Source organism: Leiobunum rupestre, chromosome 8, assembly GCF_980474605.1.
Source record: "Leiobunum rupestre chromosome 8, qqLeiRupe1.1.hap1, whole genome shotgun sequence".
In the NCBI taxonomy this organism is placed as follows: Eukaryota; Metazoa; Arthropoda; class Arachnida; order Opiliones; family Sclerosomatidae; genus Leiobunum; species Leiobunum rupestre.
In genome coordinates, this window is record NC_143391.1 from 14,741,306 (window position 1) to 14,813,394 (window position 72,089).

Sequence of the window (72,089 nt, forward strand, 5' to 3'; positions counted from 1 at the left end):
CTACGTTTTCGGTTGCATTAGTGCTGATCATTTCTGTACTACGGTTTCGGTTGCATTAGTGCTGATCATTTCTGAACTAATTTTCGGTTGCATTAGTGCTGATCATTTCTGAACTACGTTTTCGGTTGCATTAGTGCTGATCATTTCTGAACTCCGTTTTCGGATGCATTAGTGCTGATCATTTCTGAACTACGTTTTCGGTTGCATTAGTGCTGATCATTTCTGAACTACGTTTTCGGTTGCATTAGTGCTGATCACTTCTGAACTACGTCTTCGGTTGCATTAAGAAATTTTAATTGAGATTTCTGGACAATTTGATGGACCCCACAACCCGCGACCGCACTATTGTGATATTTGAATTTCGTAACAATAGTTCTTTTATAAAATAACGTGACCTTCTTGTTTAATTGCTGCTCTTACGTCACAGTCTCTTACTTTTACAAGTCTACGAGCACGCGCTACAGTCTCCAGAGAAATAATAGGTTTTTCTAGCTCCCGTGCAAATTACCCGTGCGAAGAATATACTAATAAAGCTGGGTTTTGTGACGTAAGAGCAACATTTTAACAATTTGTGCAAGAGCACGTTTTATTTAATGAAATCAACTATTGATACAAGCGCCATCCTAAAAACATTCGGCCTGAGTAAAAATTCATTTAAGTTAACGCGTTCGCGTTTCGCTGCCGTATTTCCAAAACGATAAATTTCCTCTTGGAAATAAGCAGATCATGTACAAGATAATTGAAAATTTGTTCAAATTTTCGAAGCTACTCCGACGTGCTAAATAATTCTTGAAAAATATAAATTTAGAAGGCTCGTTTTATTCAGAGTATGTTTATCTTTCAAATGACGGAAAACCATCTGAAAATATTCCATTGAGAAAGTGCGACATCGTGTTAAATTATAAACAACCTCCCTTTCGTCAAAGCTAACAAAATATATCAACGCGCATTATACAGGTCTACATTTTTGAAGAACCTTGTTGTTCAACACGTGTCACAAATCCGGATTTGTGACCGAGGCTAAGCTATTAATATTTAATTGAGATCCCGACTTTTTTAAAGATTTTTCCCAAGTCTTGTTAATAGAAAAAATAATTGAATTATAATCTGTTTGGTAAAACAGAACAAGATATCCACGGTTATACTTAAACTCTTGCAAATGCTATTTTCGAATGGTACAAATTATCACGCATCTAACCCTGGCGAGTACTGTGATAAACTAAGGGGCCATGATTTTATTTAAAGGAAAAGTCCAGGTTCGGTAAAACTTGGGTCTATTTGAAAGATCATGTTTAAATAAACTCAAAAATATCAGTCGTAAAACTGTAAATTTTTTTATTGACTATAAATTAATTTTTAAACGAGGGAAATTTACCCGCCAAGCGAGATGCCATTTTCTTTCGCCTTCCCTCCGCAGACCGCACGCGGGGAACAGAGCGCTGTTATAGCGCGAACAGCACGTGATTAAAGTCCTAAAACGTCACCGCGAAACAAAATGGCAGATCGCTTGGCGGGTAAATTTGGCTCGTTTAAAAATTAATTTCTCGTCATTAAAAAAGATACAATTTTACGACTGATATTTTTGAGTATATTTAAACATGATCTTTCAAATAGACCCAAGTTTTACCGAACCTGGACTTTTCCTTTAAGTGTAATATAGGAAAACTAGTATTAGCAACCCTTTTAAGAACCACGTGAGTTTCTCCACTTCAAACCAAGGAGGTAACAAATTAATTTAATTATTCATGGCCGTTTGAAAATCCTCGTAAATGCATCTAGGGAAATCCGTAAAAAGATTTAAGGCCGTTGCTCTATATCCAAAGCTAACCAAACCACCAACACGGCAAAAACAAATAATAAATTCAACTTAAGAATAGTGCTCCAGATTTATATTAAATGAGTCAGGAATATTTAATTCGCTCGGAAATAAAAAGAAATAATATTATGTCATTACTAACGAAAACGACCTAAATTAATCATAAATTCCAAAAGCCTTGGTTTCAAACTACCACGATTTATCCTAGAAAATTTTTCAATAACAGGCATGCATAAACCATCCGCAATAAATATAGTACCGATATTCGCTATGTACATTTTATATCCGCGACCTTTCAGAGATTCAAAACCAAGGATTATCTAAAAATCCCCGAATGCCCTCCATATCACCGCGCCATATTAAAAATGACTAGGAGTATCAAAATTGGTCATCACCCGAAATAAAACATCTTCGTTTTTTTTGTATATTAGAGTAGAAAATAGTAAATGAAAAGGGGATTTATGTACAATTTTTGTTTCGAAAAATACGCACAAAACATAAGATTTTGAGCCAAAGTGAAAAAAAATCCTTTAATATTTGAAAAGCAATATTGGGAGCCTGGGTAATAACGTCCAAAAAAACCCATTTAAAAAAATTCCTCAGAAAGAGACTACAGCGTATTGAAATAAAGCGTATACTCTTATTCCCGAAAAAGTCGGAATTCCGTCATTTTCTATACAATAACTCCGCTTTTGTGAGCACCCTCGAGCTTTAACCTTGACCAACTATATGAGATGCTATAGCCTGGCTTTATCCCTTTCCTTTTGCGCCTTTGCTCATTAAAAAGCTCCCTAACGAAGAAATGAAACGTATTTTGCTTCGGGAAGAAAAAAGGCTCTGGTATTTTCTCTCGGAGCATTATATACCTTCCTGGTTTATTAATTAGGACGAGACTGGTTTTTTGCCATTCGCTGGCTTAAGGTAGAGCTGATGACTTACATCTTTCCTCGCACCATTAAATTGGTACGTCTTTCTGACCCCATCTTTCTCCCTTCTTTCGCTTTTTAAAAATAGAACGGAAAATTCTGGAACAGTCAGAGGCTTTACGTGTCCCTCTCTACATTTAGGTCCGGCTAAAACCGTAAATATTTAATCGAAACCTAGGCCTATAGGGAGCTGGGAAAAGGAAGAGGCTAGATCCAATGTTATTTCCACGAGATACCTTTCTTCCGGTAGAATATCATCCCTACCCACACTCTCTTATACGCGAGCATCTCCCAACCACTCCTCTTCTCGTCTTCATTCAACGGTTAAATGGATGGAAAGCGGAGCGAATAAAAACGGAGAAAGAGACGATAGCGCTATGGAAATGCGTCCTCGCTTCTATCGAGGCCAGAATGACCGGACATTTCGGTGGGGTTAAACAAAGTTACGACCAGCGTTGATCGTACCCTCTTCCTACTGTCGACTTCGCCGACAAGTAAATTTTGCAACCGACGCGTCGTGGCGAACAAAGAGGAAGGGTTTGTCTACTCAAGGAGACCGTGAGTGTCTGTAAGAGCATACGTAACGCAATTTCACCCTAACCATTCATCATTGTAAATCACCGTCGTCTCTAGTCTACATCGGAGCGCCTCTGCCCATCTTACACTAATCACCCCGACCGGTGATGCGAAGATTATGTGCTCGTAATCTTCGAAGTCGAATGGAGTCGGAGAGGTCTCGTCTTCCCTAAAATGACTCGCTCTAAAATTTATAGCTTTGTTAAATCTTGAAGACTTTATGGCAAACACGCGTAAGCTCTCGCTCGCCTCGCCTCTTCGCGCTGTTTTCGAGTAAGCACGCTCGCGTCATTGTCTACTGTATTTATTAATCGTAAATTTTAAATATTCACTTTAAAAAATACAGCGTTCCTTAAAAAACCCCGAGTGAAAAACTAAATTAGTTTCATTTTCATTTTAAATAAGGGGATTTTAAAGCTAGGCTTAGAGAGGATGTGTCTCGTTTGATAGGTTTTTGGGCGGAAATGGCGCGACCAAGATGCAATGATTATGAATATGGAGGAATTTGGTTCTCCTTTAGGTACTTATTTTTTCGGCATCCTTTTTGTGAAAGACTTGAAAAAACAAAGAAGAAATTTATGCAAATACGGGAAACGTTTCATCACGTCCGTATGAAATACGGAATAATTTGAAACCAAAAAGGTATTATCATAACCTGGCAATAAAATAAACGTAAAAATGTTCGAGTATTACGCGATTTGCATGCCTGCCTGAGAAAGAATCCGCGAAATCGTTTTTCTTCATTCCATTCTTTTATCGTTTTCACGCGAGACATCTACGTATACTCTCTAGCGTTCTCTTTTCTCTATAGGTAGAAGAAGAGCTTGTGGCCTATTGGACTGCGATTCCGTGGAGCCGTTGTCACCGAATATCGACGACCAAGATGCCACGATGAAGCCCAAGAAAAAAGCGACCAGTCGGCAGCGGCACTCGGTGGCGGCGGCCATCTTGACCCTGCTGGCTACGTTAACTCAATACGGACTGGTCCACACCGCCGGTAAGCTTCGTACGTCTCCGCGCTCTCTAAACTACTTAATCGGCGATTAATTCTCTAGAGAGTGAGGATGGGGAGGAGGCAGGAACGTCCAATTCGATTGTCGAGTCAGGGCGGCGATAGTGGGCTCAAATTCCCGATTTAGGTTGACGTCGTCGGCTATTTAGGATTAAAAGGGTTTCCCTCAAACTTAACGATCAAATTAATTAGGACGGTTTTCTTTGGGAGGGAGAAGCGGCTCTCTCTCCTCGCGCCAACAGCGATCCGCCTTCGAAGTTCGGCCTCGCTCGAAAACCGAAAGCTCTATCGCACGTGACAAGGGAGGGACTTTTAAGCGAAGCCCCAAAGCAAACAAGCGCCGAGGAAACCCGGACCTATTGTCCTCTTGTTAATGGAAATAAAAACATCCGCTCGGTCTAGCCCAAAGACCCCGAATTGTTTGAGCTTGGACGGCTCGAAAAAGGAACTTTCTATTTTTCACAGGAGAAGACTTAGCGAAGGGATTTTTGGAGCGTAGCCGAATGACTTTCTTAAATATCCAATCTTAAGTGGGATTTAAAACTCTGATAGAAAGTGTTAATTTCCATTCGGAGAAAAGACTATGGGTTTCAGCCACGCAAACCGTTTTACCACACGAAATTTGAATTGACCTCAATTGAGATGAATATACAGAGCGTCGCGTCCTCCGCTTATTAACGTATTAATTTAAAAAACGCCACTATATAACCGGTGAATACGGTGTTACGACTTGTGAGTTAACTGTTGTATAAATTAACCCAAATTGTAATTTCAAAAACCCTATTTCTTTGATAGAATGTAGCTACTTTAAATTCGAGCTGACTTTAGTGTGTGAGAAGAAAATTATTTTTCTAAACGTTTTAAATAACGATAAAATTAATTACTGTAGAATTTTTCCGGTATAGTTTTTACAGTTTTTGTTTTATTTAAAATTTTCGTACAAATACCTTAAACGACTTTAATTAACCCGAAATGAGAATCAGATCTATCATAACTAAAATTGATTTGGGGAAATTCATGGTTGCCAAATTAAAAAGTGGTCTTGTCCAACTTGTAAAAATGCTGCTCTTACGTCACATTCTTCGCACGAGCCATTTGCCAGAGTGCTAGAAAAACTATATTCCTCTGGTGACTGTAGTGCACCCTCGTAGACTTGTCAAAGTAAGAGCAACATTTAATCAAGAAGGCCACGTCACCAGAAGTAAATGAACCGAAGTTATGGAAATAGCGCTCGGAATCGGAGGGCGTTTTCCTTATGAAAATGATGAGAAAATAGAGTCAAATAAAAGCTAATTTCCATCCCCGTCTTTTGACCCGATAAATTGCACTTGGGAATTGTGGGTATAGCTATTTCTATATGTATAAAAAATGGTTTAATAAAAACAATAACTTTTTTTCGGCCTAGAAGCGCGCAAAATTTCAAATTCGAGGTCAAAATGTAACTTTATAAGGAAAACGCCTCCAACATGGGGAGTATAGCAGTCTGATATTTTCGGTTCATTTACTTTTGACGTTACTTTATAAGAAGAACTATTGGAACTTATTCTGAATTGTTTTTAAAGCTTAGTGCTATAAATATTAGAAGTTTACAACTATATGCCTAATATGACTCAGAAATACACTACATCTATATCGTGGTTAGTTGGTTAAAGAGAATGAACTTTGACAAACCAATTTAGTTTGGAGATAATGGCTTGTAGAAAAGATCAAAGGTATTTTCAAACCGTTAACTAGTTTGTGGACGCTAACGCCGAAACTAGGGACCCGCGGAACGGTGTTTGGTGCGAAACACTTTATGGTGGACCCCTGGGAAAGCGTTCGATGAAGGGAGAGAGGGGTCCGGCTTTATTCGACTAAGACGAATTCGAGGTATTGCCAACCTTATCCGGAAAAGGGAACAAGTCCTGTCAAAGCAAAGAGATAAGACAGATACTGACGTCTGACCTTTTGGTTACGTCCTTCTAGGCTTGAAAGTTTCCACTAGCAGCTACATTACAACCAAACTGGATTTAGGTATATACGTGTATTCGAATACTTTTCAATATTCAAAAGAAGATCTACCGAAATAAATTGAAATTCAACACGGTCTCTTTGAATACAGATAAAAATTGCGTCCCCTTAATTTTAAATACCTCTACAGAATATCGATTGACTAGTTATTTATTTATTCGCTTAGTTAGTAAGAACAGTCTAATAAAAACACAACGGATAAAAAAATTAATTAATGAATTTGTGTTTAAAAGGAAATATACAGATAAAAAATATCGGTTACATAACGTCAAAAGTGTTTATAGTTTGAGGTTGGGTGGCTAGAATGCTAGATTTACAATATTTGGGAAGGATACTAACCTGAGGAAGTAGATAAGTTATGTTAATTCCGTGGGAGGTTAGAGAAGGCATTTTGGTTACCAAACTGTTGAACAGAAATCTAGGACGAACTAGAGAGTTGTCAGTGGCAAATTAACTACCTCTAGGGCCCCTATGACCATGTTTACTTTAACGTCTTCTCGAGTTCCTCTACCTTAAATCTAATCAATGGTTAATTAATAGGCCAGTAGAGGTGTACAGGGTATGTATATTTTTTGGAAACGGTAAAACAGATTTCGTTAAAATTTAGTCAATAATTGAACGATTTGGAAACCTTGTTAGTGGTACTGTAAGACCGCAAACCAGCATCAACTTAGCTATAGAGATCACGCTCAACAAGATCAATATTTAAAGGCGAACGGTCAAGCTTTAACCAGTTAGATAGCCCTATAGCCCATTAAAAACTAAAATTTATGGCGAAAACCGCATCAATAAATATTAATTTATTTTTTAATAAAATAAAGAAATTTCGGGAAATCGAAAAGCGCGCGTAAGCCGCGACACCTGGTGAGAAGTCGGTGAAACAGAAAAACAACGTAAAAGCGCGCGCTGCTGAAGACGCAAAAAATTTGTTTTGCACGTGCGGCGCGTTCTAGTTATAAGAGAATTAAGCCTAAATGGCGCGATTTTAAAAGTTAGGAGAGTTCGCAAATCGCTCATACGGGGTTATTTTTCGTTTAAACTTTTTGGGCCAAAAGCTATTTTTTCAAGACAAAAAAGGTACGTGTTAGTAAATTGAACGTCTTGTTAATCTTTTGATACGGAAATAAGGCCATATTTGGAAAAGCTTGGTCGTTCCCCTTTAAAGAGATAACATTGCTTGTATGACCAAGATTCGGGTTTTTACTTTCAACGTGTAAAACGTAAAGCTTGATAGCGTTAAAAGCAAGGTTCATCTAATTGACCATTTGTCGATCCGTTAAGGCAGCAAAGGATTTAAATAGAGTTTACAACTTTGAATCAACCGCGAATATAAGCAAGTACGTTTGACGTACTATATTGGCCTTAAATTTGATTCAGTAAATAACGGGCCCCGAAAAGATTCCGGAAATAATTGTTCTCGTGATAAGAAGGGTTCCTAAAACAAGTTTCGCTGAGACCTTAGTTAATGAGTACGTTAAACTACACTCTTAAAAATGTTGGGTTAAATGATTTTGGTTATTTCATTTTTAACTACTTTTTGAGTCAAAAATAACCCAAATGTAGTTGAAAATCTTGAAACGCAAAATTTGGGTTAAACAAAATGAGGTTGTTTTTAAGATAATATAATAACAACCCAAAATTGGGTCATACTATCAAATTTAAAGTTAAGATATGAGCATTAAAAATGTGTCCATTGAACTTGTAGTCTTTGGAAGACTGGAAATTAAAAAATTTGCGCTATTTTGGATTAAATTTATAAGTTACCCAAATATGGGTTGAACATTAGCCCAAAATATGGTTAATATATGACTAAATTTTGGGTTATAATTTAACAATTAATTGGTGGTTTTTTTACCCATTGTTGGGCCAGTATTTAACCAAACAAAATATTGGGTGGTTTTCGTTTTCACCCACAATGGGTTTATTAATAGCGATATTTTGGGTTAAATTTATAAGTTACCCAAAATATGGTTAATATAAGACTCAATTTTGGGTTATAACACACTGGAAAGAATATCGTAGGGCCTTGGCAATTTGCAATAAATTTAAACAAGAGAGCTCATTACGTTCTTCCGCTGAAATATCAACACAACATACAAAGATAAATTTAAAATATTGGAAAAATGTAAATTATAAGTAGTAAATTAAATTAAAAATATTCTATACCATTAGAATCAAAAATTAAGAATCCTTTCAGGCACTCATGGAAACGATGCAAGAATGACGCAAATTTTTTAATTTCCAGTCTTCCAAAGACTACAAGTTCAATGGACACATTTTTAATGCTCATATCTTAACTTTAAATTTGATAGTATGACCCAATTTTGGGTTGTTATTATATTATCTTAAAAACAACCTCATTTTGTTTAACCCAAATTTTGCGTTTCAAGATTTTCAACTACATTTGGGTTATTTTTGACTCAAAAAGTAGTTAAAAATGAAATAACCAAAATCATTTAACCCAACATTTTTAAGAGTGTGAAAATAAAATTTTAGCACACTTTATCCGTGAACTAACGTGTAAGCCAATTTGTAATTTATTAATAAAAAATAATCAGCTAGGCTAATACCCACCTTAGGCCTAAGCCATTAATTCAGGTGGCCGGGTTACAATGCGTAGGAGGGTGGTGGTAAGCCCTGCATGCCACGCGAGCCAACATCTCCCTACACTAACTATTACCGTTAACCTCAACAAGTTTTTATGGAAGGGGAAACCGAAGAACTCGGGGGACAACCCCTTAAACCAGTGGGGAGAGAACTTGCAAACTCAACGCGGAAGGAGTTGTTTAATACGATATGACTGGTAAAAAGAGTGGCTTACTGGAGAAAGGTCAAAATATGAAAAACAGGCGACCTACTTTTATCAACTTCCACCGTATAGATTTCTTATTGTTCTAAGCTATTGGCAAACAAAAGCATCCAGATCCGGAAAATGGCAGCGCGTGGGTCGATCCGGAAAACGGAATAAAAGCGGCTTTTGGCCAGACGCCGTTAATATGTACGGCTAAAACAAAGCCAATTCGTGGCGGCGTCTTCCGCATCCACGCGGAGAGCCAGAGATGGTAAAGTGCCGATGCCCAGAGAGCTATATCCATCTCTATAAGCGAGTGGCGTCTAGAAGGGCCTAGAGGAAAAGAGAGGGAGTGGTGGCACGCGTCGCTATCTCCGAGCCAGTGATCTTCGATAGTGAACGAGTGGAACTAAAGTTCGGAAGATGGATTTTTCGCAAACTAGATAGAGAGGCTCGCGACTATCGATAGATGCCACCGAGAGAGAAAAGCCTTTTTGGTAAATGTAGCTTTTGCGCGCAGCTTTTTCAATGGGTAATAGGGTATGGAGAATCAACCGAATCGAGCGGAGGATGACGGGACAGAAATACGATATGCCGTACTTTTCTCTCTACGCGAGGCGCAAAGAATAAGGAAAGAAAATTACATTGTAGAGATGAAAATCATTCGGAATAACCAAAAACTCTCCTTCTTCTTGGCTAGAAACTTATTACTCAGAGTAACCAATAATCCCGCGTGACGAATTAATGCTATAGTATGAAAGAAATCGAGAAATTTATCCCAAAAACCATAATACGTATTACCAAAGGAATTAGCTTCGGTAAAAGACTGAATCAACTACACGCCCCCTTTGGGCAAAAAGATGAGTTTCGTTTTTAAAGGAAAGAGGTCGGGGGATTTTTTACGCGATAGGACATCTTTTTTTATTTTAGGATAAAGACAATATTTAGGAATTATAGATATATTACGTATTATCATCCCAAAAAAAAGTAAATTGTTTTCTTATCTCCATCCCAGAAATTCCGTACGTGTAAGAAAGGAATGAAAAAAGAACGCCTTCTCAATTTAAAAACGGGAAGGAAAAGATTTACAAGTATTTCATTTCTTACGAACGGATAAAAATTGGTTATCTCGAAATACATAACGTAATAGACGGTAAAACTGCTATATTAAAAATACACAAAGAGAAGTATTCGGAGAAATGACGAAGAAAATATATCCGTTATTTAAAAAGAATTCCGTATACGCGTATGAGGGCGCTTTTCTTTGGGAAAATTGAGCTTCTAACTGATGTCGCGGGGCGGAGACAGGGAGCCCGCTCTCAATCCTAAAGTAGTTTGCGAGAAATACTTTAGCAACAATTCACAGTCGAAAAAGTCAAAATGAAAGTAGTGTAAGACACACCCCGCCCAAGGGTATAAGGGGATGACACAAGTAGCCTTAGTGCGAACTAGGTTCATCAAAGAAGGCGCAAAAACCTCGCCGAAAAGGAAAACAAAATTCCTTGCCCCCTCCCCCACCCGTTTCAAAAAATTGAGAAACCTAGAAGGACGCTCCTTTCTCCATCCATCCTTCTATATCTTCTCTCGCTCTTGGTCTTCCTTTTCCTTTTTTGGACGAAGGGGGAGAGGAAACGGGACGTTCTTTTTTCCACAACCCTGTTGTGTTTCGCGTTCGCTACGTGACAAGAATGGTGGCTCCTTTTCTTTTTTTATTTTCCAACATTCCTGCCACCCCCTCTTTCTCTCTCCCCCCCCGATCTTTTTTAGCTTTCGCAAAAATTTTCTCGTTGGAACCCATGAAAGAATGAAGACGAAAAAAAGTTGAGATGGAGGGGAAAACGCAATCCTGGGGCTAGCAGAAAAAATCCGCGATGTATATCCGATTTTGTACCGCTGCAAAGCCGGACAGCGTGTAGTGAAGAGAACCCCAGCGCCCAAGTTCAGAAATAATTTAAAATGCAAAACGAAGAATTGCCTTATAAGAGAGGAAAAAGTCCGGTGCAGATGTCACGGATCTACCGATGGCGGCGGGGAGATAGTAGCGGCGACCCGCGCCTGTGTAGTCCTCGAGTTAGGAATTTTTTGCATGATTGAATACATTAATGCCGCGTATCTCCGGCTCCACCCGCACGCCGGGCTTTAGCTCGGAGATATACGGAGGTGGCCGTCCTGCTCAATATAAGCAGCTTGCCACACGTAACAAGGTTTGAGCTCGCTATATACAAACACCGACTCTCGACAGGGTTCAGGCGGGCTATCTTCCATCATTCGATTTCGCGTTCCTATCCAAGGTCAAATCGTACCCCCACCACCCCTGAAACAGACACGCTGGCTGATCGTATTGTTTATCGAATCAATTCAAAAGACCACATTTGACAATCGGGTAGCTCTCCCCCTCCCCCGAACTATTCGTTCAACCCCTGATACATCATATTTTATAGCTTGGTTAGAGGTATACAAAACGAAAGATAATATATAGGCCGAACGTCCTTGAAAATTAACATAAGAAATCGAAACGAAAAGATTTACATCTCGTTGCCTAGAATCTCTAGTCTAGGAGCGCCTTTGAGAAGAATTGAGAAAATATATTGGCATATTTTTTACTTAGAACTACGGTGAGGTCCTTGGATAGTAGTAAACGTTATTAAAAATAAAATGTAAACGTATTAAATGAATGAAATTTAATTTTATAATTACAGGTGTAACGAGTGTAAAATTAAAGACGGGTGGATATCACGACGAAACTGCAGGTTCGTACTTTGATTTCTGTTTAAGAATGTCACGTTACGTCGAACGACTAAAGCGAATTCTCAGACTTACATCAGAAACACTTCGTACCGTGGTCAAAATATAACTCAAAGAGAGCGAATGAAATACATTATTACGCTCCGAGTGCAACGTCACTACGCCGTAGTTTGAGTATAGCGGATATTTGGGAAAATGCTTCTACACTAAATCGAACCAAAACGGGGACGCTATCGATCGACGAGAGTTTGACTGGTGCGGCTTAAGGTTACTTGAATCTTAGAAGAGATATTTTATTAGTGAATATATCTACAGTGATATAAAAGAGGAATAGAATCATATTTGGGAACGCATCTGGATGTTGGGATCTTCTCCGTACTCCGCTGCCCCTCTTCGATATAAGCTATATAGATCGACTGAAAGGAAGAACAAGGTCGAATCTATCTTGACTTCCAAATAGATAGGAAAAGGAGATCTTGATTTCTCGGGAACTTTATAATATCATTATTCGAGAGAAGCTAGCCTAAGCTGAAGATATCGAAAAAGAGTTTATTTAGCTGCAGCGTACCTTCCGTACCCTAAACAGAAGGATAAAAAGCTTTCAAAGAAAAATACCTTTTTAAAAAGAGTGGAAACGAAAACCAATTAGATGCAGACGGTGGGGAGGAAATCTAATTTTAAAAATCATCGAGCATCCCATGAAGTCGGATAAGTTTACGAAAACGTCCCCTCCAGCCGAGTGCTCTCTCTATCTTTCTATCAGTGCCTAGTAGCTCATTAGGCATATCACGAAAGCGGAGAAGAAACTCGGAACACCTTATCCCACCCAACAATCAGAGGCGTCTTCTTCATCAACGACTTTTTTTCCACGGCCACTCATCACTCCCCGCGTAAGTGCGCCCAGTATGCTTGTAAAAAAGCTCGTTTCAATTCTCGCTACGTTTAAGGGCTAGGAAAATATCGCGCCTCTACTATAAACGATAACGTAGGCCATAAGCTATAAAACCTAGCTCGATCGACGAGGATGCGGGAAGGGCGGACGCCCACCTTTTTCAGATGGCAGCCACCCATCCGGAAGATTCAGGGATGATACGAGACTCTCTTCACGCGTCAGCCTCTCCTTTATCTTCCGCGGCGACTCTGTTTTTTTATTTTTCACCTTATTTCTCCCAGCAGAGTTGCCGAGATACGACGCGGTGGTGGGGCAAAAAGTGGAGCTCCCTTGCAACCTCACGTCGCCCTTAGACCACGACTCAACATCGCTGATCTTATGGTATCGCGGGGATGGAGGAGCGCCAATTTACAGCGTCGATTGCCGCCCTTTCGAAAAGGGAGAGGTCTCCAACCCGAATTGCATGGAGAAACCGCAACATTTTCCCACCGAGGTTCTCGGGGAGAGGGGCTACTTCGACGTGATCAGTAGGCCGGCCGTCTTGAGGATTGAGCCCGTGCGAGAAGGGGACGGAGGAGAGTACCGATGCCGAGTCGATCATAGATGGGCTCGAACCCACACGACGGCGTCCATTCTAAACGTCATAGGTGAGTAGCCGTCTACCAGCCGCGATGTATACGTACCCCGCGCTGCCATCCTCCTCTTCGCGCGGATCTCATTATCAAATACAACAACGATGATCCATTCGGATGGACTTACGCTTGGGGGGAGAGAGAGTTGGAAGATGCAGGCAGGCGGCAAATATTTCCCAATAAGACGATATATTGTCCAGAATTAGAGCGCGCTTTTCCACAGCCCAGAGGCTATACGTAGGTACGTTGCCAAATCCAATAATACCCCACTAATTATACCTTCCCTCGTTTGAGGTTCCTGTAACTAAGTATCTACACAGTTTCGCGAGTATCCTTTTCGCTCTATCGCGATCGACATACAACAAGCTCATCTGCAAAAGCGAATCTCGCTGAAATATTGTAATAACCCAAGGATGATTAATTCGGCCAACGATAATTTTCTAGAAATTAGGCTGGAGTTCAACGACTATAAAGCTCGGACGGACGCTCGACCCTAGAATATATTAATCCAATTTGTCTCGACGGGTGCCACTCTAAATATCATTTGCATTAGTGGGGAGTGATTGATTAGATTTCGTATAAATGGACAGCCAAACGCTTATGACATAATTCAGCCTGCAAAATATGCAAAATAAAGCTGATCGCGAAACAGTTTCGAAATGCCGTTGTTAACTTAAGAATTCTACGGGTCTATTTCTAACCTACTACCGTTATAAATAAATACCACTTTGCAATAAGCTAAATAAAATAAAGGCATAAATCCGCGTGGGTTTTCCGATTATATTATACAAAAAATACGTTCAACAGGGAACCGTTTAAAATATACCGAAATAAAACCCACCAGAGAATTTTATTTCGTTTGGACGAAATCCAGTTAATACCACTTATTTTACAAAAAAAAAATCCCCAAAAAATAAAATAGTCGTGTTGCAGGCTCTTATCCGAGTCGAAGTTTTTTTTCGTCCGTTCTTTCGCGCGGGTTGCGAATGATAACGTAAACATATTGGTAAAAGATGAAGGGAAAGGGGAAGCAGGGAGAACATCAAAACATTTTTCTTCGGGACATTTAGGTATAGATATATTTAAATTTCGAGTATATCTCGCTCTCCCTCTCGTTTCTTTACTACATATTCTAAAGGGTGAGTCGAATATTTTATACGGTAATGGGTGAATATATAGAGAGAAATAATATATATTGTATCTGTTCGGCGGCGGCTCTAAAAGCCAGATAAAATGTATATGGGTTGTTGAAGTCAACAGAGACAGTGAAAGCGAGAGAAACGGGGGATATCCCATAAAGCTTATACATATTTGGCAACTCAATATCGACCGGAAAACACACCGAGATAGAAAACCATAAAAAATTGACGGATTGGAGCGGCTATTTCTCGAGAAATAGCCCATACGCGAGTGATATATGGCCAAAAGACGGTTCGCACTAGTTCGTGACAAGATAGCCATTTCGATCTTACGTACGACTTTTTTTTGAGGGTGGGGAGAGTTGGAAAGCGTGAGGGGACGAAAAAGACGCGTTATATTTCTGGTACCCAGAGGGAATGGATGTATTTTAAATGAAATGGAATTATGGATTACGTTTTTGCTTTTGATAAAATCTAAAAATTCGAAACTAGCAAATTTGGATGAGTTTAAAAGAGTACAAAAATTTAAATATATAGAATTTTCTCCAATTTTCTTTTTGTTGGGTTTCATATTCTCAAAACTAAATAGCTAATTTAGCTACGTCCAAAAAGCTCTTCCTTTTCTAAAATAAAGTCGATAATAATTCGAGTATTTTTGTTTTATTTTTTCCAATTCTGGATTTGCCCGTCACTCCTCAACTCGTAGTTCCCCCGAACGAAGTAGCCATATTAGACGAAAAAGGAGATCACGTTCAGGGAGTCATCGGACCTTACAACGAAGGCTCCACTTTGAACCTCGTTTGCGAAGCTGATGGAGGTAAACAATACTTCATCTTAATGTCTTCTTCTCCGACTTATAAAGTATAAAGTGTTCCGCCCCGAGAATACGCAAAATGATGGTCGCGAGAGACCCAAATCCCTATAACTAAACAAACGAAACTTTGTAAATTGTTTGCCAAACTAAGGTATCCTTCAGTTACTTAGACTGGTTCAGGAATTTCCGAGATGAATTCTTTCCGACTCTTAAGTTCGACCTCTTTGTCGTTTCTTCCGTTCGATATATCAGGTCAACCACCTCCGCGGGTAACGTGGCGAAGAAATTCAGCAATAATAGACAGCAGCTACAACGTCACGGAAAGAAGCGCACGAAACGGGCTGGAAATTAGCGAGCTGAAACGAACGGACTTGATGGCCGTTTTCACTTGTTCCGCCGAGAACAACAACCTAACCAGACCGCTTGAGACCTTGGTCACCATCGACATGAACCGTAAGTACGAAGAAAGGGTTTCTAAAATATATCTTTCTTACAACTCGCGGGTCGTTTGAAATATATATCCAAACCGCCAAAGGTCGCAAATACTTAAGTTTATTTCTTGTCATAATAATTACGTTTGCTCTGGAGAGCCAGATATTACAGCGTTCCTCCATTACCTTTTATATTATTTTGGGAAAGAGAAGGTTAGGCGGGCGGGATAAAAACGTAGAGAAACATAAAAGAAAAGGTTTTCCGGTCTTTCCTTAATTAATTTCGTTCGGAGCAAACACGGCCGTAAAAGCAAACAGAGCGTTCAGCACTGGCGTAGCCTCGCAAAACGACGACTCGGGCAGTCCGAACGTCGAGAGCTAAAAATGTACGAAACGCTTCGACGGTTAAATGTGACCGTTTTACCGCTATCTGCCGCGGAAGCCGCTCCATTTACGGCTAATTTAAATTAGACCTTCGGCCGTCGTTTGTCGCGACATCCTAGAGAAAGGGTAGCGTGGTGGCCGCCTCTAGAAATTTATGACCTTCAAAGCGGTATTTCCTCTCAGACCACCGAATGCTTTTTCGGAATTTGTTTAGTTTAATATTTGAGTAGCCGTTCGGGTCGACGGTTTCACCGAAGCCCCGGAAAAATATACCATTTGCTTAAGTCATTTTCAATCTCGTTCTCTTCGCTTCCCGCGGGACGAAAGTAAACTCCAAACCTAATGCTTCTCCTAGGGTAATAGTACAAAAGAGAAAGACTGAAAAGCTACCCATTGGTCCATTAAAATAGCGTCTCTTTTTTTTATTCGTAAGTTCTTCGGCTCTTCCGTCCTTTCGAGGGCACTATCCACCGCTCTGGCTGCTCCACTGTTTCCCATTTCGAGGGGTTTGTTTCCTCGGGATCGCTTTAAAAATAAAACGGGAAAGCCTGAGCAAACATAACTCCGCGAATGGGTAAAATACGCCCCGTATAAAGCTATACGGGACAGACCTCGATCCCCCAAATTTTGTAAGAACGCGATCCGCAACGCCAGCCGCCCTAAAGTATCCTACTTTTTACTTTCTTAGCCGTATTTTGTTTTGTTACTTTTGCCTTTGGTGTGCCCCGCATTCTACTCTTCGTTCGCGAGCTTCAATAAAGGAGTTTTTGCTGGCGGGTGTGCTCATCCGAGAAAGTAAGATCGTCCCTATTTCAAACCAACAAAGAGCGAGCCGGGAGACAGCGCGCGCGGAGAGCGCCAGACGGAAGAAAAAGCAACGAAATTCTCGGTTTTTTCCTCAATTTTATTTTCTACGCGGACAAGGCAACTTTATGTCCCTATCGTCGCTTCTCAATATTTCTTTCTTTGGCGACATCTCTCATACAGTACCCCGCGGGATAAGCCAAAATAGAATAATTTCCAATTTGCGAATTTTAATAGAAATATAGCTTATTCCTTTAACTAAAAAAAATCACTCTTTTTGTAAATATAACGCGGTAAGACAGATGGAATTGAAACTTTACCCCGTTTGAAACAATCAGAGTTTAGGGCTTCTAAAATTTACCAATCGAATTTTACTTTTCTTAAAACTACGACGCGCTAGCGTGGGTGACACCTAGTAACTCAAATTGAATATTCGACCGTAATATTAAACAGTTGACGCGTCAAAAGATAGGCAAAAAAGCATAGGAAAATTTAATATTCGTGCCTCGGCATCGCGGTGATAAAAAGTGGAGTTAACGAGAAAAAGAGGAGGCATCGTTTCGTGAAAGGGCGAAATGCGGGACAGATGGAGCTTGGCTATACCATGTGTAAACACGTCAACTATGGCATTTTGCGACAAGATGTACGCCCGAAAGACGCATAATAACTTACGAGATGTCCCGAAAGATGTTGCATTTTTTGTCTCTTTTCTCTACTTTTTTCGACACTTTTCCCTTAGGCGGACTTGGCCGTAATAAAAGTGGAGAAACTGATTTTTTATTATTATTATTATTAAGAATGTCCCCCTTTCATTGTACGCTGTCACGATGCTGTTGCTAGCTACTCTTATAGGAAGGAACTCTATTACGCGGGCAATTTCTTTTTTCAACTTCGGCAAAGATGTTCTCTTCGCTAAGCAGCAGCGCCACTCTTTCGCGTCACTTTTTTTGAGCTGTATCTGCCGCTCGAGGTGAAATATTTCGAATAGAATGTTAACAAAACTAATATTTTAACCGGTTACTATAAAAAAAAACCTTTTTGAGGAGTATTAATTGCTTTCGGAGATGAGTTACGTTCTAGACCCATACCTATAAAAACTAAAATTAATTATAACCTCGTATACCAATCGTAATGAAACGATAAAAGACAGTTATTTTTAAAAATAACTTATCTTTATAGAATTAGTTATTTCCGGGCTATCTCTATCGAAAGTTATAACGAAGCTTTTAAAATCGGCCGACAAAAGGACTTCAAATGGACTAATTTTAAGCGACATGAAACGGGAAAACGATGCGTGATAAGGAAAGGCGCCATATTAAAACGACGCGTTTAAATTATCGAACTTTATCGCTCGATTCCGGTTGGGAGGGGCGCGCATTGAGCGGCACCCTTTTCGAGATCGTCAAAGATTGAGTCGAAATTACATAAACCTACAAGATAGGAACGCCGAATGATTAAAGGCGTAATGAGAGAGTTAGCTTGGTGCGCAACATAGGGTTTTGAGATAGTGAAATAGTAATAGGTTGGTCAACTGCACACCCCGCGCGTTCGAGATAGACAGAATTTTGATTAAACGCCTTAATATATACAATGAAGGTTTGATAACTCTCTATATATTTCGGTATATAGCTCGTCAAAGTTTACCGTATAATAAAGGGCGATAACCGACGTATTATCTTTCCGACAGTAAAACCCGTCGAAGTCCAAATTATTTCCATGGCCCAAACGTTGTCCGCCGGCAAAGAGGTCAAGGTGAAATGCAAATCAACGGGATCACGGCCTCCGGTCAAGATCTCGTGGAGCGTGGACAACAAGGCGTTACTCTCTTCGAGAGACACGGTAGTGTCGATGGGCAACTTAACGACGGTCAGCGAGCTAACGTTCGTGCCTTCCGCGGAGGATAACGAAAAGAGATTAGTCTGCCACGCCGAGAACAAAAAAGTTCCAGACAGTGCCTTAACCAGCGACAAAAAGCTCACGGTATACTGTAAGTGTCAAGCCCCGGACGGGGAAGTCGAGGCTCGGGGTGCGAGACGGATTAAATTCCGAAGGGCTTAATTACGGGGAAATCAATAGAACAGACCTCGCTTTTTTGGGCACGGAAGATCACGGCCATCCCGCGGTCTCGAGCGCTTCGCCCATTAAAAGCGTTAAGAGATTAAACGAGCGCGATATTAGGTAAATGTTTACTCATTACAAAGTAAATTACGGTGGCTCGGGCTTTTTCTGTTTTTAATTATTACGGTTTTTTCCCTTCCCGATAGAACGTTGTTTTTTTTGGCGCCCTCGACGTCGAGGGGGATTATCGAAGTGGATTAATTACTAGCAGTGGCCAATATTCGGGCCCTATCTTAGGACTTCGGAAGCTTAGCGAAGAAAGTCGAAACCATCAATTAGGCAGCGCTAATTCCGGAAGGAAAAAGTCGCGGGCGCGCGTTTTAAAAGTCGAATTAATCAAAACGTATTAATCGAATCGAGGGGGGAGGGCAGAGCGAGAAACGCTTACGCGGAACGCCGGCACCCCGAAAGGAGCGCTCGCTATCTCTAGAAATCATAAACCATAGCGCCTAATTGAGTTACGAAGCGGTTAAAGGGGAAAACGCGGGCCGGAAAGGAAATAAATGGCTGAATTCTTCACATTTTTCTTCGGAACGCAAATTTTAAAACTCAATCTTTTGAGCGTCTGATAAGCGTAAATCGCCAGAAATCCATTTATTTCATTTCCAGAACTAGGCCTAGTCGAAAAAGGAGAGTACGAAGGAGTTTGCTTCGATTACTTTAATAAGAAGGTCGTTACGATAGTTGCGATTTAATATTCTTCGCGAAAGAATGTAAAAATTCGTTTCTCTTTTTTCCTCGAATCTCGCGTTTTAGACATTCCTCGAGTGTCCTTGACTATAGCGGGTGTGGCCTCGAGTCAAAGCATAGTGGATGGTAGCGACGCGGAATTGACGTGTAACATCCAGGCGAATCCTTCAGTCTTTGAAGTTGGCTGGAAGTTTCAAGATTTACCTTTAACCAACGACCAATCAGGGGGAATCCTCATCAATAATCAGTCACTGATCCTGCAGAGAATCAAGCGCAGGCAGCGTGGCAAGTACCGCTGCTCAGCCACCAACATCGAAGGACACGGGGAGAGCGACGAGTTTCTTCTCAACGTCAGTTGTAAGTCATTCCGTTCTCTTAACAAAAATAAAAAAGATGCCCAAACGTTTTAGCTTCGTTTCTGTAAGAATGTCCCCTTCGTATAGCGGGTGGAGGGTTTTTCAGTGCTATAAAAAGGGGGAAAAGGATCTAGCCGCTTTTTCCCTCTTCAGCCTCTAATAGTAACGATTTTCCGTCAGACGCCCCAATTTGTCGCGATAAAAGACGCATCAACAAAGGAGTCACGCTCTTCGAGTCCGTCAAGTTGAGTTGTTACGTCGACGCTGACCCAGTTGACGTCACATTCTCCTGGTCACTGCACAGCACCAATAATGGCAGACTCATTACCACGTTTTCCACCGAAGGAACGCACAGCGTCGCCACTTACGTTCCGAAAAGTCCGAGCGACTACGGTCCGGTTTATTGCTGGGCTCGAAATAGCGTCGGCGTTCAGAAGGAGCCTTGTCTGTACCACATCACGCCGGCTGGTAATGAATACTTCTTTTCTGTCCTTCGAACGGAAATTATTTCCTCTTTCCTCGTAGTCGTATTTCAAAGTCTTGGCCCTTAGGCCTACGAGAAAAAAGTCTCACCCTTTCAAATCCGGGGCTTAGTAATAAATCCTTGAGGCTTATGTACACGATTACTAAATATATACCAATATTAAAGCTCCTCCGAGCTCACCTCCTACTATTACTATGTACTAATACTGATCGGGAGGGCTGGCGACGGCGTGTAAGCCGAATGGTTTTGGTCCTCTGGTGGAATCCGGAAACTCGGGAAGTGGAAGCTTCGGCGCATTTCCTTTTGCAAAACTCGCGTTTAAATGGATTTAATCCGATTATTCTCCGAAAAGCGTATACAATCGCAAAAATCCGCTAGGAACTGCGCGACGACAAGCGGATTTTCGAACTATACGCTGCACGCTATCCGCAACCTCCCAATTCCATTCCGCTTTTTGAAATATCTTCCCAAGTTACGAGCGCCAGTAATCGCCCAATTTTTAAGCTTATATATATGTGTGTGTGTCCGTTGGAACCGGGAGGACTTATTCGAATTATAATTAGATTCAAGGGTGAAACGAGGGGAGACAGTCTAAAATAGATTGGTGAAAATGAACCCTCTCGAAAAATCCAATTTTTCGACGAAAGAAAAGTTCGATCAAGCGATAAATATCTTTTTCTCTTTGGCCGTCTATTTTATTCGCCTGGCTCGCCGCAAACGACCAATTAAGGTCCACCGGATAAGCTGACCAATTGTACGGTAAAGAATTCGACGTCGAATAGCTTGTGGGTGGACTGCGTGGCGGGTCACGACGGCGGTCTCCCGCAAACGTTCTACTTGGAAGTCTTCAATTCGGACCGCAACAAGATCGAGACCAACTTATCGAGAACGGACGCGGCCAGCTTCCACATCAGCGACTTGCCCGCTTCTACCTCGTTTGTCTTAACCATTTATTCGGCCAACAAGAAAGGTCGGGGCAACTTTGTCGGCCTCAAAGTTTCCACCAAAGCCACGCATCTCAAGCAAATTGGTAAGTCGTGCTCTGAAATCCAAATTTATCGACTCCGTTTATTCTCCCTGGCTTTGATCAAGAATGGTCGCCGCTCTCGGCTGGGTGACTGCGCCGTGTCCGAAACAGCGACCTTTTGTTCCTACACGGCCAGCTCAGTCTGGGCAAACGGAAAGGAGGGGAGGGGGCGCCATCGACCGCCTCTGATTGAGCCTTGGTTAGAACAAATCGGATATAAACACGGTTAACGAAATTTTCTCTCTTTTATCGCGTTTCCATTCCCAACAGACAATGAACGCCTTTACTGAAGGCCCGCGCATTGCTCGAAGCGCCGATTGTTAGTCTAAAATCACCGAGATATTAAATTAAAATTAATTTACGGAAGGGGTTTTACGGCCTTACTTAGTACTATCCGCTATTCATAAGTTTCGACTTTCGCTTCATCTATTGACATTAATCGCTAAGTAAGTTCAAACAAAGGTAAATCCCGCTTGAAACATTTACGCTATTATTAAAAAAAAGGATCGAAGCTAAGTAATGAATCAAATAAGAACCATTCCGTAAGAAAGACATAATACAAATTCGATAGTCAGGTTACCCGTATGTTCGTAATACGAGAAAAATTTTAATTTGCAGAGATTGGGGAAACAGGTAAAAGGAAACGAGACTAGGCAGAAAAAGAAAATCGAAGCTCTTAAGGCTCTTCCCGAGTAAAACAAAGGCTAACGGCAGAGGGAAGGCGCGGTTCTTCCTCCAATATAATTGGAAGACGCCGCGTCGATTCCTGTTTCTTTGGCTGCCAAGTCCCAAATAAAAGCACTTTCCAGACTTTTTGGTATATAAAAGGCTCGAAAAAAAACCAAACCCAGGTAACGTGTATAAAAAATCCATTGTTTTAGAAACAAAGTCAGTCGGTTTTTTTCGTACCAGAACGAGAGGCTATAGTTCTCTTTGTTCGCTTATTTGAACGGCCTGAGGGAAAAACGTATTTTTAGAAACTATCTCCACTCGCGAAAGCCCCTCCGAAAAAATGGTACTTGATGTTTTTCAGATTATCATATTCCCTCGTAATTAGGGTATACTTCGCTAATTGGCGAACTATCCACTCTTGATTTTTAAAACCCAGAATGGTGGTAAGAGCGGCGCTTATAAAACGAGAACAACATCACGAGGAATCGTTCACGAATACTAGCAACCCATTTTTTTAACCATTAGGATGTTAAAGAAAAATAGGTCAGAGCGTTCTACGTCGCTATGCATACATTAGCTGCCATTCGCAGCGGGCGTAAGGCTTTAATTACTAAGTGTGGTGGGGGACCGGCTTCATCTGTCTCGAGCAGCTGCCGAGAGTGAAATGACAGCGAGTTGAGCGGAAAGGCACGGAGGACCTCCGCGGGAATTAAAAACCAAATGAAAATCTGATCTCAGTCTCTCCTTTCCAACTATAGACACGAGGACGTACGAGCTAACCCGGTTCGCGGAACTATTAAAAAAAGTTTCGGTAGTTGTTTTGTCTTCTCAAACAAAGAGCGGTAGCGACGGTTGCCGCGCTCTTTGAAGGTCTTTGGACTCCCCCTCTTCGCCTTTCACTCTCTCGGCGAACGTTCCGCGACACTTCAAGGAGAGATGGGGTATGAGATTTCGCAAAGAGGGAGTGGAAAGTCAAATTAGCAAACCGTAGCGCTATAGACTGTAAAGCTCCGCTCTAGCCGCACTCGATATATCTCCGCGATACTTTAAACGTTAAAAGAATTTTTGTTCTCTAATTACAGACAAATCTTCGGCATCGGGACTAAATCCTCTTTTAGGAATTTTGCTGGGAGTAGTCGTGTCTTTGGTTCTTTTGGCTATTATCATCGTAGTCATCATCAAGATTCGATTTAAAGTTCAAGAAAAAGGTTAATATTTTACCACTATTTATAATTTGATTTATTAAAGTTAGCCACCGAAAAATGTAAGCTTTATTCGGTGAACCGTAGCCCGTTTGAGATAATAGTTCCTTTTCCGCGTTTCAGGACCGGAAGAGGAGCATGGAGCGGAAAAGTGAGCGCTTTTTCTCTTATCGGCGCGTGTGAAACAGGCCTAAAGCGGGAAAACGTCTCGCGGCTTTTGCCCAGTCGAAGCACGCATTCATTTATCGTTTCTTCGCGTTTTTCTTTTTCTCCAATTTCATTTTTCCGGGAAGATCACAGCCTTTACTAACCAAAGAGACGCATTTTTCCTCTTCCACCTCCGAATTCAAAGATCCAGATGTTATACCTTCCAAAACGGACGCTACCGGTAAGTTTTCTCCCGAGATATTTTTCAATATTTGTTCGGGCGAGCGGCCAGAGAAAACAGAATATATATCCTTTCGGGGATAAACTCGAAGCTTTGAGACGTGAAAGAATGTCTAGACGACGGAACGAATTTTTCCGGAAGACAGAGGATTCGAAGTGAAACAATTTCAAAAGCTAAACTTTTTCGAAAAAATCCAATCTGACGCGCGCCGTCTTACCATTTTGAAGTTTTAGCTGAAGGAAAATTATTGTTTCGGTCGGTGTTAACAGTGTATACTGGAACACACCAATATAAAATATAATTGAAAAGAAAATTTTTGGTTCCGACCATTCCTCCATTCTCTTATTCGCAGTGGCGACTCTCCTTCGCTCGATTAAAGAGAGGAAAAATGCAAATTAAGAGAGCGAATGAAATTATACTTCGTTAGCCACGCAATTTTAATGAATGTGAGGACCCGAGAGCTCAAAGTCGTCCACACTGAAAGGCGGTGATAGAGAGAGACGAGCTAGTCGGTCGAGCGTAAAGAGAACCGTTTCAGTTTCTTATTCAGCCACCTAGCAGCGTTCGGAGGAGGAAGATTCCCGGGCCGCGCTCGAAACAATAATTTTCTATAATTCTAATTCGTTCGCCGAAGCAATTTCTCCTTAGCGAGTCTTTGCCGTTGAATTTTAAAAAGGCAAAACTAGGAAATGTTCCTCCTCTTTCAACCCGTTCTCTCGTTTCTCATTTTTAGACTTCTGCGCTCTTCAAGACAACTGGCCAACGCTGGAGATCAACGCCCCGCGGGATAGCATCTTCACTTGCAGCGGCTACGAACGCCGAGGCGATGTTTACTCGGCCGACTGCGCTAATTTGGACTACCCTCGCAACTCCAAGGGCAGAGTAACCGTAAGAATAGCAATTTGTAATTTAAAACCCGCCGATGTACGAACGTGTCTATCTCTCGTTTAAACGCGCCAGCTTCCAAGTACACCCACCTTTAACGCTAGCCCCGGACAACTGGAGAGAGCAAATTTTTAATTAGAGAAATAGAGAGCGAAGCTTAAAGATAAGCGAGCTCCATCGCGGTAATCAGCGGCATCGGGCGAATCTCCCCGGAATCTCGTTATCCAACTGGCTAACTTTAAACGGAATCGTGGCGTAATTCGGGCCACGGATAGCCGGGTACGTTGCCGCTGCGGGCGTCCCATTCGGGGAACGGACGACCGTCCGATTAAGCGGGCTAGCCTTGATTTGGGTCGTTCGAATTCTGATCCCGCGGCGTAATAGGGTTAGAGTTTTCGGGCCAGATTAGATTAGCGGAGGCCCCTGTTTGCTTAAATATTAATAATAAACCGACAATATTATCGCGGATCTTTAATGTTAATTAAGATTGGAATCTTTGAAGCCTTCCTGGTCTAATCGCGGAGCCTCATTTCTGCTTAATTAGCGTAATCAAAGCGTGAACTAGACGTTGGGGCGCCTCGGGAAAACCGAAAAGTGGGCGTTGGAAGTCGGAGACTCGAGCCAGCTCGGATTTAAGGAGCGACAATGAAGGCGTACTCGGCGGCCGAGGATTGAGAGATTGTTCGTGGCCCGTAATAATTAGCCATCTCGGTGTTACCATCGTCGTAGTTACGAGTCCTTTCCCAAAGCCTTTACACCACGCTCCGTTTGGTTTCCATTCTATTCGATCGCAAACGGAATAAATTAGCACCTGTTTTCCGGATAATTTTCCACCATTTTTACCATTTCGCCGAGCGGATTGACGCGACTATTAGCGTTGGGGGCGCTTAGCGGGCACCGTCAGCCGAGGTAAACGATCGACGATTCGCGAGACTTAATAAATTTAACGACCTTTTGGTATTAATTTTCAAGCTTGGCAGAACTAACGAAGCCTTCCAGATAAGTTCTCCTATAGTTTTCTCCTCCCGGCTTCCTCGCCGGGCGCGTATCGTTCACCGTAAATTCCCCATTTCCTTCGGCGCGTCCCAGCTTCTTTTGTCTAGTAGAATTAAAAGTTCTTTCTCCCTCTTTATCGTGAGAGAGTGAGCTTATTTTTCTCTTCGTGGCAGCGGAACCCCGAGGCAGCCACTCTTCGATTAAAGGCCGTCCTTCTATATCGGCATTTGGAAGCGTCGCTTCCGAGGGTTTTCGGGGCCACATCGGCCACGGTACCTATAGTCGTTTCTGCCTTTTACCTCGCGGGGTCGCGCAGTTGAGCCTGATAGCGCTATAAAATGTCTCCCCTTTAGCGAAGGCCGTCGCCGCCGCCTCGGGTGAACCTAGAAAGGAAATTTAAAAGCTGTCCAAAGTGCGCCGTATTAGCGATCCGTTCCTTACGCGCCGAGCGGCGGTATACGGTAATGTTCCTGGGGAGCCTGGGAGATCTAATAGTCGAGCAGACAGGCTTAAAACGCTCGGCCGATCGATATTCCCCACGCCGAAGCCAGTTGAAGGAAGCGGGCGATCTTTCAGCGAGACCATCGCTTCCTTAACGGCCATTATAAGCCGCGGCCTATGTAGATTTTCACTCTCCAACCCTCCGGATTCTTTCCAGAGAGAGCTCCGCGTTAAGTTCGACCAGCTCCGGATGAAGAGAGGTAGTGAGGCCACCGTTAAGAGGGCAGTCCAGCCGGGCGGTGAAACAACGGGAAGAAAATCACAACTCGGTCGCGTATAATCAGAGATTTCTCGCTTTTTTCTTCGTCTTATACCGGGAGTATTTTCTTTGGGAAATTGCCGAGAAAACGGAGTGAAGCGAGGAAAAAACGGGAGAGAAAACACGACCGGTTATGAGTTACCGTACGAACGAAGAAATAAGAAAGTCAATTCCCCTTTTCGTCTCGATTTCTATTTACACGAGTAAAAAATATAAAGCGATTCTCTACCTTACTTTAAGACCAAACTTTTCTTTAACTCCTAGAATTTAGGGCAGTCGAGAAATCTACATTACGTCGCGCTCTATAAATAAAGGGGATAGTCCCGGGTTAAGAACCGCTCCATTCGGGAAAGTAAGATCTTTGGAGTAAATATTAACTCCGTGTCTGAGATCGGGAAAAAGGATCAAATAAAAACCTAAGATAACTTATTCGGGGTCGGGTGATAGCGCGGTTGGCCCCGTAATATTACGCCATGTAGGGATTATCCGGAGGTAGCTAGTTCAACGAATATCCCTCACTCTCGCGGCTCAGATTCTTAAGCTCTCTTCTCCGTATAGCGTCGCTACTACAGCGGCGCCCTCTAGAAAAACCAACAATAATATATTGGGGGGGGGGGGGGATGTCTAAAAAACCTCACGTGCAAAAAAAGTAATCCCGCGAAGAAGGAAAGAGTAACATTCCTATTCGGTTCTCCAGGCCTGAGTACACACCGTATATTGCTTCATATTCCAGGAAGGAGCCGCAACGAGCGCGCGGAAGGGAAACTGCCTCTGTACCTAAGTGTTTTACTTTTCTCTGAAAAATTCAAAGTAACTTAGGAAACTTTTTCTTACTGGAAGGCAAAAGAGAAAAAATCTAATATACGCTCGTATATAGGGAATGAACTTTTGGCTTAAAACACGCTTCCTCTAAAACTTCATTTCTTTCTACGGCTCCGCTCCAAACCGAGCCGAAGCGTCGTTAAACTGATAGCGCCATTTCGGATATAGTGCCCAGCCTCTTCCAGATATTCCGCGGACGTTAACTCGGAGGTACGGCTAAGGCTTTCGGCTATTTATATTGAGAACTCTCCAATGTAAATTTAAAGATCCGTTTCTTATACGCGGCGAAATCTTTCGGTGGCGAAGTTAAATAAAATAAACATCCAGAAATATTGAATATGCAAAAATATTTTCTCGAGCAAAATTAGATTTTCTGATAAGTTGGAAGTTTTGAATAGAGGTTTCGTAGAAAAACATTCCTCGAAACTAATATTTATTTACGTTAAAAAATTGAAAGAACTACGAGCGTCTATAGTTTTCGTATATTGGAATGTCTTTGAAGGGATACAACTCGGCTACAATACGTTCTCAAGATCCGAGAGACGCTGAAATTCTCCACGTGAATTCTCTGACGCCGGAAGATTTGGCTCCGGCCGAATACAGAAGAGTCATCTTTCACTCCGGGGAAACAATGCCAACGGTATGTCGCAGTCAATTTCTCGCCATCGCGCTACGAGAGAAATATTTCCCCTCGGGATATATCTCGCCTCCGAGAACATTTACCAGACCAGACTAGCCCCTTTTAGGTATAAAATAGTGGTCCCCCTTTTAGTATAGAGATTTAGGGCTCCAAAAAGAGATTTCTTTCATTTTAAACACGCCTTTCCTAAAGAATGGGTTCCTTTGTACTACATATAATACAAACATTTCGTGCCGTTATAGAAACCCTTGAAATTAGCTTTTCCCTGAGCACCGATGTGTTTTAAGTCGAATACTTCTACAGGCAATTATAGGCTAGTTGTAGACGAAAATAAAAAATATTAAATTGGAACTAATTTTGGTAATTTATTTTACATTTGTAGAGATTTCAGTCGGATTTAAAGAAACAAGAAATGACATCGACCCCAGTATGAAGCTCGTAACCACGTATATAATCAACCTTCATTTTCTACTAAAAAAAGGCGAAGTCTTTCAGCCTCTATACACACACGAAACACGAAAGGATCGTCTTTCCTTTCTCGACGAAAGAGCGCTTTTACAAAAGAACGATTTTTCCCATAAAAAAGTTAAAAATAACAGTTATAAAAACATTGAACCATTCGCGTAAAGTAATGAAGCCGAAAAAAAATACAAACGCTAACATCTTCCATTTATATAGACGAATAAACGTAAAAAAAAACCCTTTTAAGTCAAACCGGTATGGCACCCTAAAAATCGCGAAGACAAGCTTAAAAAAAACTGAAAAAAAAAGTGAAAGTTTGGTTTTTGTTGGTGTATTTTTTCATTTATTTTTTTTTCACGCGCGTGTGCAATCTCTCGATTCCGGGACGAGTCTACTCTAAATTCCTGCCACGCCGTAAAACCGTGTTTGCTCAAAAATTCCACCGACTGAAAAAATATAAATGTATATATAGGTACGTGTGCTGTAAAAAAATAACCTATCCAAGGCCGGACAAATAAAAAAGTATAAATAAAATAATAAAGGAGACGAACGAGCGCGTTTTCGATTCGAGTCACTTCGATTTTGCATCTCTGCCCCCCCCCCTTTCCCCCCTACAAAAAGTAACTAAACCCCGGTGAGCCCCCCCCCCCCCCCTACCCGGTCACGGAGTTTATATCGAAATAAAATGTTGTAAGAAAATGCTATTGCGTGTTTTGTGCCGAAAAAAAGGTTAAAGAGTGAGAGAAACAAACCGAGAAGATTGGAAAATGACGACGATGGAGAAGAGAGAAAAAATTATCGTGCCTTTCAAGATGAAAATAGTCTGCTATATATAAAAAAATATATACTATATCGGCGTACAACCGAAAACAAAACAGTCGGAGTGATGGGGATGGTATTCCATTTCGGGTTTCTCTCTTTTGTCACGATTTAAAGACGAAAGTTTTTATTAAAAAAAGAGCGTAAGTATTATAAAAACTAAAGTAATTAAAACTCTCGACCGACACAAATATGCGCTATTTATACCAAATGACTACGAATAATGGTTGATTTCCACTTGTAAATTATAACAACCATAGGCCTACACCGATATAAAACCTCTATCTCCCGAGAAAATAAACCAAAAAGACAGATTTGTAATTATCCGAGGATATATAAATATATTCCTTTATATTACCGTAGTGAAGCTAAAATAAAACATTATTAATGGGAGCAGAGGAGATAAATATTAAATAAAAATCATATAAAAACCATACAAGCTCTAGTCGTATTTATTTCTTTATTTTTCGTTCTTAGGTCTAGTTGTTCTAGAGTGAAACATCTTTCGATAAGAATTCGATAAAAATATTTCAGATCCAATCGTTGGCCACGTAACGAGGCTTAGAAAGTATACAACGGTATCGATTTTATAACGGTACGTGTTGGATGGGCTCGAATGGCGCGAGGAACTCGGTAGAAAGTGGTAAAATAATGGTTTGTTCGACGGGTTAATGTTGCGGGTGTAGGTTTCCCCTTTGAAAGAGCGGCCACCTTCGCCGCGCGAGCTGGCACCCCACGCGCGATGCCGCTTTATAACGAGTGTAATGGCTTTCCAAGTTTGGCGGACTTGGGAAATCTTTCGACGAGACTTGAAAGGGTTTTAGAATGGGGTCCTATAGATCAGAGCTCTTCATCGAATAGAGTTGGGCCGGGTCAACGGGGATGCCAGACACGAATAAACGGTCAACCACGCCTTTATGACTTAACTCGAGTGGCGAAAAGCCCGATAAAGTCTACCCGGGGAGTGAAAAAAAAAGTGAAGCGAAGAAGTAACTTCAAAAAGATAGAGGGCGCGCGTTTCTAGATGCCGTATACGTAAAGTAAAAAAAGCAGCGAATCGTTGGACAAGCTTTGGCTATTCTTGTTAAAGAAAGAGAAACGAGCCGCTATTGCGCTGATCTATTGTGGACGCAACCATAAACCTAAAAGGCGTAAACCCATCTCCGTTCTTTTACGACTAGCGGCTATTTCCTCCTTCTACTGCCTAAACTCCTTTCGCGGGGACTATGGAGCGAGAGATCCAGAGAGAGAAAGTTATCTTCGGAGCAATAATGTGATAAAACCGGTTGAATAGACGTAGAAAATACGCCAAATACCGGCATTAAGTACCTAAGTACCGATGCTGCCAAGATCGCTTAACGGCTGACGTGAGACGCTAGGCTTATATTCGCGGCGGCGGGCCCGAGTTAACCAAACCTCTCCTCTCTCTCTCTCCAACTCTCGTCTTCTTCCAGCGGGTTTAGTAAGAACCCGGAATGAGGGCGCGCTCTAAGACGGCTCTTGGGGGCCACAACTACGCAATCAGATACCGGGCTAACACACCGTTTCATCACTGGCGGTGGTTGCCCCTCTTGTAACCCAACTTTCTCAACTCCTTCAGAGAGATATCGTCGAGAAGACTGTTAAGGCCCTTCTTAATACCATCCAATTTAGTCGTCACCTCTCTGGGGCAAACCTTCTCTTAAAGTTAAGAATACGGGTCTCGGCCGCTATTTTGGGGCAAAAATAGCCCCCTCCCTTTTCCCTCAATAAGCCAGGGATCAAAAGACCAGCAGTCAAAATCTTCTCCAGTCAGTCGGACAATACCGTAATTTAACTATAAATAAGAGCGGTGATGGTCGTGGTATTAGAGATAGCGAACGAAGTCGCGATCGAACTTAAACCGCGCTGAGACACTGGGCCTTTTGTTATCGTAATCTATTTCTGGGAAGCATCGGATCCTTTCCTTCTTTGGCGTACGCGAAACGAGGGGAAGGGTAAAATCCTGGAAGTCTAGTCGAATCTCGGGCGCAATCGGTCATGAACTTTACCGATCGAGAGCCACCGAGATCGTTCGAGCATTTTGAGGAACAAGAGTGGGAAGAGAGAAGAGGATGAGGGGGAAGGACGAGAAAAAACCCTATAGAGAGAGAGAGAGAGATTCGCTTTTAGCGTTTTTCTTCTCCACGGAGCACCATTTCTCTCCTCGGGTCTGGGCCAGCCTCGGCCGGGATCCTTACACGCGCTATCCTATACGCGGATGTTATCGGGTCTCTCTACTTTCCTTCCATGAATTAGAGCTTCAATCTAGGCGAGTTCTCGTCCAAATGACAAGGAAAAAAGAAAGATGGCGATGGCGCAAAAAACCGAAAGGAAGTGAGCAGATGGGGAATAAAAGAGCTACCTCCCTCCCATATCGTTAGATGTCCGCCGCCAAAAGCCCCCATAGAACGCCAGTATGGCGTAGATAAGTATATAACAGCTACGGAAACGAGACCCCGTTTCCCTATACGCGCCAATAGTGTTATTCAAGATTTCTTTCGCTCTTTGGTGGCCTTATATTAGATTACGATTAGAATGGTTGTCCGGAGAAGGTCACCACTCGCCTCCGTTCCTTTTAAAAGAGCGCGCGTCGGGCGCTGCGAACGTTCAGCTTATTAGGTTTCGATTAATGGGATCGGAACCAAAATGAATTACAAAGAAAGGGGATACGTGCTTTTTTGATCGGAACCTAGGTCCCTGGCGGATCTCGACCCTAACACGCGCGTACTGACAGGGCCGCGGAAAGGATAGAAATTGAACTGGATTCCTACTGGGACTTCTATCTAGGCCGCTTGGGATACCATAAATCGAACGGTTTGAGGTCTTTACCGAGAAGGGGTCAAATATCGATCGAGAGAAATATTCCAAGGTTCGAACGAATAATATTTTAACGGGGTAATTGAGTTGAGTCTTATAATCAGAGAAGAAATGAAGGAATTTTTTTCAATTATAATCCCCATCTCTGTCTAGAAATATCAGTTTGGATTTTTAGTTTAAAATCAGTCTCGAAGTTCTTCACTTTATAATAACTCCAATATAGCGGACGAATATTTTTACAGAATATCTGAGTGAATCCGATTGAAAAATCAATATCGCTCGCAAAGGGAGTCAAATTTCCTTTTTACATAGGTAAACGTAAGGTAAAAACGGCCGTCGCTATCAAAGGGGCGTAAGAATAAAAAAGCGAATCAGTAGAAGTAACGAAACTTATTTAGTTCTTTTCCTTATTGCGAACGCGACAAACAGGGGTTTTATTTGGCGGTAGTAGTCTTACAAAATATTCCCAAGTTGGTCCACGCACTCGGCCGTCGTTTCCTGAGCGCACCGAGAGACGAGTCGAAAACTTATCTTTCCCTTATTGATGCTCTCAAAAAGATTGATCGGGTAACGGATTGACGGAGGAAATGGGAGTTTCCTGGCCAGGAGACCTCAACCGCGGCCCCTCAGCCTCAGAGCATCCAGCCAAGAGAACGAGACCGAAGAGTCAAGAGCCGCTCGTGAGAAAAACATCGCCTGCTCTCGACGCCACGTACGATTTCGCGATGGGAAAAACGCCACGGATTAAAGCTTAGACCAACAGTCCCAGACCTCGCTACATCCGAGAGTGTCACCGGACCGGCTAAAAGAAAATGAGGCCGACCATTAGACGCGGGGGCTCCTTTATATAATATATTACGCTAAGCCATGCCTCTAGTGCCAGTCGAACGTGAAAAATTCGCGCGCAGCAAACAATAATGTTTTTTAGCTTTATACCTAAAAAGGAAATAAAAACTCGGTAACAGCCGTGTTAAGTAGTCCAATAATAAATTTGTAGTCCATAAAATTAGACATTTACCTGAACACAATACCAATACGACTGAGATAAAAAGGCGCAAATAAAAACAATCAAGTTTAAATTAAACAAAAAACCAACAATCCAGTCTCGGAGGAGCGTAATTTAATTATTTTTATCTTTTTTTTCCGGGAAAGCGGTATGAAGAACTGACTCCGTTTCAAACAACAATTTTGTATTCCTAGTTAACCCGAAACTCAATTACTTTCCCTCTCATTTCCAGATTTTTTCCAGGAGAATGCGACGCGCAAAAATGTATTTAGCAGACTTGCCATATAATTTAGCGGAAATAATTTAATAAGGAGCCGCGGAAGACTACAAGGACGGAGCCGTTTTCAAAAGATATCTAAATGGAAAATAATTTCCGCCCAGTAAATCAATAATTACACGGTCTAGAACGGATACCGTGAATTTCCCCCGCGGGGATGTAAAGGATAAAAATTCCCTTTAAAAGCGAGACTTCAAACGAAACGATAAATCACTTAACGTCATTCAATTTCGTGAATAGAGCTCAATTTGAAGAAACGTATAGCCGGATAAATTTTTGTATTAAACGCGGTTGAAACAAAGTAACTCGGATAGATAACTAAAAACGTAAAATCCCGTTGACACCGAGAAATACGATGTCACCTTGGCCAAAATCCCGCCGAAGAAAAAAAAAAAGCATTCGTCTTTCTAGATAAAGGTATCCCCAAAAACTAATTACAACAAAATGTCAATACGGATAGGAGAGATAAAAGTTGGTACATTCAAAAGAGAAGGGAACGACTTTAATCTGGATTTCGAATTTCTCGCTAACCTCAAAATATTAACGGCTCCGTGAAAAAAGAACTAACTACGGAAGGAATTTTTTTCTCCGCTGGATAAGTCTGAAGGTGATCTTTTCCGTTTCGGAGAATCAATAGACGCCATTTTCCCAAGTTCCAATTACTTCCGTCCCTGTCTCCGAAGCAGCTCGAAATCTTATCTCTCTCCCCTCCGTCTCCTCTCCATCTTTTAATCCGTACAATTTCCTCGATGCAGCCAGGTTTTCTTTTAACGCGCCGTTATCGTTTTTTTCTCTCTCTCCTCCAAAATCCCCTCTCATAGAGTGCCCCCTAAGCCCGCGCTGACGCGAGCTAAAACTAGAAATTGACTAATTACTCCTTCAGGGAGGGTATAGGTGGAAGTAAAAGCTCTTTTCTGTCTTTTACTCGAAGCTGGATACGGTACCTATCTCTCTCTCACTCCCCCTCGCTCCTTTCCTTTTCTCGAGACTAATCTCAAAGGGTTGACCCGGTTACCGCCCACCTACTAAAAGCTTTGGCCAGCTCGCGCGAAGGAATGGCCAGCGGTGGGAAGAGCGAGTTCTCAATTTGGGATGACACGGAAAAGAGAGATACAACACCCGGAGGAAGAGAGGCTATATAAAGACAAGGCCGGTTCGCGCGCGCGTCTATGATAGAGCGCCGGCGATTTCCGAGCCATTTGTAACGACCCTCTTAGCATGGCATTCGCCCTCTTTTATAAAGCGAGCTATATTTATATCAGCTAAGCCTTGTCATCCCGGCCTATAATTTGGAGCCGTCTCCTTTTTCTCTCTTCATCCTCGAAAGCGAGCGACATCGTCCGCCTCCGCTCACTCGCAGCGGGAAAAATATTTACTCGTTCGTCCGCGGCCTCTCTCGGAATTGATACGCTGCCTTCCTCGATAGCGTCGAGCCACCCCGACTTCATTCGGAGGTTCCTAGACAAGAAAATAGCCTTTTTTGCTTATACGGAAGTCCATGAAACAAAATGGAACCGGCGACAAAGTTTCCGAAAGGAGACGCCGCGCATGTTTTAAAAGGCCTTCAAATAAAAGGCCTTCAAATTTATGCCGAGCTTTAACTACGCATCTCTAACTTCAAAAAGGCTATAACAAAGATGATACATTTTTCGTTATTTTTCTTTGAATAATAAATACGAGACAATGCGATGCAACTTTTAAATATTACCTTTACGCTAAACGCTAATTTTCAAAAGTAGTTTAACCACAATCTCTTTGCATATTTATTAAGCTTCTTTCTAGACTTTATAAAACCAGCAGGCTCGAAGCAGTTTTCAATACTGGTGATTTTTCCGGCCAACCGATTAAAGATGTAGATAATTAATTTTTTCGTTATTTGTTATTTCGCAGGAATTAATACAATAAGAAGTTTTATTTAAACCAAGGAATACCTCTACGTGTGGTTTCATACCAGAGTGACTGAGAAAAATCATATCACCTCGAGCAGGAACCGAACCTACGACCTTTGGGTTACCGTCTCAACGCCACTACTCAGGCCTCGGACACCCAATTTAGGAATGAATCATTTGAACCAGATCGAGTCATTCATAAATTGGGTGTCCGATGCTGGATTATTCGTGGCCTCGGTAGTCCGGTGGTAGTGGCGTTGGGACGGTAACCCAAAGGTCGTAGGTTCGATTCCTGCTCGAGGTGATATGATTTTTCCCGGTCACTCTGGTATGAAACCACACGCGGAGGTATTCCTTGGTTTATATAAAACTTCTAAAGATTTAGAATTTAAACAGCGTCAAGACATTAGCAGTAACAAGAGACGGCGACTTATCTCTGTAAAGGATGTATAATATACTTCTGATAAAACACTTAAACAATGGGTTAATTTCGGGCTCGGAATTTAAATAATAATAACTAAAGTTAAAACCAAACTCAATAATTCAATGGTAATTTAAAAAATGCAGTTTCTTCCAAGACGAGTACACTGTTAAAGAAGAGTAAAATTAAAAAGAGGAGTAGGAGACGAGCCCCCTAGGCTGTTTCTGGGCAGACGGCACGCTCGCTGGAGGTCTGCTAAATAACTCGCTATACAAATATTCCGCTCCAACCTTATTTCAGCTGAAGATAAGTCGAACGAAATATGTTCCGAAAAATGCTTCCAGAATATTAATTTCGGGTAAAACGAAAGAACACTCCCGCGGCGAGGAAACGCAATTTCCTGGGCGGTCCACGTCCCGAAGCTCGCCTCCTCAGACGCCTCGCCATCAGCCTGGGTTGCCAAGAGCGGGAACGCCGCCCGCTATCAAAAGATTAAAGTTTCATGAGCTCGCAAACCTATTTAGCTCGGTATCAGTTCGTGCCAGATGGAAGAAAGCGAAGCTTCGAGTGGTTCCCTCTCCTTCAACATACGCGCGCTCTCTCCCTCTCTAGCTTTATCCGGCGCGCTACGAGATTGGCCGCGATTTAGATAAGCGTTCGAGGCTCAATATAACGACTCTTCACGCGCTACATTAATTAGAAATTACCCAGAGCACCAAATATTCCAATGATACTTTTTACTTCTTCCCGACGCTCTCTTTAAAAATTCATAGACAGAAAATGTGTTGTTTTTTTCGGGTCTATTGAAGAAGTAAGGAATTAAGTTTCCGTAACCTTTATAATTTCCTAGTTTTCAAATTTCATTAGCAATAATATTTACCGCGCAACATTACTCGTGAATAATTTAAAGGTATTAAATTAACCTTATGGTTAAAGATTTATGAGAATCGCAATGCCACTTTATATTCGAGGTAATTTTCCAAGTTTCTTATCCACGCCACTTCTGATTAAATAAATAATGTTTCGAAAGTACACTAAAAATATTTAACCTCATTCCTAAGCTCGTCAAACCACATAAAACATAATGAACCAAATAGTAATCCCTAAAATATAATAATTAGATTCATTATTCCGTGAAGAAGTTAATATAATTTTATTTTTTTAGCACATCCTTTGCCGTGGTTTTGTCGTAAAAGAAAAAATTACGCCCCTGTTCCAAGCGCACCAACGTTAAAGGAACCGCGTGATTCAGAGGAAAACGAAAATACTGGCATTATTTACGTTTCTCTTTGGCCCGTTTTATTTGAGGGGAAATTAGGAAATGGAGCGTGGGCGAAAAATTTGAATCAGGACGAGGAAAGAGCGAGTCGTGATATAATTGATACCCCACCATTAGAAAAAGTCGCGTAAAAAATTGAAATGAAAGAAAAGCTCTTAAACTATTTCGTCCTCCCTCCACCACTCTCCAGCCCTCCACTTTGCTCTTTATAAGCGCAATGACTCCGGCATACAGCATTGAAACCTATACGATTTGACGGAAAAGAAACTTTTTCATATCCATCCAACAGCTTTTAGCGCTCGTACGCATTTCGGAGAATACATTCCAGTTTTTTTACGCCTTTTCATTCTTTCTCCGCCGTTTTAGGGACGATTTCTCCGAATCAATCATCCCCTATATTTCGACGCCTAAATACGACTTCCCTCCCGAGCCACTGCTTTTTACCCTAACGTCCTTTGGAAAAAATTCCCAGCCACCTTCATCCACCCTATATACTCAAAATACACTACTCTGAGAGATAGGCGTTTTTATACAAATTCAGGACATTCATACGCGTTACGCTTTCAACGTCGTCTCCAGGGTGATAAGTTTACGCGGCTAAAGTGCGTTGTGATAAGCCAAGCTATTACGTGTTAAGTTGCGCGTTACGACAATTTATCGAGTGATTCCCATCGATGCTGCTGCATTTTAAAAAAAACCTTCAAAACGTCCTTCGCTTAAAAAAGACAAAAGCGGGTCTCGAACCCCACTGGGGTACAAACCGTCTGCTTCGTCTGATACGTTGTCTCAGTGAGTATGCGTTTCGCCACGTCATATGTCAGCCAGAAGATACACGAACTAAACTGCACGTAAAAACAAAATGCATACTTCTCCAAAGCTAAAAATTGGGTAGTTTTTCAAATATCTTCTACAGCAAAGGAAACCGTCGAGAGAAAAAACGTTTAACTATCGTGGCACAGCGTAGCTATCAAAAGGAGAAAGATGTTGTTCATTGATATAAAAATGAAAGTGGCATCTTTGTCTGTCAACGCGTTGGAGTATCACGTGTCCTTCTCTCCCTCCCCAGTTCTTTTGGAGCTATTTTGAGGGCTCAAATAGCGGACCAGGGGGAATTGGGAAGGATGAAACTCCTTGTTTTGAAACCCTTTCGTATACTTGGATATTTTTTATTTTTTTAATGAGACCAACAAGACTAAATCGAATTCTAGTACGCCGCTAAAAAGATATAAGACGGGTGGATGACGGAAATAGGACTTTTCAAATAAAAAGACAACGAAAAAGAAGCTTCGAAAGTACGATAACGAAAACAATTTTTTAGGAGCTTCATCGACAACTGAAGTTATATTTCCTTTAAATAAAAAGGATAGAGCAGAGTTTGGCAGGGACATTCTTCGTTAGGAAATCGTTTTGTTGGGAGAAGAACCTTTATTAATGCCCTCCATTTTTTACGGGAATTTCGAACTTTGCATGAGATAGATCTCAAACGTTTTTATTAATTCTGATACATTTTTTTCAATCTAATGAGGCAATTAAAATGGTAACACCACTTGTAGAAAAAAATGGCGTTTTTACAATAAATCATCTTAATATTTATATTAATACTTTTAAAAGTCAGCTAATTTCAAATAATCAATGCTTAGTATTAGAAGTAAAAACTTACACGATCCGGCCTTAACTTAAAGCGGTTTTAAATATATTTATTTTATCTTTAAAGCTATTTAGTTACAAGAACGGCTAGCTGGCTGGACGGTTCGTGCTTATTTTCCAAGGTTCATTAAAAAGCCCAATTTAGCTTCAAATAGAATTTAGTTGAAGATAGAGTGCATATTTCAAATTATTTATTAATTATTATTAATTATTCTAAATTAATTGCGCAAACGTTTCTCTTCCCTCCTTTTGATTTTTGTCCCATTTATTTTCTCATTATTATCTCTATTTCCTTTTAAAATGCTAAATTAACCACGCCTTTAAAATATCCAATTCATAATTTAAGTAATCGAATCGCTTAAGCATACAAGGCTGTGCATACGCATTTATTAATTGAAAGACGGTATTCAGTTCATCATTATTATACAGGGTGTGTTAATTTGATGGCACCAGGCATTTTGCTCAAAAACTATATTACCAAGACATGTGAAATTTCAGGATGTACATAATCGGGTTATTTGTAAAATTCGGGAAAATAGTGACATTTTTCACGGTTTTGGAATTTTATTTTGACGAAAACTGTCAATGAACAAGTTGTAGAGAATACCCGAAAACCTTAAATGAATTTGGTTTGGTCGGAATAGGTCAATTTATCACTGAGTTCTTAGGTCATGAAAAATAACAAGTTGGTAAGAGGTGGCCTAAGCCTTTTCACAACCAATTTAGAAAGAAACGTATCTAAATTGTAATGTTTGTATAACTGTTAAAATGAACGTTTTTTACTTTGTTTTATTGGTAATTAATTTTGAAAGAAAAAAAACAATTTCCGAAAGTGTTTTTTGAATTTGCACTTCGTTTAATTTGAGGTTTCCTTTTAAGTGCGGAGTCACCGATATTAAAATCATGATCTCAACTTATTTCAGTAATTAAGTATGCCTCGTTTCAGGCGTGAACATCGGTCCAAGATGGAAGAATTATACTACGGTGATGGTCATAAAAACACACGTCTAGTAAGTCACTTGTTTCAAATGTTCTATCCTGACAGTCAGTGGGGTAGGAACGGGTAGGTATAGGGGTACATCAGACTATTGTATTTATATACCCCGTGCACCGCCTAAGCATTACAGGGGTTTATCATAATTTGTCCCGGCCGAGCCGCTGACCTGTATACAAAGATAGGAATCACTTCCTAAGAGACGTAGAAAATTAAGTATACACTCGTATACTTGCAACATCTACTCACGACTCACTCGCGAGTTCATCAAAATTTACAACGACTGAACGCATTACACGTTCTGAGTCGTTGATCGTTTCGTTATCCAGATTTTGAAGCCCATCCGCTTGGAGTGGTCTTCTTATCAAATGGTTCGTTTTGGGACAATTACGAACATAGTGCTCTGCAAGAAAGTCAGCCCTTTCATTACCTACACACCCAGTGTGTAACTTTATCCAAGTAAACGTGACCTGCGTCGACATCCGTTCAAAAACCTTACGGATTTTATGGCATAAGCCATGATTGTTTTTATAATTGGTTGTTGCATTAATAGCAAAAAGACAATCCGTAAAAACCATTGCACCATCACTTGGACGTTGACCTTGCGTCCTTAACAAGCAAATAAGTTCATGTATTGCTAAGATCTCAAGAGAAAACGCATCCACCTTTCCATTAATGCGACTGACCACATTGTAGACCTCTACACCATTCCTATACACATCGAATGCCACTCCGGTACCCCTACTAGACAACGAACCGTCAGTAAACACCTTTACCCCATAACCATTGGGTAGTTGCTCTTTGATGTTTATAATACCCCTGACCGCTGGGTGGTCCTCCCACGGGTCACCTGGGTGGAGGTAGTTACCATGCACCTTGTAACTCCACCTCACAGTGCTTGCTGTCTTCTCTAAAACTGAAGGACCTGAACACAGCAGCTTCCTGACTCACAACCAGGTTTAACGGTTGTATACCAGCAAGGGCCGTTAGCGCATCGCTCGAGACAGTCCGGCAAGCACAAGTTATACGTAAGGCAGCAATTCGCTGTATTGAGCTTAACTTCCTCAATATTACACTGTTCTGCGTGCTCTTCCACCAAGCACCGCAAGCGTGAGCAACTACTCTCACAATGCACCCATTGTAGATAGTCATTAACGCTTTATGGTCGAGGCCCCACTCAAACTTTGCAAAACAAGCAATGTTTTGCATCATCTTTGTCACCCGGCCACTATTTTCCTCGAGGTGAGGAAGAAAGGTAAGCTTGTTGTCGATGGTGACACCGACAACTTTCAACTTGTCAACATTAGCAATGTTGACCACTCCCATCTTTTAGATTGGGAGTCTCTTCATAACGATCTTTGCGGCGAAGGTGATTGCCGCCGACTTCTGTATGGAAAATCTCAGCTTATAGGCTTGGCTTCACTCAACCAACTTATCCACTATCACCTTACCCGTGGTTTCGAGTGCACGTCTGAACGTGCCTCAAAATATTGAGTGCAAGTTATCCATGAAAGCCTGGATTTGAGAATCCTCTGGATACTCAATCCTCAGTGCCATATCCATAACCACATTGAATAGCAGAGACCCACTGCATGAACCCAGAGGGCAGCCGTGGGTCAGTATTCTCTGTAAACAGGTACTGCCTGGCCTCACCACTGCCACCCTATCCTTCAGATAGTTAACATACGTATAAGTTTTTGGACACTAAGTTCCTTAAACCGTGTAAGATTGCTGGAATTCACACATTGTCAAAAGCACCCTCGATATCAGACTGATATGACAATTATTTGCCGTGTTATCCCTGATGCGGTTCACCATATTGGTAGAACAGTGAGTCGTGGACCGACTTTGTCTAAACCCATATTGCTTTTCGCTAAGCAATTTGTCTTGCCTGTCTCTGCCATCTTTATACAGAAAGACTAGATAAGCAACCTTCCAAAGCTTTGGGAAGTATCCCATTCTGAGGCAAGCGTTGAAAAGCCTGACAAACAATACTGGGCAAGCTAAGAAACGATCTTGAAAAGCTCAATGGAAATACCATCGTCACCACACGCTAAAAAGGGTTGGGTCAAATTCTACCCATTTTGGGTCAATTGTTACATTAAAAACATTTGTTACTTAGAACAAAAGCTATAGCTTATTAATTTAATCCAATTAGCTAATGAAGTTCTATTATACTCCTTAGAGATGAAAATAAAATTACCATTATGTACATGAACTTTCTTTATTTTATTGTTTTAGCGTGTAAGCCCGGCGGCCGGTACAGTTGGTAGTGATATAGTGTTAAAATTTGGCGGGACTTTAGGTCGAATGAAATCGAAGAATTGACAAAGGTAGAAACCACAGCAGACGAAATTATATTTTTCTACTTTGTTTTGGGTAAGAAATAACCCAAGTATGGTTGGAGTGGTAAATCTCAAAATAACCCAATTTAAAACCAACTAACCCAAAATTGCCATAATAACCAAAATTGGGTCAAAATTGACCCTCAATATGGGTCAAAATATGTTTTGCCCAGATTTTTTAACTCAACCTTTTTTAGAGTGCAGGAGCCTTGCCCTTTTTAAAAGAGTTGATGGTCTCCAAAACCTCATCGCTCGTAAACGGTTCACCGTTCGGATTCATGAAGTCTTCGTGCAATGACTCCCTTATTGTCGTGTGAACCTCCTCATCATCATCTAAGGAGTCCTCTTTAAATAGAGTATCCAACCGAGTAGACCACGTCTCCTCAATACCTGTGGTTAAGGAACCATCAGGTTTTTTGATGCAATGTAATGCATTCTTGCACTTGACCTTCTTAGTGGCCAACTAATAAGTTAGGGAGTAAGGATCCTCCCTTGAAACCTTTGTGCAGAAGTCCTGCCAGGACTTAAGCTTTGAGTCAGCTTTAAGAGCTTTATAGCTTTTCGACAAACGACAGTACTCGACCTTAAGCGCCTCCCGGGCTGCTTGGTCCTTGGTTCTCTGGAACCTCCTCCTGAGCGATCGTAACTTCTTCCTGTTCTCACTGAGCTCGCTCGTCCACGAGGTAGGGGACTTATACACCTTGCTTCCACGCAGTTTTGAGCATTCTTTCGAACGCTCAATAATGATATTATTAATCTCAACTGCACACGCGTCAACCTCAAGCTCATTGTTGAGAGGAGACTCCACCAACCTCTCCAAGTCAGACCTTCTTGCAACTTCTCATGATCAATATCTTTGATATGAATTGCATTCGAATCATTCTCCAGGATAATTAAGATCACCAATTTCAAAGAAACTGTACTAGTGATCACTGCAGCTCTCCTAGTTGCTGACACGCCATTTAATTACTCTATTCGCAATTGTCATACTGGAGACCGTGAGATCCACCCAACTCTCACCATTAACATCCCAGAATGTCGGGAAACTACCCGGATCGTTCTCGACGTTCAAATCAAACGAGTTGAACAAGTCAATTAACAACGTACCCCTCTCATCGTGGTGCTTTGATCCCCAAAGCGCGTGATGGGCGTTAAAGTCACCACACAAGATTACCTTTCATCCATACTGCACTCTTAATTGATTCATTCGGAATTCATTGTCATCGCCCGGTACAGGCATAAGCTTAGATTCCCCAAAATCACATCCACCATCACGATGTAAGAATCTTCGTAGAGTACGATCACTTGTGCCTGAGGGTTGATGACAGCTATAGCTGCCTTTGGATTGTCTTGGGAACAGACAACCCTTGTTACCATGGGTAGACCAATTACCCAACCGTTAATTGCATATGGTTCCTGAAGTAAGGCAATGTCTATAGAGCCTTCCTGGCAGCACTGTCTAAGCACAGAGTTTGCAGTTTTGCCCTTGCCTAAGTTGACCTGCAGACAACTTAGGTTCCTACTCCACTCCTCCATAGTTGGTTCTAACATTTAGAAATTCCAACTCCTTCTTATACACAGGACACTGGCCATCCAGAGCCGAATGCGCAGTGTTGTGTTTGATCCTCTAAGTATAGAGAACAAAACCTTATATTTTCAATGCACCCACCTCCTATGTGTCCAATCTTCATGCACCTAAAGCATCTTGGAATATACACATATTATCTGACACCAACCACTGAATAGCCCAAATTCAGCTTTTTCTTCGCCTTCAACGAGTTAAGCAGGGCTAGAGACTCCTCCAGCACCCAGTTAACACCACCCCTTCTGTTCTTAAGGGAAAATTTTGGAATGATGTCCGTCTCCTTACAGGAGAGCTTATTGTTGCTTATAAGCTTCGCAACAATTTCTTCCTTTACGATGTCATCTTCCACACCGTAAAGGATAACACTAGGGTTACTGAGCTTAGGAGCTCTCACATTGATTTTGTCTGCCAAAGCAGCGCAGTCGCTGATTCCCTTCTTCAGATTCTCCAAATCTTCTGCTTTTTCAACCTGTACAACCAGACCCTCGTTCCTACAAGGCCGGACACTCTGAACACTTATTTTCAGTTTGGAAGGGTCCACCTCCTTCTCTAGTCTCTTCTTGCGGGAACTAGAAGTCTCACCTTGCTCTGTGGGATAGAGTAACACCATATTCTTACCCCTAGGTGGGACCCTTGGTCCCCCTTTCTTGATGGCGGACGTTTTCCTTACCTTGGAACATTTTAGTTTACGCTACTGGCTGCAACAGTAGCGAAACTCATTTTCTGCTTTTTGAGATCTTTAACTGTCTCATTAAGTTGCTCGAAGACACCCCGCACCTTAGCAAGTTAATTAATTACCAGTAAAACAATTTTGTTTAAAAAACGTTCATTTTTAGCAGTCATACAAACATTACAATTTAGATAGGTTTTTTTTTATTAGTAGTGAAGAGCTACTGGCCACCTACTACCAACTTGTTATTTTTCATGACCTAATATCTCAGTGAAAAATTGATCTATTCCATACAAACCAATTTCATTTAAGGTTTTCGAGTATGCTCTACAACTTGTTTATTGACAGTTTTCGTAAAAAATAAAAATTCCAAAACCGTTAAAAATAACTTTAATTTGCTGATATTAACAAATAACAACGACCTTCCCCCGATAGTATACATCCTGAAAAATTCATTTTTCTAGGTAATATAGTTTTTGAGCAAAATGGCGGGGCCGATCAAATTAAAACACCCTGTATAATAAGAAAATCACTATTTGGTTCTCAAAGGAGTATTTACAAATTGCTTACAGGAATGACTCGTCCTTTATAAGAGACCGGTGAAAATTCTATATTAATGCCCCAAATCAAACATTGAATAAATAAATGTTATTTTAAAAAATATTGCGCTGGTAATATCCAAATAATAGTTTCAAATTTCTATTGGATTTGATCAAATAAAATCTAAAAATTTAGATTGAATTTCCAGTCTTGCTCTAAACGAAAACCAATAACATGTACATAGAAAAAATCGTCCACTTTAACTATTTGTTCAAACAGGCTTTGAAACTCAACCAATAAATTTCTTTAGCCAATGGTATAATTAAGACAAAAATTATTTTACCAAAGGCAGAAGAAAGGGAGCGGGGCTGAGTTGGGACCTACCAAGGATCAGATTTTGACATTATTTTAAATTGAGATATTGTTTGGGAATAATACAAAAAACAAAAGTATTTTAGTAAATTTCATAAATGTTCAAAAATATTTGAAGTGAATTTTTCTCACATTTTCTTAAATTGTTATACATATTTACCCAGGTAGCAACATCACGTACATATTACGTGTTTTATCGATGATTCTAAAACGTACGGAAACTCGTTTGGTAACCAGTTAGCCTGTGTTTCACCACGTAATTTTTTAGTGTTAAATTACGAGTACTTTTTGATTATATAAAGCGCTTATTAATTTCAAATCACATTAATTTTGAAAACAATTAAAGTGCTTTTATTAGAAATGTACCGTATTAATCAGTGATTTTGCGAGTTATTTTTCGTGTATTAAGAGATTAATTTTCGTGAAGTCAGATACTATTTCTTATTTTTCGTGTGAATCGGTTATTTGGGGTGCATTTTTGGTTATTTTGGGTAAATTTATTTTGCTATTTTGCGTGAATAAATCGTATATATATTGCGTCAATTAATTGTTTAATTTTAATTACGCGAAGAAAAGGTACACATTAATCTGCGTCTAATACTAGATATAATATAGTTTTTGGGTCACATTACGTTTATTAATTGTGTTTTATATTTGTTTAATTTTACATATATAAATGTATCTTTAGCTGTAGGACTAAGGTGCATGGGACGTAAAAATAAAGTTTAATGAATATCTAAAATAACTTTTACCTCTTCAGAATACTATTAACAATAACTCTGCCAATTAACATAAGAAATGTACGACACGAAATTGTAAATTTAAATCAAAGATATACTCATTGTTAATTTTATTAAATTAATGAATAGGCCTCAGAAAATAAGATTTCAAAAAAATATATAAATCGCTTATGAAATATTGAAATCTAGACCTTTTTAGCGTTTGAAAGTCAAACAACTTTCGGAAAGCAGTATGCCATAAATAAAAAAAAACACTTACAATTGTCATTACACGAAAAAAAAGGTTAATACATGCAAAATAATAATAATATTATTATAGGTCGGTGAAGTTGGCCCCCCCTATCGCCATTTTGATAAATTAACTATTTGATTAAAATGCACCCATTACGCACCATTATGCACCACCAATGCCCCATTATGCACCCATTGGGCTCGGAAGGAAAAAGCCACTTTAAAGGGGGGGGCTAACTTTACCATAGACCCCCCACTTTGGCATTTCACAATAACAAGTTAACCAATCAAAGGCCCTCATTACGCACCGTTATGCACCACACGCCAATCATTACGCACCAGTATCATAATAGAGTTATTTAAAATTTTAAATGTGGGGGGGCAGGTTTACCTCAGCCCCCCGTTTCACCAATCGCGCCAAAAACGGTGTCATTCTAACGCACCCATTACGCACCATTATGCACCATATTCGATATATTATGCACCATACTAGTTAATGGAAATTTTTATTTTTTACATTTTGGTCTATCCAAAATTTTTTAAACAGACGGAGCAGATTTGATTTTACCTCAGCCTCCCCCATTCAATAATTAAGATAAAAATGGTGCCAATATAACGTAAGCTCTAGCGTAGAATTATCTTCCGTACTCAAATTATTAGGCACCATCACATTATAACATTATTTAATTATTAAATCTAATGAAATGCTCTGCAAAAGAATAACAGTATTTACCTGGATAGCTTTTTCCGCAAACTCCCGGATTACAATTAATTATAATTTCGCATCACACTTACAATTTGTTCGCTGTTCAAAATATAATATAAATAATAAAATAGAAATTTATAAAATAAAATTTGTGGGTAGTCAAAATTGTTAATGAAAATTGTCAATATACTTATTGCACATGACCCTTTTTGTATGGGGTAAAATAAACCGATACAAATGTGTGACAAAAACAGACGCGATAAACATGAAATAGCCCACAAGGCCCTAATTAAGATTTAAGGCCGAAATAATCGGTAAATAAATATACACATTTGCGGTAAAAATAGCCACTTTGCACAGGAGCTATTCACCAATCCCCCTAAAAATTGTGTCTTGCAAATGCAACCATTATGCACCACAGTCGATTTATTATAAACCATACTAGTTAGCGGAAATAATTAATTTTTAAAATTTAGACTTTTAATTTTCAATTTTAGCGGGAAATGATTTTCGTCTAAACGACCTGAAATTGGTTCCATTCAATTGCACTCATTACGCACCATTATGCACCACAGTCGATTTATTATGCACCATAATAGTTAGCGGACAAAAAAATAATTTTGAAATTTGGGGCCACATTTTTTACTTTTTCACGGGGACAGAGTTAATTAGGCACCCCTCCCCCCTTTCACCAATCGCCCTGAAATTGGTTCCATTCAATTGCACTCATTACGCACCATTATGCACTACAGTCGATCTATTATGCACCATACTAGTTAGCGGAAATAATTAATTTTTAAAATTTAGACTTTAAATTTTCAATTTTAGCGGGAAATTATTTTCGTCTAAACGACCTGAAATTGGTTCCATTCAATTGCACTCATTACGCACCATTATGCACTACAGTCGATCTATTATGCATAATACTAGTTAGCGGAAATAATTAATTTTTAAAATTTAGACTTTAAATTTTCAATTTTAGCGCGAAATGATTTTCGTCTAAACGACCTGAAATTAGTTCCATTCAATTGCACTCATTACGCACCATTATGCACCACAGTCGATTTATTATTCACCATACTAGTTAGCGGAAATAATTAATTTTTAAATTTAGACTTTATATTTTCAATTTTTAGCAGGGGAAAAATTGCGTCTGCCCGCCCCACTTTTACTAATCCTCCTAAAAATGGTTCCATTCAATTGCACCCATTACGCACCATTATGCACCACAGTTGATTTATTATGCACCATACTAGTTAGCGGAAATAATTAATTTTTAAATTTAGGCTTTATATTTTAAATTTTTAGCAGGGGAAAAATTACGTCTGCCCGCCCCACTTTTACTAATCATCCTAAAAATGTTTCCATTCAATTGCACCCATTACGCACCATTATGCACCACAGTCGAATCATTACGCACCATACTAGTTAAGGAAATAACTTATTTTTTAATTTTGGACTTTCACATTTTCGAATTTTAAAAGTGGGGGCTAGGTTAACCCCCGCCCCACCCCATTCACCATAAGCATCGAAAATGGTGCCATTTAAACGCACCTATTACGCACCATTATGCACCACAGTCGAATCATTACGCACCGTACTAGTTAAGGAAATTACTTAATTTTGGACTTTCAAATTTTCTAATTAAAAAAGGGGGGGGCTATGTTAACCTTGGATGTCGTTACTTTAACAATACGGGATATGTTGATTTGATGTTTTTCGGCACGGGGTGCGATTTTAGTCGGGGTCTAGGTAGTGGTGTTGCTATAGGTAATTGTAGAAAACTACAGCTTACTTGAAGATTAAGGAGTAAAATCTTTATAAAATACAACCACAAATATCGTGTAAACAAGATGTCACGGACGTTTCCGTACACACAATCCCGCTGATGTGTTAAGAATACCGTCCGAAATAATACATTCACCCTGTCCAAGCATTTTAATTCGAAAATACTCATCATAGAATATGTCCAGTCCAATTTTTTATCTTCTTCTGTTTTGCTGTAAATTTGAAAAGTATAAATGACCAACTTCTAGTTCTTCGATTTAGGGTTTAACGTTCTCGATCGATTGATGTATCGTTTGATATTACAATGCAATCGGTTCGAGAGTTAAAGCGCAAAATTCATTCCAATTTGAAAAAATCGGCGGTATAAAAAAACTGGGTAAATGACCAACTTCTTGACGTCCTATTTTAAAATAATTAACAATGACGACGAGGGTTTTCTATTCCTAATCGATTGACGTATCGTTTGATTTTGTGTCGCAAACGGTTCGAGATTAATCAAACGAACGGCGGTGGGCACCTACACTGTACTTGAAACTAATACACTACAGTACCTATATACATAGGGATTGTGTGTAAAAATGTTTAAAAGACTACAGTATCTTTTAAATTTACCACGTTCCGCTCTAGTCCTTGGAGAAATTGTAAAATATACAGCCATCACTCAAATGGTTTCGAATCTGAATTTCTGAACTAGGGTTTACCCACGAAATGCTTCTGGCGTTTTGTTTTATTGTGTTAGTAATGATTTTTTCCTGAGGCGGTAACTAATGAAATAATCTCGGGGTAAGTCACTTAGTATCGAAGTGCCCTAATAAACATGATAAAAATCTAATCATGATTAAATCATTTTAAAACAAAGATACAGGTGTGATTGTAATCTAACAGAATCATGATTTAATCCGCCCACCGGAAATAATAGATCGATGAATTTGAGATTGAAGCCATAAGTATATTAAATAAAAAATGCTTTAATCAAAGCAGTTGAAAGGTTGAATTAAGGGGGAGTAGTTGAGATCTATGAAGGCGCAGATATTGAAAATGTTTTAGGTTTAAAGAGTTTTGTTTTTGGAATTTTCAAAAGTGAAATATATTTCTAAAATAATTTCCATCGGTACGACGTCACTCATGTTTTTTGAGTAAAACTACTCTCTATGTGTATATAGATGTTAATTGCTGTCATTTTACACGTAATCCTTTACAATTTGAAATTTTCTCAGTTTACTGTTACAATTTCAAGGCTCAAATTTAAGGGAAGGGATTTAAAATATATAAAAGGTGAGGAAAACCGATGGAAATTATTTTAGAAATATATTTCACTTTTGAAAATTCCAAAAACAAAACTCTTTAAACATAAAACATTTTCAATATCTCCCCCTTAATTCAACCTTTCAACTGCTTTGATAAAAGCATTTTTTATTTAATATACTTATGGCTTCAATCTCAAATTCATCGATCTATTATTTCCGGTGGGCGGATTAAATCATGATTCTGTTAGATTACAATCACACCTGTATCTTTGATTTAAAATGATTTAATCATGATTAGATTTTTATCATGTTTATTAGGACACTTCGATACTAAGTGACTTACCCCGAAATTATTTCATTAGTTACCGCCTCAGGAAGAAATCATTACTAACACAATAAAACAAAACGCCAGAAGCATTTCGTGGGTAAACCCTAGTTCAGAAATTCAGAATCGAAACCATTTGAGTGATGGCTGTATATTTTACAATTTCTCCAAGGACTAGAGCGGAACGTGGTAAATTTAAAAGATACTGTAGTCTTTTAAACATTTTTACACACAATCCCTATGTATATAGGTACTGTAGTGTATTAGTTTCAAGTACAGTGTAGGTGCCCACCGCCGTTCGTTTGATTAATCTCGAACCGTTTGCGACACAAAATCAAACGATACGTCAATCGATTAGGAATAGAAAACCCTCGTCGTCATTGTTAATTATTTTAAAATAGGACGTCAAGAAGTTGGTCATTTACCCAGTTTTTTTATACCGCCGATTTTTTCAAATTGGAATGAATTTTGCGCTTTAACTCTCGAACCGATTGCATTGTAATATCAAACGATACATCAATCGATCGAGAACGTTAAACCCTAAATCGAAGAACTAGAAGTTGGTCATTTATACTTTTCAAATTTACAGCAAAACAGAAGAAGATAAAAAATTGGACTGGACCTATTCTATGATGAGTATTATCGAAGGAAAATGCTTGGACAGGGTGAATGTATTATTTCGGACGGTATTCTTAACACATCAGCGGGATTGTGTGTACGGAAATGTTCGTGACATCTTGTTTACACGATATTTGTGGTTGTATTTTATAAAGATTTTACTCCTTAATAGCAACACCCCAACATAGACCCCGACTAAAATCGCACCCCGTGCCGAAAAACATCAAATCAACATATCCCGTATTGTTAAAGTAACGACATCCAAGGTTAACCTAGCCCCCCTTTTTTAATTATAAAATTTGAAAGTCCAAAATTAAAAAATTAAATTATTTCCTTAACTAGTATGGTGCGTAATGATTTGACTGTGGTGCATAATGGTGCGTAATGGGTGCAATTGAATGGAACCATTTTTAGGAGGATTAGTAAAAGTGGGGCGGGCAGACGTAATTTTTCCCCTGCTAAAAATTGAAAATATAAAGCCAAAATTTAAAAATTAATTATTTCCGCTAACTAGTATGGTGAATAATAAATCGACTGTGGTGCATAATGGTGCGTAATGAGTGCAATTGAATGCAACCAATTTCAGGTCGTTTAGACGAAAATCATTTCCCGCTAAAATTGAAAATTAAAAGTCTAAATTTTAAAAATTAATTATTTCCGCTAACTAGTATGGTTTATAATAAATCGACTGTGGTGCATAATGGTTGCATTTGCAAGATACAATTTTTAGGGGGATTGGTGAATAGCTCCTGTGCAAAGTGGCTATTTTTACCGCAAATGTGTATATTTATTTACCGATTATTTCGGCCTTAAATCTTAATTAGGGCCTTGTGGGCTATTTCATGTTTATCGCGTCTGTTTTTGTCACACATTTGTATCGGTTTATTTTACCCCATACAAAAAGGGTCATGTGCAATAAGTATATTGACAATTTTCATTAACAATTTTGACTACCCACAAATTTTATTTTATAAATTTCTATTTTATTATTTATATTATATTTTGAACAGCGAACAAATTGTAAGTGTGATGCGAAATTATAATTAATTGTAATCCGGGAGTTTGCGGAAAAAGCTATCCAGGTAAATACTGTTAAACTTTTGCAGAGCATTTCATTAGATTTAATAATTAAATAATGTTATAATGTGATGGTGCCTAATAATTTGAGTACGGAAGATAATTCTACGCTTGAGCTTACGTTATATTGGCACCATTTTTATCTTAATTATTGAATGGGGGAGGCTGAGGTAAAATCAAATCTGCTCCGTCTGTTTAAAAAATTTTGGATAGACCAAAATGTAAAAAATAAAAATTTCCATTAACTAGTATGGTGCATAATATATCGAATATGGTGCATAATGGTGCGTAATGGGTGCGTTAGAATGACACCGTTTTTGGCGCGATTGGTGAAACGGGGGGCTGAGGTAAACCTGCCCCCCCACATTTAAAATTTTAAATAACTCTATTATGATACTGGTGCGTAATGATTTGCGTGTGGTGCATAACGGTGCGTAATGAGGGCCTTTGATTGGTTAACTTGTTATTGTGAAATGCCAAAGTGGGGGGTCTATGGTAAAGTTAGCCCCCCCTTTAAAGTGGTTTTTTCCTTCCGAGCCCAATAGTTGCATAATGGGGTATTGGTGGTGCATAATGGTGCGTAATGGGTGCATTTTAATCAAATAGTTAATTTATCAAAATGGCGATAGGGGGGGGGCAACTTCACCGACCTTATTAGTATTCCTTTCTACGAAAAATAACCAATTAATGCACACACAACAGCCTATTAATGTACGAAAAATAACCAATTAATACACGAAAAATACCCGCTTAACGCAAGCAAAATGACAAATTAATGTCCTCTAAATAATCTCTTAAAATTAACCGCTAAATAACGGCTTAATACGGTATATTTCCAATCAATATGATTTAAACATAATAAGCGCATTTTGTAATCGGTAAATACTAAATACGCATAATTTAACATTTAAAAATACGTGGTGAAACACGTGCTAACTGGTGACATGCTCAACGTCTACCAAACGTGTTTTTGCCCGTTTTAGAAACCTCGATAAACACGTAGTATGTACCTGAGAACGGCCGAAACTTACTAACGAATATGCGATATGTTTTCTTTAAAAGGTATTAAATCTCGCTTTAATTAGTTTTGTTTTTAAATGTTATTTGTAGTGACGTAATAGCCAGAAACTTGTCAATGTAAATGTTAAGAGGGGGTACGGAAGGAGATACAAATTTTGCATACGGCCAAGGGAGGGTTTGGAAAGGAACCATTCCCTTGTCTACGCCACTGGTTATTTATCCCCATTTTGAAACCTAATTTATCATTCTACTGATATCTTTTTAAATGTTTCCGGTAACAGGAGCACGTGTAAATTAGTCTTATTTAGTATTCATCGTTTACATCGTATGTATCTACGTGTTCACAACGTAAAGCTTAATACTTTTCCAAAATAGTTACTTATCTAAACAGAAAAAACAACATTTAGAATATAAACGTTTTCCCAAACGTCAAAATGCTAAGCTTTTTTACAAACATTTAAAAAGGTAACTGTGTTTACGTCAAATATGTTTAACGAATAAACATATGTTAAGTTCCCCAAGTGTTCAGATTCGTTTGAGATCGCTTCGTGTTTAGGCTCTACATACAGGGTGGAAGCTTCAGCCGTGGTCCAGCCTCGGTACTTCTCCTAGTACACCAGAGTACTGCTGGTGGAACATTTCTACAGGCGCTGGTAGATCAAAAATAGACCAATGGGAGAATTGGAAGCGCATCTTAGAAATGCTTTTTCGGGCGATTGGATAAAGATGCGCTTATAATTATCCCATTGGTCTATTTGCGGAATACCAGCCCTGTAGAAGTGTTCGACCCGCAGCAAGCACTCTGGTGTACTAGTACCGAGGCTGGACCACGGCTGAGGCTTCCACCCTGTATGTTTAGATATAGGTTTTAGACATGTTTACATTAGATGGCGTATAAGTTTTAAAACTTTCTAGGCCTATAGGTTTAAACTGTGTTTACCTTTATGAGTAATCATAATGCTTATAGAAAATGTTTTAGTTAAATTTATAATATTACATATGATACAATATAGGCATATTTTTTCATTACTGTGTCAACTGAGTACGTTCAATTTAAAGAATAGATAAAATATTTCCAATTTATTGATTTAGGGCTTGAGAAACTTTAATTGGTTATTTTACAAACAACATCATTAAAATTGGTGGTTAAAAACTAAATCATACATTTACTTGAAGAAAACTTTCTATTTTACCAAATAATATTTATTGAAATCAAATGAAGAAAACTTCATATTTCTAATTTACCAAATAATATCTTTAAAGTTTTGAGTAAAATATTTATTGAAATAAAAATCACAATGCAATAAGCTGTCTTGATAACATAATGATAAATCCGACCAGAAATATTTACCCTTACCCTCTAAATTGTTTTCAGGTTGAGAGAATGCACTCATTTTCAGTAATTTTATCAAACAATATCTTTTGATTTAGAGTTAAGAAGTTAAATTAATTCTAAATCAAGGTGCAATTAGCTATCAGACCAGAATTATATATTCCTTTCCTATGAAATGATTTGGGGCTGATTAGATTACACTTCACGAAACTGAAGTTTTTTATTCACTGTGTCGAAAATTTGAGGTTTAAAAAATTTAACTAACAATCATTAAGAAATTAGCTTATCCGTAACAAAATGACCAATCAGACTAGAAATATTTATTTTATTCCTATAAATTCCTCTGGGGCTCAGAGTATACCCACATCCTTTGAAAAACTTCACGTTAGTTGAAATTTCCCAAACGATATTTGAATTTTGTGGTTAAGAAATTAACTTCATAAAAAATAATGCTGCAATTAGCTTACTCAATTACAGAATTATATATTAGACAATAAATATTTATTCTTATCCTATAAAATGTTTTGGGGTGGAAGAAATTACACTTCAAGAAACTGAAATTTTTATCCGCTGGAATTTTTTTAACCAATGGTTTTGAAATTTTAATTTAAAATCTGTTGGCTGTTTATCTATGAAAAACTACCTGTCTTCCAATCTAGTGATATATATATATATAAACCTATTTTTACGTTAAAATGACGTATATCTATACGATAAATACTACATATCAACCTAATATACTCGTGATACCTGGATATAAATGTTATTTACTAAGAATTAAAGTTAAAAATGCAAATTTCTGTTTTATTTATTCAAAACATAACAAAAATTGTTCAAAATGTCCCCTATATTACAGATAAGAGCTCGTCGTGCAAACGATTCTCGAACTCTTTCAAAATTGCAACTGTGTTGGCGATAGTTTCACAGCCATCGAATATTAACTGTCGAAGTTCGACAACGTCCCAAACTTCAGTCTTGTAAACCAAGTCTTAAGTCAAGTTTTAATCAAAAACTAGTTGAAGTTCCTGTTCATCAAGGTCTTCTGGTACGTTTTGCTCTCTCACGAGTTTCTCCTGGTTGAATTTTTCCGTGTTCTCTCAAGCGTCTGTCAACAACGGCAAATGCGCGTCGATCTGGTAACGGTCTTTCAGGGAACTTTAGACTTCTACACCATTTCCCTGAGCCCCCCTGTACATTAGGTGCATATCCGCCTACTCAGTAAAATGCGTCATCAAAAAAAATGGATTGTCGATACAGCGCTTTATTGTGTTCTTTCAAAAGCACCCTACCTTTAATAGTAAAGAACAAAGTCTAAAGGGTCTCGCTGACTTTCAAAAAAGTCAAATAGTGAAATTTAAATTAATCCCCCTGATCTAAAGCATTCATGGGATAGAAAGTTAGGTAACGCCTACACAACTAGAGTTAGGTCTCATTAAGTACAGCTTGGGCAAAAACGTTCGGTGTGATATTGTTAGTGTAATTTGTTTCTTCCACCAGCCCTAGCTAGCTAAATGGTCAGGCTTAACTCTCGCATTTCGCTCTTGTGCGCTTTCCAAAATAAAAAGTATTATCCCCGCATCCATCTGGGAAAATACTTTGAATTGACATTCAACACGTACAAGTTGATTATTTCCAAATTTTCTGACCATGTTTATCAGTATTGATTAATCTCGATTTTTTAATTATTGGAACTTGGCATTACTAAAACTATTGTAGGATTTAGCACACTTCTGCTAGTTCAATCATGAACTTTTGGCATTTGCGTTTGTGTTTATCGCCTCACTGTTAAAAACAAATAAATGGAAACAATTGGGCTCAAAGCAAAATACCCGGTTTTTGTGGGCGTAAGACTCTTAAACAAAGCATTTTAGGACCAATGTTTATAGGAAATACTTAACCGTAACATCCAGTCTTCATGTGAACCCGCGGATATGAAGGAGGGAAATCTTCATCCTTTATTAGTGTATTCATAGCTCATGAAAAGGGCATTTGCTCAATTTGCCTTTCTTTTCCCGCTGACGCCTATGTCAGCTATTCGTGTAGTTGACAGACCTTTTAACTTATTTGCCTTTTCAGACCTTACTCCCCGTTCTTCATATAGACGCAATTTTATTAAAACTTCGTGGCTAGAGCTCCTTGGGAATTAAGAAAAAAAAATAATTCCGGTAATTTGATCTCAAAAGTATATTTTCCTAGAGGCTACTTGTTGAATAAATTTTTTACTGAATATTTTTTCTTTAAATACCAAAGTACGATTAGGTTTATACCTCCATAAAGTTTTGAAATGTACTTTGTAACTAAGCTGGTTTTTCAAAATAAGGTTCCCATGGAAATAAATTTTTCGCTAAAGAATATAAATTTATAAATATTCGTTGAAATTGAGTTATTATATTTGGAAAGTTTATGTAATCCACCTAATTTTGGAAATTACTGTTTTCAAACTAGTACTGTTTCTGTAGAAGAGTGACTAAATTTGGTAGACAATTCAAATAAAAATTGACGATATTTTTTTCCGTGATGCTCGAAATATGGGCTCCGCGGATGAGAAAAGTACAAGAGAAAATCTGCGGAATTCGTACCAACGGAACAAAAACGAAACCTTTCCTAAATCCCGAAATAACGAGATTTTTAATGATTTCTTTTGGACTTAACTTCTTAAGACGGCTAGGGCATTTTATTTCGCTATGAGCCTGATACTACTTTGCGAGGAAATAATTTTATTTTTGAGTTGAGGAACTTTAATTAAACTTATTTTTGTTATTCTTTTTAGCGTTATCTACTGAATGTTAGAAAATATTCACGCATAAAGTCAAGTCGAGATAAGCTAGGAAAAGATAAAATAAAAAAATAAAATAAAAAAATATATCTCTAATGGCATTTATGCCTTCCAAGGTAGCGTTTCAGTTCATAAAACTAGGCAACAGTAAATATACATATATTAAACGCAAATAGAGTATACTCGAATTCATTGGTTGTACGTCCTTGCTATGGCATTATTTGAAAAACGTTGCCATGGTTCAAGCTTATATTCAATAATACGGCTGGAAGAAAAAGTTTATAACGAGAAATCGTATAATTTTACGCTACCAACTCGCAGTTATAAAAGTCAGCAATGCTAGAGAGATGGGGTGAAAGGGAACATCGGGAAAGGGGTTGGATGGAGAGCGAGGACAACGTTTGTACTAAGCCCGCGGCCAGCGGTAGTGTTTGTACGTCCGGGGGTGGGTGTGTGTATGTGTCGAGCAGGTAGAAGCGTGGAGACCGAGAGGAAGGGAATCGCAAAAGGGGGAGCTATACGAACAATTGAACGTTACATCCAATTCTTTGACTTCCGAGCTTATATTGGCACCTCGGGCCAATGCTGACGATTGCGTTTCTTCTCGGAGTTCGTCAAAATAGAAGAAGAGAGGCGGACGGTAACGCGAGAAAAATCGAGAAGGACACCTGGAAATACACGTGAGGGGCAGACGGGACACAGCCAACGTCAAATCCCAAGAAATGAGAAACCGGCACTTTCCGCATCGTATATGTACAACGGCATACTGGGAAGGAGGGGGCAGTATACAGCGCCTTACGTCGCTTCCGATAGAAGCTTAAGATATTATATCTCTGGGCTATTATCGGGTTAGGGATCTTATATTACCTAGGACCCGCAGCTACGAAGCAAAAACTACGCTATATTAAGTTACAATATATCCCCGTTTTCTAGAAAAGAGTTATTAGAGGGTTTGAGCTTCTATATAAAACGAATATAATACGGGTAGACAGCGTCTAAGTTTCGACATTTTCACGTTAAATATTGAAATCTAGATGTATTTCAAACGATTAATAATTTAAATTAAATTCATTCGAGTACATGTCGTAAAATGTACCTCCTCTACACGTTCTCACTAGGCGTTTTGCATACGAGCTTAAGCTCTTTACTAGGCGAGGTTGGTAGAATTTTTCTGTCAGCGTTATTACCGCTGGGAGAGAAAAAGGGAAGATGCGCGACTCGAAAGGTGGGCGAGCGCTTTGGGATCGCGACTCTACTCGAGTTAAGTTGGAACAAAAAAAATTGCCGAAAGTTCTGGAAGAGCGAAGAGTTTTCGATAAAGGCTGCTGGATATATTGGGTTATTTTTGTTGGAAAAAGCATCCCGTTACGGGAAACACGGCAGTATATATATATAAATTCCCTGGGCAGACGGGAGCCGCGTGGCCGCTTTCTTTTGATTGACACGCTCTCGTTTATCTTAGTGTTATGGCTCAGCTACCAGATTCATACCCGCCGGCAATAAACGGTTCTTCGTTAGGCGGGCTTTGCCCGTTTCGCGACTATTGGCCCAGGCGCGCCTTCTTCCCGCAGTTTGGCTTCCCAGAACGAAGTTGCCGGACATCGATTTTTCGGCCTCGCCGTCAGTTCGTCAGATAAACCTTGCCCCGGCGTAACCCCTGTTAGTCGCCACCAGCGATCCCGCTCCCTATTGCCGGGCAAATGGAAGAGCCCGCGTACACACACTCCGATTCCCTTCGCCGTACCGAGTCCGAGGGCCAATACCCTGATAGTTCGGACGTCGATAAAATGATCAATTGATTTCTACTCTAGGGGGATATGGAAAGCGCTCGGGACTTTAGCTTTCGCATCGCGTCAAATTAGTACCGACTATTCCGCGGATAAGCGATAAGAGTTTCCCCTATGGCCATCCCCGGGTAACGCTATTTGTTCTCCGCCAGAATCAAATATTAACTCGGCGCCAGTTGTGGAAAATATTAATCCCGTTTTACCCAAAAGCTTTACCAATATTAAATACATTCAACTTGAAATATCGAGGTAATATTAATTAAAATAAAAGAAAAATACGGTATTGGTCAAATACGAATCGCTCGCTATGTCTAAAATTTAATTGAATGTTAACTATCATAAATGTCTGAAGATGCTCCTGAATAGGACGCGAAACTAGTCGTCGCTTTTTAAAATAAGTTTTAATACACGAAAAGTGGTTTTTATTGTCGTCTTTAAGTAACTTATGTGTAAATATTTTTAACCTAGAACAAAATCTACGAAGATGGTCGATAGAACTCAACTTAAAAGTGAAAGAGCTACGCTCTGTATGAAAAAAAGGTAAACTTCTTCAGTAGGCCTTAGGCAAAAATATCTCATTTACGGTCTTTTCAGACCTTCGTAGGCCTTAATCTATCCTAAAATTGGCCTAGGCCCTTTGCCTAGTATGCCTATTGGATAAGGCGACCTTGATTGTGATATGATTGCGAGTGAATAGATGATCTCATGGGAAGAATGGTCTAACAGAAACCAACAAATTGATATATTAGGATGATAAAATTGGCGAATAAGAAGATTAGTCAATTATGAAAAAGGGATAATAAAGCTAAACCCTAAACAAATTTTAAGAAATTTAAAAACTTACTAATAGCTCGTACCAATAGGTCTTCGAACAAACAAAAAGAAGAGAAACTCGGACCAAATCGATCTTCGAGTGAAAAACTAAATGAAATTAAATAAAATAGCCAGAAATTACAACGGTAGACCGGTTTCGTCCTATTTGGGACTCGTCAGTACCGTGCGGGAAATCTGGCTTGCGACTATAAGACCGCCTAAATATTAAAAATTTCAAAACGAGTTTCATTGATATATTAGGCTGGTTAAGCCAACGCTAGAAAACGTCTAGGAGTGAAGATGAAGCTTAATTGAGCAGCTACTGTTTACCCCACGCGTTTCCCCTGAGTGTTTTCCATCTTAACCCATTTCACATGCGCAAAAGCGATTCAGGCATAAAGATGAAGTGTCAAGTTTTTCCAAATATCGACTAGTTTGCGTTTTAAAAGCTGGACACGATTGTGAATAATATTCATAACACTGAATTTTTTTTAAAATCACGTCTTTTGTCTCCAAAATATTTAATTCGGTTTAGGTGTTAATCTTAATCGGCATATTTTGGTATTGGTAATAAACTCCAACGCTTAAGGTATTTTGATTCTGTAACACAAAATATTCGCAGCCAAAAATTTTATAAGACGCACCAACAAGAATGTTTCGTAGAAGTAGAGTAGCCAGCATGTATAATATTCAAAATTAAAACGTTCCTCATTACCAGAGCGGAAACCAGCGCCATCTGAGAAAATCGCACTTTAGACGACTGTTTTGAGGGAGTTACGATCGTTAGTTTGTCTATGGCAAAACCTTCTACGCAATAAGCCCTAATGATCACGATAATACCCACGATTATTAATTTGTCTTCAACAATTTGCCAATTGTTTTTATTTATGTTGTATTTTTCTACGAAATAGATTCCCAGTTTTGGCCTTTTAATTATATTATTTCCGAAGTTTTTCTTTAGATTTTAAGGTAATTATGGATTTATTTTTTCCTCGAATATTTTATTGTGGGGTGGCGAAGTGGTTAGCACTCTTGCCTCGCAGCAAGAGGAGGTGGCTTTTATCAGAGCTTGTGGCACTGCCTGAAAACTCTAAACTTTCTTTTATGCGTTGAGTTTGCAAGTTCTCTCCCCACTGGTTAAAGAGATTTTTCCCACAGATCTTCGGTTTCCAAATGTACAACTTGAATACCATCTAAAAAAATATATATTTTTCTTTCATTGCAAACCTAATTAACCTCAGTATATTTTGAATCACTATAGAAGCACTAATAAGGCTATACAATAATTTTCAAACTTTGGAAATTATCAAGTTTTAATAGTAACCTCCTTTGGATCGTAGCAATTATGCTTGGCTTTCAATGTTAATTTCGTCTTTCTTTACTATATATGGAGTGTTTCTTTTTCATCAATAACCAGATTTTTAATCACAATGAAATTATCAGGCACAATACCATAAAGTTAAAACCGTACACTAAAGCTATTGCAATGAAGAAAATGCAAAGATTCGCTTAACGCCGTGATATTCTTCTATATGAAAATAATATTCAATAACTCCGAATTTGGATTAAGAAATTTTTTAGAAATTTTTATGGAATATATTAATATTTGAAACGTACCTTCACCGGTGGATAGTCAATATAATGTCCAATGTTTTTGAAACCTGGAAAAGTATTTATACGTGGATTTATTAGGCAACCGTTGCTCTTTCATAGGCATCTTTTGCTCTTTCATAAGCATCTTTTGCTCTTTCATAAGCATCTTTTGCTCTTTCATAAGCATCTTTTGCTCTTTCATAAGCATCTTTTGCTCTTTCACGACGAAATACACCCTAAAACCAATATCAATCTTTTCTAATAGCGCTCGTACACAATATCAAAATTTCCGAATGATGCCAATTGGGTACATTTAGAAATCATACGCTGAAAATTTAGATTGAACGAGAATTTGGTGAAATAGGATTTGATTAATTTAAATAACCCGACTGGTGTGACATTAAAATTTTCAAAATAAACGAAATAATTTATTGTATACATAAGAATAAATTACTCGAATATCAAGCAAATTCTATGTTAATCTATAACTAGATCGTATTTGCAATTTTACCATGTATGTTGAGAATAAAAATTAATAGATACGCATTTTAAGAATTCCAGGTACGAAAATACATTAATCATAAATGTAACGTCATTTTTCCGAAGTTGAGAAACTCGAATGAATAGTAAAAGAACGCATCCGTGGCAGCGTATAAATATTTATCTATTACTCATTTATTTCCGGACGAATTATTTTTGTTCGAAATGGAATCCAGTCGAGCGACTCTCCTATCGAGTTTGTATCAGCCCAGTCTAGAGAAGAGGACAAAGGCTATTGCTCCTAGAAATATAAGGATAGAAATCTTCGGGATAGAGGCCAAGAAACTATTTAACCAGAGTTAAGGCTTTTAATAAGCTTCTAGAGGAAAATTGATATTTCTCGGGGATAGAAAGGCGTTAGAGATAGAGCGGGTTCTCTATATAAATAACATTCCCCGCGACCATCCCTTAAAACGTTTTTCAAGGCCCCTTAATATCGTTTTCTTCGTTTCGACGGTTCAGTCCCGTCACTCTCCCGAGAGGTTGTACCCTGCAATTCCGAATCTCGGAAAATACGAACTAGCCAAAGATCTCCTCATCGAGCCGAGATACAACCTGGTTTCGGGAGAGACGAAACGGAAGGGGATTTGCAGCGGACGACTATATTGAGAGGCCAACTCCATTCGGTATAGTATGAATATAGAAGAAAAAAGGTCAAAATTGTCCGTAGTGATGAACGATTTTCTAAGCCTTCTCTTCGAAAACCGTAACGACTTTTACCCGAGGATTCTTTCGAGGGCCTTACACGCGCGAGGAAAGATGCTGTAAAATCTACGTTATTTCGCTTCTCTACCTCCAGCTCCGCGAGGACACACATGACCGCTACTCTAACAGCGCAAATCCGTAACGCGATTTTTTCTTTTGCCAAAAACATTGAACACATTTTGAAGTTGATGGTGGTAACTGATTTCTATAAGTTATAAAAGACAACATTTAATATTAAAAGATTCTATGACTAAAAGATTGTGGTCAATCACTGATCTAAGAATTAATAAATCAAATAACAATAAAAAATGTACACCCACAAGCTAACAGTAAGTTATAATAAAAACTAAGATTTAAAAACAAGGAACTCCCAGATTTTTTTGTAGAAATTTCCAAAATTGCAATCGTTGCAATTTTGTCTCGTAAGAGGCGGGGGAAGAAAGAAAAAATGTGACAGTTTTAATAAATTCAAAGGAAGGTCAGATCGAAATAAAATAAAGGATCCGCGGATGGGATGAAAACACCGTAAAGCGCGAGGAAAAAGGCTCAAAATGAATTTAAATTGCTTAGCAAATATCGAACGGGAGCAGGTTTTACTCCTATACACGAAGAACAGAGGTCCGAGCGTACAATACAAATATATCGATGTTATACTGCCATAAATTTTCATTGGCGTAGTTTTGCCAGAAATTGGAAACAGCACTGTAGAAAAATAGAAAGCATCAGGGAACGGGTGGCAGAGATCTCGCTATTTCCCAATTCCTGACTCGTTTCTTCGTTAAAAAGGGACACGGTAGGAATAAAAAAAAATCCACGGATGAATCCCCTTTTAAACAAAAACATAGAAAAGGGAATGAGAATGGCGGGAGTCCGGAAGAAAACGAGAAGCCTATTGCGAGCGCGACCAGCGTGATCCATTTAAGACGAGAAAGATCGATGGCTATTTCGGGAAAAGTACAGCGAGATCGAGAATTCCCTCGGAGAAATATTTAAGAGATTTAGGGAAAAATTATTATTATGGCTTTTACTGGCTTTTACGCGAGATATAGAGCTGACTAGGCGCTCGAATCGGGAGGGATGTACTCGGTCTTAGACGTTGACACCGCCGGCCTTCCAACCATTTCCCAGATAGCTTCCGTAGAAAATTGGATGGCTTCGAGATTGCAGCCACGCCACTGGGCGTCGAGAGCGTAAATAATTGAGGACGCTATGATTTAATAAGACCAAAAGCGAGCGACCTCGCCAATGTTTTGGAAACTCGACGTATAGACACCTCAGCGAGCCGTATCCATCCCACAGAGAAGAGAAAAAACAGAACGGAAGAAAAATTCCCTTTGTTGATATCGTTAGTTAATGTCTTAAGCGTGTCTCTTTTAAAGAATTAAATCAACATCAAAGGAATTAATACATCAAACGATTTTCAATACTATCGTAGGTTCTGGAATTAAGGGGAATTATAGAATTGTCCTCCGGAGGAATGCGGAGAAATGGGACGTCAGAATTGGCTGAATCTATTAATACAAGATGTACATTGACTGAAGGGCCCGGCACAATGGAAGGAAAACGAAAATGGGGAAAGAATGATCTCCATTACGAGAAAAGGCCAACAAGTGAATTAATCCGAGTAGAAATATTCTTATTCCTGAAGGAGCAAAAAGGGTTCCACCTTTTCCGTGTTTGGCTTCGGGCAGGAAATCCAATTGTATCGCAAACCGCATTAGTCGGATTGCCTAAGTACATCCTCCCACTCCTTCGTAAAGGGATTTATACTTCCCAGCAGAAACGAGGCTGAAGAGATGCCCGAAACTAGATAAGAAGGGTAGATAGATCGACGAAGGAGAACGTATCTATTGAAATATTGTCAGAATTGACACGAACCAGACGTCCGCGTTTTCTCCATTCGAGGAACATTCGTAGGAAATCAGCTTGGTCGTAGATTCGAGTAGACGCGCACGGTCAAACGGAATTTACTAAAAAGAGGGGTATTCTCGAATAAACCTGACTTCGATATACCCACGGAGTAAATTTTATGTAAGGTTAACTTGGCTTTTTAGACGCGGATGGGGTGGATGGGGTGCAAAGGGAAAGCACTTAGCGGCGCGGCTCAAACCCAAGTTTTTAATTCGGTTCGATAAATGAAAAGAGGAAACGACGAGTCGAGCCCTTTAAATACCTTCGAAATATCGCTCCGAGGGAAACAGCCACCGTTAATTCACTCTCACCTAGCAGCGACGACAGCGACGGTAGATCGCGGTCGACGGAACTAAAGAAACTGTAACGAAATGCGGTGAAACGTAATTTGCATACGAGAGTCTAGAGCGGGATTTTAGGAGGGAAGGCGCAGGGGGAAGGGGGGTGTCGTTATTAAATCATTTTTCAATATTTCATTGCCAATTGCTTCCGCCGGTAGTCTCGACTGCGGGCTCGGACAACTCAATCACCGAACGCTATTACTGGTATTTTTGAGCAATGAGTTCCGAACGAACGGCGCTTCTAAATAGCGAGAGCGAGCTGCCAGTGAAAGGGGGCGGCTGACTGGAGGGAAATAGAAGGAGGAGGTCCGCGGGAGAGAAAGCGCGACATGAAAAGCCATTAACAAGATAAGCTCCCACAATAATAATTATCCGCTCTCGCCTCATATGGTCGGCGAAATGTCCTTCAGCGCCCAAATGACCCAAATATCCAACGCTGACGGCTAATCGATTTTCGGAGACATCGGAAAGACGCTCCCGCCCACGACTAGTCCCATCCGCCAGCCGATTCCACTCCCCCATCACCTCTTTCGCAGTTAGTCGTTTAAAAGACAACGTAAAATAACCTGTTAATACACGGGAGAGTTGTTAGAGAAGAGTATATAAAGCGAGTGACGGTGAAGGAAAGCTTGTCGCCTAGTTTAAGTTCGCGTTCCTCGGAAAATTTTAAAGACTCTAGTTTCGAGATTTCCCAAGGATCAAATTTTACGAAACTTGGTAGAGATAGAAGAGATGCCGCTTGGACGATGAGAACAGAGTTTTAACTAGACAAACGCGGATAAACAGTAAATCTATCGCCGGAGGCTTAAGACGAACATCAAAGGACGTCCTACGTTCAGCCTAGATAATAAATTTATACTTTCGTAAATGTTAAATTCATAGGGCTTCGTGAAACTCCGATGATACAGACGTGGTGCCGCGCGAGAGCTCTATCGAGATACAGGCGCTTACGTCTAAATCCGACTTATTACATAGTCGAGCGACGTTCAAGTATTGATTAAGACGAGTCTCGCTTTGAAGATCTCCTATCGAGTAAACGTATCAAGCGGCTGGCCGGTAATTGAAGTTCATCTCGCGATCTCTCTCTTACCTTATTCACTAATCTATTTAATTCGCTGGATATTTAAGGAATATAATATTTAGTTATTTTATTAACTTGCGGTTATAAGAGTACTTGCGACGCAAGCAAGTTGCGCCTTTCAAGCTTCTGTGGATGTGAGCAGCGTCAAAGGTATTCCAATAATAGTTCTAAGAGTCTGATTTATAAAGTTATAATACCGAAAATCCATTAATGGACCAAAACATTAACGAGAAATATTTTACGTCAGATTCTATGAAATTATCTGGAGATATTTCGACATTCGTACCTGTTCTACGCAAAATATAACGTAGACGACAAGTAAGATTTAACAGATAGCTTCGCTTTACGTAACTTATGAGAAAAAATACAGAAATATCAGCTTTTTTGTTTTGAATATGACAAAATCCATTTTTTGTACATTGTCTTTGAATGTATTATTTTTCTATAGAAAATATTTTAAACAAAGTTACGATTAAGTTGTATTATGAGATTTCTACGTAATATGAATAAAGTAATTTCTCTGTAAAAGATCCGCATAATTTAAAAGGCTCTTTGAAGCCTGAAATACAACGATGCTAATGACTGTTCGATCGACTTTATCATCAAAAATCCATTATTCACCAATCAATTCGTCCCCTCCGTTTTTTCGTTATACTTTCTACTGGCGGACCTTCCATAACGTTACAATATGTTTCAGGAGGGTAATTCAGACCCCCCACCTAACTTTCTCCAACCATACTTAAGACTTTAGGAAGTTTCCGGTAGACAAAGCTTTCCCGTGTTATTGGTCTATCGTCGGGACTATTAGCCCGGAGAAAAACTCATCTTCCGTCTCTTAAGCTTCCAATATTGAAAAGGAAATTGAGAAAATACCGAGAACGGAGTCGTTTCTACGTGATGGTGCCACGCCGCCGGCTAGTGAGAGAAACGTACTCGTTCTTAATACGCCAATTTTATTTTTAACACAATCGGGAAAATTAATGGATAAAAGTTTGAGAGCGGAGAGACAAAACGCGCGAAGAAAGAATTTTTCCTCTCAAATCCCGTCTCTCTCATTCCACGACCAACGATAGAGTTGACGACGACCGTGTACATATCGTGGGTGAAAATGGCTCCGGGAAAAAAAGGCAAGAAGAATGAATGCTGTGGGAGTTGGTAAAGCAAATAATGAAAAGGATTTTTATTTCTTAAATGACTGGCGGAGCAGGTAGACATTAATTAACAACGTGAAGCGGCGAAACTAATTGTTTCGAAAGGGAGCGAGGCGCCGAAAACGCTCAAGAACGCCTCGGGACAAACAAGATTCGAGCCAGAAAACGGCGGGTTGATGGAAACTAGGCAAAGCCGCCGCGCGTTCCGTGCCCCTATACACACAGACACTCTTTCACTAAATATACAAAATAGCCTATGAAAATTTGGTGAGGCGGATCTGAGCGTTCTCTTTCGTACAAGAAAGGGCGCTCCTCCCGCTAGAGCCAGCTCCTCAGACGCTGCGTCACTGGCAAGTTAGGAAATTCTTCGCAGTATTTCGAGCAGAAAACATTCGAGGAATTTCAAACTTTTCTTCTCTCTCTCTCCGCTCTATACATTCGGTCCGTCCGTGTTAAGGCCTCATCCTAAATACGCCACTACTATTCTCTCTTATAAAAGGCAGGCTTAACACTCTCTCGCCCGGGGTCGATATCGCGACCTTTACTTTTTAAAGAGCTTGAAAAACTCCACCGTTATAACTTTTATCGTAATGAGGCTAGTCCTTCATTCCCGAATTCCCTAAGGAAGACTCAGAGATTTATAAAAAAAAAAAAATACGCTCGATCACGTAGACAGCGGCATCCGAGTCCCGAAGTTTTTGACATATGGTAAAATAGTTAACTAATAACGGCCATATGCAGCAGCATAGGCAATGCAAACTTAACCTACTTTTATTAACCTACAGTCGACCTCGTTTGTCGAGACAGATAAAACGATCCTCATTTGGCATTTCACTAAAAATACTTAAAATGTCTGAATAAGCAATAAATAACGATACAACAACTAGTTATTGTAATAATCGAGTATGGAAACCTGTTAAATAACCGTATTTTCCTACTTATATACGATTATTCAGATTTCGAAAACTTAAAAATCGTAAGAAAATCTTTAAAAACCTTTTGTAGTGTTTAAATCATAAAACACCTCAAAACGTTCTCGAAAATAAATTGAGAAATTTTCAAAGTTGGTCATATCCAAATTGACATTGGTACAATTGACCGATTTCAAAATTACGTGTTTGCGCGTGACAGTACCTTTACATAAAGAGGTATCGCCGGCTTATTTACCTGCTTTTATAACTTAATATGGCGGCGTAGTTTCAAGCGTAAAATGAATCCACCAATTCGCTGAAACGAAGCCTAAACAAGATTTACAATATATGCGAACAAGGCTTAAATCACTATTTAAAATTTTGTTAGTGTAATATAAATCACGTTAAGTTAAGAAAAGTCCATACTAAAAAGAAGGCAAAAAAGCTAAATCATAACAAATTTAAATAATAATAATAATAATAATCAGCTAGGCTAATACCCAAGGCACCACCTTAGGCCTAAGTCATCAAGCGACTTTTGAAGCCATTGATTCAGGTGGCCGGGTTACAATGCGAAGGAGGGTGGTAGCAATCCCTGCATGCCACGCGATCGAGCCATCAGCTAACTACACTAACTAAAGTAATGATTAATTTTACGAAATGCTCGGACCAATAGGTCTCTGAGAATAAAATTAAAACGCGAAACTCGGATCAAATAGATCTTCGAATCAAAAACAAATTTAAATTGAATTAATATAGCCAGAATTTCCAGCGGTATACCAGCTTTGCCCTATAGTACCGAGCCGGGAATCTGGCTAGTGACTAGCCACGGCCAACTTTGATCACGCGCTGTTTGCGCTATAGCGGCCAGCCCATTCGTTGAAGTTACTATGTTAACCTACGAACAAAAGATATTTATATGATTAAACCTATTATTTACCATGGTGAATATTAGAGAAATTATGTTTAATTCAGAGAATATTAGAAAAGAAAACTTAATATTTGTATGAGTTGAGCGTCCCTGGCGGAATATTATTTTTTTAATAGTTTTTTTGACTACAGACCAAAGGCGGGGAATTCAAACTTCTATATATTAAAATTTGATTATTGTCATTTTTATGCAATTACCTTGGACAAAAGTTGTAAATATTAATATTTAAAGTAACATGTATTATTACCATTTAATTGCAATGGTGACAGGATAATTGGGCGGGAGGTCTAAAAGCTCCCGACCCGAACTCTGGGTATGACCATGGTCCGAGAGAAAATATTCTGGAAAAAATAGGGGTCGCTTGATACCGACAGGCGACCAAGAGGCAGCTACTATTCCCCGAAGCCCCAGAGTGGTTTCTTAGAATTCAACAGAAATATATCTTTAATTTTGGCCCATTTTAGAGGGAACTTAAATATTCAACTATATTCTACTAAAATATTCGTTATATCCCTCCCCTTTAAGTGCCGAACGACCTCGACTGCAAGTGGTATTCATTAAGTGTAATGTTCGATACGATATAAACAAAAAATGACAAAACTATGAGAATACTTTAAGCTATTTACACTATACACTAAACTCATTAACCTATTTACAAAACATCCTAATTACAGAGGTGCAAAACATACGCGTGGATCCGATGAGAGTGAATTAAGCAACTGCAGAGTCTCCTAGGCTAACCCCACAATACTACGGCTCATATGAAAAATTTATTTTCTTAAAGTCCACATAGTAGCAATTTTAACCATTCAGTTTCGTTTACGGAACGTCATGTGTAACCTATCGTCCGGCGGAGGCCTTTCGATATTCGGTTAACTTTCCGACTAGGGATTGTAGAGTTTGGACTAATGAGTACATCATCGGGGTTATTTATTTCTGTTTCTATAAATGGTTTGAGACCCCTTATGTTGAATGTTCCTTTCAATTTTGGTCCCCTCTCTTTGGGTCTCAATACATACGTATACATGTGTATTTAGACAACTTTTTGTCGACTATAAACGGACCTTCCCAAGCGGGGGCCAACCCTTTGGTGAATCTATCACCCACCGAAGAGTGGAAGTGGGTTTTCTTCAACACGATATCCCCTTCGTTGAATTCAAATTCTCTCTTTTTCAAGTTATACAAAGCCGCGTTTTTATTTTGCACCTCGATTAAGCTAGCTTGGGCAGCTTTGATAGCTTTCGTTATGATCTCTGCTTTACCTAAAGGATTGACTTGATCGCGAGCTTTAGAAATTTGCTTATCTATATTCATAATCGGGGCTTCCCTTAATTCCCTACCAATATTTAAAAATTCCGGAGAATAACCTGTGGAATCATATTTTCCCGATCTATGGGCCATTAGCATTTGTTACAATCCTTGATCCCAATACTGGTGGCTGTTCTCTACGTAACATCTGACCATCATACCTAAGGTTTTGTTTGCCCTTTCGGTCTGGTTGTTTTGTGGGGTATAAAAGGAAGTGAAGCGTTGCCGAATAAATCTCTAACTTCCTTCATAAGGGAACTAATAAATTGTCTACCATTATCCGATAAAATACGCTTGGGGATTCCAAACCTGCTAAAAATTTAATTAACTAGTAGGGTGGCGATTACTTTGGAGGTAGCTTTTTTAATAAGAAACGCCTCTACCCACATTGGTCAATCATAGACTAAGAAAGGTTTCACAAGGACATTTCGCGCTCGAATTTAGGACCATGTAAAGTCTCAGCACGGGAGGGTGCCACGTATATCAAAATGCTGGTGCGAACCAAATTCGTAGGACTCAAATATTATTCTTGTTAGCACGTGTTTTAGAAATCAGATGTGATACACGTGAGGTACTATATGGGTTTGAAAATAATATGCACGTGATCACCACTTTCTTAAAAATCCGCTGGGCGCGCGGCCGTTCGCACCATTAACGAAGTCGGGGGGTCTCGCGCCGCCGGTTATACAGGAAAAAGCTAAGGGGAGTCACACGCGAAATGTCCTTGTGAAACCTTTCTTAGTCTATGGGTCAATAATTACCAAAATGTAGCAGTTTCCTAACTTACGGTGAGGATACTCTCCTTTGAGGTCTATTCCGATTACTTCCCAGGGGCCTGAAAGCTCCACGGATTTCATATAACCGGCCTCTTTGACTGGAGGTGTTTTGTGAAATTCGCAAAATTTACACGACTTAACGTAACGGGTCAGGTCTCTGGTCATACCTTCCCACGTAAAATATCGTCTTGCCCTATCTAAAGTTTTGCTAATACCTAGGTGACCCGACGACCTAATGCCATGGCACGCTGTGGCTACTGTGTTAACTAAATTTTTGGGCACTACTATCCGACGGCTTTCTATTCTACTATCTCCCGACTCGCCCGTTCCTGACTGAACTATTGGTACGTTTTTATACACAATGCCATCTTCTATACTGCAAAGGGGTGCAATTCTTTTAATCCATTTTCCTATATTGTAATTTTCCCCGACGTTACCCTCCGGCAGGAAGGATGAAAGCCGACTAACCTTGAGGTATACACAGAAAAAAAGGTGTTTAGGTTTTTAACATCTAAACATGTTTGAAAGCTAAACATGGGTAAGAGTTGGTGTTGTTTCCTTTAACACATCTGTTTAAATAAAACGGGTTGCTCAAACAATCTTCAAAGATCTTTCCGTTAGTGTTCCAAACCGGAACAGCTGGTAAGAGGTCATGTTTAGAAATTAAACTTCGTGGTTTTTAAGCATAATGCTAAACACTGATGTTTACACAGATAAAAAGGTGTTTAGGTTTTTAACATCTAAACATGTTTGAAAGCTAAACATGGGTAAGAGTTGGTGTTGTTTCCTTAAACACATCTGTTTAAATAAAACAGCTGGTAAGAGGTCATGTTTAAAAATTAAACTTCGTGGTTTTTAAGCAAAATTCTAAACACTGATGTTTAATAAGTGTATAATGTGTTACGAGTTTATGTATATTTCGCGTTGTCTATATATAGCGTTTAATTTCGTTTTCTATTTTTCTAAAAAAAATAATATTAGTTAACCACCGTTATATTAATAGTGTTAACTACAATATGGACCGGGTTCTTATATCATCTCATAATTTTAAGTTATTGGTAATTAAGACTATTTAAATAACACTAATGTATATAAATCCATAATAGAACATGAACTAATAAAAATTAATAAAATAACATTACTTTTGATGTTATTTAAGGCCGTATTTACACCAAGATAATTTAAATTAATATCGCTAAAAAATAATCAGGCAGTTAAAGAAAT

The 72,089-nt window shown here is 39.5% G+C and overlaps 1 protein-coding gene across 1 annotated transcript; it reads left to right on the forward strand.

The window, feature by feature from the left end:
• The first annotated feature begins 3,813 nt into the window (after nt 1-3,813).
• LOC149932469 (neural cell adhesion molecule 2-like) lies at nt 3,814-29,689 on the forward strand. Its single transcript, XM_090157126.1, has 16 exons — nt 3,814-3,838; nt 4,130-4,315; nt 11,831-11,881; nt 13,053-13,415; nt 15,246-15,356; nt 15,606-15,806; nt 18,660-18,959; nt 19,847-20,137; nt 20,317-20,604; nt 21,351-21,650; nt 23,402-23,527; nt 23,645-23,672; nt 23,815-23,909; nt 24,643-24,797; nt 27,875-28,012; nt 28,395-29,689. Exons 1-16 carry the CDS (start codon nt 3,814-3,816, stop codon nt 28,443-28,445), a joined length of 2,709 nt encoding a protein of 902 aa, XP_090013252.1. The 3' UTR covers nt 28,446-29,689.
• Nucleotides 29,690-72,089: the final 42,400 nt, after the last annotated feature.

Bases quoted from the DNA above. Each gene is read 5' to 3' on its own strand.
- LOC149932469 (XM_090157126.1), top strand. From the start codon at position 3,814: ATGGAGGAATTTGGTTCTCCTTTAG. The intron at 15,357-15,605 runs GTAAACAATACT...TCGATATATCAG, and splicing joins CGTTTGCGAAGCTGATGGAG to GTCAACCACCTCCGCGGGTA. The intron at 20,605-21,350 runs GTAATGAATACT...CGACCAATTAAG, and splicing joins GTACCACATCACGCCGGCTG to GTCCACCGGATAAGCTGACC.